General features: G+C 39.0%; 1 protein-coding gene across 6 annotated transcripts; it reads left to right on the top strand.

The window, feature by feature from the left end:
* The first annotated feature begins 43,378 nt into the window (after positions 1 to 43,378).
* LOC107804039 (uncharacterized) lies at positions 43,379 to 68,509 on the top strand. 6 transcript variants are annotated; one of them, XR_012710292.1, is made up of 4 exons: positions 43,405 to 44,105; positions 48,169 to 62,545; positions 67,061 to 67,153; positions 68,017 to 68,509. XR_012710292.1 is itself a non-coding variant. In XM_075254674.1 (2 exons), the coding sequence occupies exon 2, from the start codon at positions 48,784 to 48,786 to the stop codon at positions 49,918 to 49,920; it is 1,137 nt and encodes a 378-aa protein (XP_075110775.1). In that variant the 5' UTR covers positions 43,405 to 44,105; positions 48,169 to 48,783; the 3' UTR covers positions 49,921 to 62,551. The 6 variants fall into 6 exon arrangements, 1 of the variants encoding a protein (XP_075110775.1); XR_012710291.1 differs by lacking the exon at positions 67,061 to 67,153; XR_012710293.1 differs by lacking the exon at positions 67,061 to 67,153 and having other exon boundaries at positions 67,996 to 68,509.
* Positions 68,510 to 72,089: the final 3,580 nt, after the last annotated feature.

The following is a 72,089-nucleotide window of genomic DNA, read 5'->3' as shown; positions in this document are numbered from 1 at the left end:
AATGTATCTTAATGGTCTTCATGCATATATACATATGAATATATCTCCATGGAATTATATACGCATATATGTATAGTACATAGCACCACTGATCAGTTTGTTGTTGTTGTTTTTATTATTATTATTATTATTATTATTATTATTATTATTATTATTATTATTATTACTATCATTATTATTATTATTATTATTACTATTATTATTATTATTACTATTATTATTATTATGCCAATAATTTTCAAATGGCGCTATATACGCGTATATATGGTATACGTTCTTGTTGGATTTATATACGTGTATATATGTATATGCATATCATGGCCCTTAGTGGAAATCCAGAGTTACAGGTTGATCCTTCTTGACCCTCTTTTACATTGATGTCTTTACTTATATTCTTATCTGCCATACATACTCGATATGTTATTCATACTGATGTCCTTTTGTAGAAGGCGCTTTGTTTCATACATGTAGGTCCAGGCAGACAAACAAATAGACCTCCCTAGTAGGTTGTCCAGTTCAGTAGTGGTTTGACGCACTCCACTTATTCCGGAGCTGCCATTTTGAGTAGGTATGATCCTATGTATATGGTATGGGTATGGCGGGCCCCTATCCTGACCTTATGGTGTTATGTGACTCTAAGAGGCTTGTCGACAGATGTCCTATGTATAGGTGTGTTGTACGGCCTTGTAGGACTCTGTTTTGATATATAGGTGATCCTGGTGACCTTGTCGACCTGTCTATATACTTATTTATGTGATTTTTGGATGTAAGTAAGCTTATAGCTTTCTATCTTTATTCAGAATGTTATATGGTGTCTGTGACGGCCCATTTTCATATTAAGTTGGTTGTTGAATGACATACGTGGGTTCTTGGTAAGTAAGGTCAGGTGCCGGTCGTGCCCCTCCAATTTAGGGTGTGACAAACTTGGTATTAGAAAAGGTCTGTCCTAGGGAAAGTCTACAAACTGTGTCTAGTAGAGTCTTTTTTATGTGAGTGTTATGCATCACACTTATAAACAGGAGGTTGCAGGGCATTTAGCATTATCACCTTTCTTTCATATTCTAGATCATGCAAAAGAGTTGAATCGTAAGAATTCAATTCCTAATCCTTATCTTGTTTTGCAATTACAGTGATACCTACGATGACGAGGAATGAATATGTAAGAGATTGGACGTGGCTGCGGGATAATGTACCAGTCGGGTGCCACCCACGAATGTGGGCTAGCGTGAGTCTCAGAGTGAGGCCCCATCTTAGACTTGTCACACTCTGCATGCTCCAGAGGAGCCTAAAGGAGCTGCAGTACCTCCAGTTCCTCCACCTGATGCACCCGATCAAGAGATGAGGGATGTCATGCGATTATTGACTTGATTAGTGGTTGCTCAAGCCTAGTGTCAAGGTGCGGGTGTTGGACCTGCTGAGAGGTCATCTAGTTCAAGGGTTCAGGACATTATTAACCAAAATCCTCTAGTTTTATAGGATCTGATCCATAGGAGGACCTGCAAAATTTTATAGATCATATGCATAGGATGCTAAGAGTGATGCATGCTTCTAAAACCGAGCCACTGTATTTAACCTCTTATAGATTGTGGGTTGTTGTTCTTTAGTGGTATGGGACTTGGGAGTGGTTCGGGGGACCGAATGCACCTTCGGCAGTATAGAATGACTTCTTAGAGGCATTTTTATGTCATTACTTTCCCGTGGAGACATGGCAATCTTGGATCGATAACTTTTTGCTCTCCGACATGGAAGTATGAATTTACGAGAGTATATTCTTTGATTTGATTCTCTAGCCAGGTATGCTCCCTAGGTTGTGACTGAGATGAGGGACAAGGTATATCAGTTTGTGATTGGTCTTGGGCCGCACTTGATTAATGAGTGTATGATGGCCTCGTTGAATGAAAGAAGGGATATTTCTCGTATATAAGAATACACTCAGGGATTAAAGGAGCGCGAGCAGTAGTAGTCGGCAGACTAAGATTGTGATAGAGGTAAGAGTAAGAGGGCTAGATCCGCAGGTACTTTTGAAGATTCCCGAAGTGTCTTCATGACATAATTCTCTAGGCACCTATTTATCCTAAGGCTAGTGCACCATCGCAGTTTCAATGATTGAGGTTTAATTAGTATGCTTATTCGGGAACAGTCCAGAGTTTGCGAGTATCGGGATCCCGATACAGTGGGTACTTTAGTCAAATGAGACCACCTTTTCCACGACTTCTGGAAAGTGGTAGTTAGATGTGTGTTATTCTTGTGGATATACTATTCATATTATGAGATATTGTCCGACAAGAGAAAGAGGTGGTATGGCTTAGAAAACCGGATCTGTAGCGACTTTTTCATCATTAGTACGCCCTCCTAGGTAAGGTTCACAGACGTCAGCTAAACGAGGCAAGGGTAGAGGTGGAGCGTCTAGCTCGGGTGGTACCTAGAATCGTATCTATGCATTAGCGAGTCTATGGGGCCTCGAGTCATCTCCTGATGTTGATATATGTGTATTATCTATCTCTTTGCATGATGTATATGCATTGATAGATTTAGGATCCACTATATCGTATGTTATTGTAAGGCCCCGTGAAATTTTTACTCAAAAACCCGAAACCTCGCGGTTCAGACCTTTTGGATTGATCTGTGCATTAAAAAGTTAAGGAATAATGTTTTTCAGAAAAGCGCATTTCTGTGGTCCATTATGCGACCGCATAATAGCTATGCGGACCGCATAGTCACCCCAGAGTGAGACAGTATGCTGGTTAGTTTTGAAGTCAACTATGCGGCCAATTATGCGATCGCATAATCAATATGCCCGCATAGTCATCGCATCATCTCCTTGGAATTTTGCGAGGGGTAGTTCTGCAGTGTATTATGTGACCGTAGAACAGGTATGCGGGCCGCATTCTTGTCGCATACCCGCGCAGAATGTTCAAGTTTTGAGGACCATTTTGCAGTACCTTTTGCGGGCCGCATGTCAATTATGCGATCGCATATGTGACCACAGATTGTGTCGGGGCTCCTATTTTCTAACTTTTAAAACCCGACCCCATTTCATTAAAAACACCCCCATTAGACCCCTTTTATGTTATTCTACTACAATTAGAGTGAGAGGATGAGTTCTAGAGGGAGAAACTAACTCTCACCAAGTCACTACAATCGTTGCCCAAATCTTTGAAGACTTTCAAGTAAAATTTGCTAAGCCTTCACCCTAAAAGGTAAGAACCTGTGCCCTAAACTTTGATTTCGAAATTCATACTAGAATAAGTAATTAACAAATGGGTTCATGGGTATAAGGATTGATTATCTTGCATGCATAAATAATAATAGGGTATGGCGAGATTGTGAGTTAAAAAGATAGCAATTGGGGTGTAAGATGATAAAAATCTCTCACAAAAGGGTCTTAAAATCACAATGCACACTTAGTGCTTGATAATATGCTCAAATGATCTAGAATCTTAATCATGTCTCTAATTTTTGGTTCAACTTGTAATTCTCATAAAATAGATCGAAGTTGCTAAGAGTTCTGAAATTTTGTAAGAATTTATTGAAAGCTCTATTGAGGTATGTATGGCTAAAATCCCCTCTTCTTAGAAATTGAGCTCCTTGGGTGTCCATGCAAATGTTGTTAAGACCGAAATTTGATTGATATATTGATTGTTGTTTCATATGAATTGGTGCTACAAATATATACGTGAAATATGTGTCTCAATGTGTTCAATGTGCTATTCTTGGTAATTTAAGGATGTGTGGAGAATGTGAAACATGTGTTGAAATGCCTAGACTTCAAGTCAAGCTTAGACGGAGATTGTTATGCCAAAACTATGTGAAGCCTTCTCTATGATTACAACTTGAATTGCTCTTGTATGTGCTTATTATCTTGAATTGCAAGGTTAACGTTGAAAGTGGAAATGATGTGAAATGTGGGGAAAAGAGCTTGAGTTGTGATAATTGTGGCCCTAAGTGCCTATGAATTGATATATGTGAAATAAAGATTGAAATGATACTATTAATGCAAAAGGAACAACGTCTTGGTAAGATGGCTTAGCCGATCGGGCCAGGATCGGATGCCATGTCGCACACATGGTGGTATTGTGCTAATATTGAATTTCGAAAAGTGAGAATGAGATTTTGATTGAGGTACATGTCTCAAATGATGCAACCTAGCCGATCGGGTCGTGGTCGGACTCCGCTCAAGACAGTGGTGGTATTGTGAATAATGATGAACAGTATTAAAGGTTCCAACCTAAAGCTATGGAAATTATGTGAAAGTTATATGATTCTTTTATTTGATGATGAGGTGTTCGTTTAAAGCTTTTGATTATTCTTTGTGATTTCCTTGTTCTTGTATGATGGTTCTTTCTAATGAGATGGTTTTTAGTTATATATACTAGTACTATTCCATGGTACTAACGTCCATTTTGCTGGGGCGCTACATTTTTTTGAATGAAGGTAGTTGGTTCTATAGCAAACAGTGCAGATCGTAGGTAGTAGAGCATCCTCCTCTCAGAAGTCTTGGTGAGACCCTTTCCTTCAAGGGTTATGCTATACAGCTTTTGTTATAAAATTTCCACTTTTGGGGTATAGCCGGGGCCTTGTTGCCGGCGTTATCATAACTGTCTTTTGTATCCTTAGAGGCTCCATAGACATTTTGTGTGGATTTTGTGCGGGTATTAGATGGGTCATTATACTATAATGTAACTCTAAACTCTTGTTTCCTCTAAACTATAACTGTATGGAATTTTGTAAACTCAACTATGGTTTGAGGATTTTAATATAAAATGAACTAGTAATGTTGCATGTACGATCTTTTCTACTGTCTAATTTTTTTCTTGATCATAATGAGTTGGGTAGAAGGTGTCCAAAAGGCTTGCTCGTTTGGGTTCACTCAATTGAGCACCGGTCGCGCCTCCCGAGGTTGGGGTGTGATAGTTACTCCCTTTATTGCTGGTAGAACCCGAGTTATTGAGTAAGCCATTTGTTGTGTTCATGCCGATTAGTGATTTTATGATTGCTAAGGGTCTATCAGGGTTGTGTGGTGGTAATTTGTAGCCATCATACCCTAACAGACCTAGTAGAGTTTGAAATGGTTGACATTGGTGTTATTATAGGCATAGACTAGTTGGTTTCGTGTTATGCTAACATAGATTGTCGGACAAAGATTCTTAAATTTTAGTTTCCAGGTGAACCGACCCTTGAATGGAAGGGCAATGCCACGATGCCTAGGTTTATTTCCTATCTTAAGGTAAGGAAGATGATCTCCAGAGGCTGTATGTATCATCTTGTTCGGGTTAGGGATGCCAATGCTAAACCAACAACCCTTAAGTCAGTTTAGATGGTTAACGAGTTTCCCGATGTGTTTCCAGACGAGCTTCCATGTATTCCCCCAAAAAGGGAGATTGAGTTCGGTATCGATGTACTTCCGGGCACCCAATCGATATCTATTCCACCTTATAGGATGGCTCTTATTGAATTGAAGAAATTTAAGGAACAATTGAAGGACTTTCTAGAGAAAGGCTTTATTAGACCTAGCACTTCATCTTGGAGTGTGCAGGTATTGTTTGTATAAAAGAAAAATGTCTCGTTGTGGATCTATATCGATTATCGATAGTTGAACAAGGTCACCATCAAGAACAAGTATCCCCTTCCCTTAATTGATGATTTATTTGACCACCTGTAGGGTGCCAAGTGTTTCTCAATGATCGACTTAAGGTCAAGCTATCATCAGTTAAGGGTCAAAGAGAAGGACATTCCCAAGATGCCTTTCAGGACGAGATATGGACACTTTGAGTTCCTAGTAATTCCATTTGGGCTGACAAATGCACCAACAACCTTTATGGATCTGATGAATGATGTATTTCATCCTTTTCTTAATGTGTTCAAGATAGTGTTTGTTAATGATATTCTAGTGTATTCTTGCTTGGAAAAGGAGCATGTAGATCACTTATAGAGAGTGTTACAGACACTTCAAGACTGCAAGTTATATGCAAATTCTCTAAGTGTGAGTTCTGGTTGAACTTGTTGGCCTTTATTGATCATACAGTCTTAGATAAAGGCACAAGGGTGGACACTCAAAAGATTGAAGAAGTAAAGAATTAGCCGAGGCCCACGACTCCTTCAGAGGTCCTTAGCTTTCTAGTTTAGCAGGCTATTATCGGAGGTAAAGGGCTTTCTACTGTATCAGTAGCATTAATGAGGTTGACCTAAAAAGACACTGAGTTTTGGTGGTCCAATGCTTGTGACCGGAGATTCCAAGAGTTGAAGAGATAAATTGATGTTAGCACCAGTTCTTAATCTTCCCTCAGGTACAGAAGGTTATGTTGTATATTATGTGCCTCAGGTATAGGCTTGCAATGTTTGTTAATGCAATATGGTAGGGTGATTGCCTATGCTTCAAGGAAATTGAGGAAACATGAAAAGAAATACTCGACATATAATTTGGAGTTAGAGGCAGTGGTGTACGCATTAAAAATTTTGTGACATTATTTATATGGTGTTCATATAGATGTCTGAGGAGGATATAATGGGAGCCAACCTAGCAACGGTGGCCCCAACAGAAACGGAGGAGATCGAGGTACATCCAAATCCAAGACTCCTTCCTCAAGCAGTAACACTACTGCATCAGTCAACAATCCTCAGGGGAGAAAGCCCCCATCAGAATGCCGTCATTGAAAGAATGAATTGACTAGAGAGCTTTATGATTAGTAATTCAGAATGCTACAGAATCATTCCTTATGGCTGAAGTAAAAGAGCATCAGAGCGGAGACCTCGTTTTAGGGAAAATCTGTAAGACCCGACCGGTCGCTTTGAGAATTTTCAATTCACTCGGTAGTTTACAGGCATTATTAGTCTCGTATGATGTATTATGATTTGTGTACATCGTCGATTTTGGTTTTCAGGATATTCGGAATTGATTTGAAAGAATGGATTTTATTGTTAAAGCTTTAAGTTGAAAGAGTTGATCTAGTTTGATTTTTTTGTGAATTTGAGCCCGAAACGGAGTTTTAAAGGTTTCATTAGGTCCGGATGGTGATTTTGGACTCGGGCGTATGCCCAAATTTTCATTTGGATGTTTCTAGAATGTTTCGGCATAACTTGGCAAAAATTAGAAATTTGAAGGTTTTGAAAGTTCATAAGTTTGACCAGAAGTTGACTTTGAGTATATTAGATTTGAGTTGTGGTTCGGGGAATTCGAATAGCTTCGTCATGTCATTTGGGACTTGTGTGCAAAATTTGGGTTCATTCCGGGATGATTTGATATGTTTCGACGCGAGTTATTGAAGTTGAAAAAATTCAAAGTTCATAGATTTCGATTTGAGGCGTGATTCATAATTTTGATGTTTTATGTGTGTTTTGAGGCTTCAAGTAGGATCGTGTTATATTATGGGACTTTTTGGTATGTTGGGATGAGGTCCCGAGGGGCTCGTGCGTGTTTCGGATTGATTTTGGGCTATTTTCCTTCAAATTTGCACTGCTGGTTCTGCAGAATTCTTGGCTTCTGGTTTCCTTAATCGCGATCGCGGAGAATAAATTGCGATCATGTAGGGATGTGAAATGGCGGATTAGGATTGTTCATTACATTCGCGAGACCAGAGGTGCATTCGCGGAGGTTGAGGCATTTGTTCAGTGCGATCGCGAGCCTGGTGATGTGTTCGCGTAGTAGGAGGGAAGGCCTGAGGAATTCAGGTATTTGATCTTCACGATCGCGAGATGTTGTATGCGATAGCGTAGCTCCAGGGGTTATTGTTCACCTCTTTCACGTTTGGGGTGTTGCGTTCGCATAAAAGAAATATCATCTGGAGAGCATTTGTTCTATGCTAACACGTAGAATTGTCCACATTCGCGAAGTGTAATAGCCGGGCAGAGTCTATTAAATCTTATTTTGGGGGTTTCGACCATTTTTATCATTTTTGAGCTAGGGAGCTCGGATTGAGGCGATTCTTGAAGCAATTTCCACCATATGAATTGGGATGAGTGTTCTCTACTCAGTTTTTATTATATTTCATGAATCTATCTTCGATTTTAGCTATTGGATTGTGGATTTAAAGAGGAAAATTGGGGGTTTTGGCCTAAAGTTTCATATTATGAATTTTTGAGGTTTGAAGACCGATTTGGAGTCGGATTTGAGTGAAACTAGTATGGTTGGACTCATAATTAAATGGGTTATCGGATTTTGTGAGTTTTGTCGGGTTTCAATGTGCGAGCTTGGGTTGGGCTTTTGGGCCGATTTTGGGCTTTGATTTAAGATTTGATCTTTTAGGATCGGGATTGGTTCCTTTACCATTGTTTGATGTTTTTGAATTGTTGTTGGTTAGTTTCGAGCTATTCAGAGGTCAGAACGGGCGAGATGGCACCTTTGGAGCATCGTTTGGCTTGCTCGACAATGTTACTGGCTCGTTCGAGGTAACTAACTTTTCTAAACTTAGTGCTGAGGGTATGAAACCCCGCAATATGTATTATGTGATTTGTATTGAGGTGACTCACATGCTACATGATGGGTGTGTGGGTGTACACCATGTGAATTGGGACTGTGTTATTTCCATGGCACTATATAGTAAATGAGTTGTCAATCATGCTAAATATAATGTTTAGGCTTCATGTTGATGTTGTTAGCACCCACAGTGGTCGCTTCTTGCTGTCATCTCACTAATTTCATTGATATTTCGTACTCAATCATATTCATGCATTCATATCATTTCTTAGTCTTAGTTGTTGTTGTCGATACATCATATCATTGTTGTCGGGCTAGTTTTCATGACATTGTGAGCCCGTGAGCGAGGCTGGAGAGAGTGATGACTGAGTGAGGCCGAGGGCCTGAGTGAGAGTGGCATTTTAGGATCGGGCTTCACGCTACAGCATATTATATATTTACCTTATGGTTCGGGCTGCACGTCGTAGCAATATATTGATTATATTTTATTGGGTCAGGTTGCACGCCACAACAGTATTGGATTGGGCTGCACGCCACAACACTATTGGGTCGGGCTGCACGCCGCAGCAATATAGCGCTTGGTCTGAAGGAGCCTCTCCAGAGTTTGTACACCCCAATTAGTGCAGTCGACTATATATATATATATATATATATGGTTCGGGATGCACACCGTAACAGTTACTATACAACATTGAGTGATTTAGTGTGCTGAGTACTGAGCTTAGTGAGAGAGGATGCGAGGCAGTGAGATTGAGTACTCTGAGAGTGTGAGTACATGATTTATCTCTGAGATACATGTCATTTACATGCACCAATGACATACCGGCATAGAGATGCATTTGTCCTCATGCTATATAGTATCGCGTCATTCATGACTTATTATACACATTGATATGTGGGCATAGAGAGGTATTTTATTCTTGTTATTTGGAAAGAAAATGAAACATTTTATTTATTATGGAAAGGATATTTGGAAAATTACAGTTTTCAAACTTACTCGTACTTTTGGCATTTTTTATAAGAGATCTGGGATTTTATTTCACTGAGATATTTGGAAAAGATGACCCTTTTCTGGAACTGTGAACAAGCTGAGTATTTTTACTTTTGAGATATCTCTTTTATACTTGCATGTATGTTGTTATGAACTATTGTGGAATATTAGTATTGGACCTGACCTTGTGACCGCTTGTCATTTCTTTCAACCTAAGGTTAGGTTTGTTACTTACTTAGTACATGGGGTCGGTTGTACTGATACTACACCTCTGCATATTGCGTGCAGATGTTGGCTGTTGTTATTGTTGTGTTCGATGGTTGCTCGATTTCAAGATGTACCTGCCTCCCTATTGTAGCCGCCTCTTTGTTTGGGGTAGCCTTAGATTATAAAACTCTGTTTATGTACTTTTCAAATAGACTATGTATTTATTTCATTTCCGCTTTGTAAACTCTATCCATAGAAGCTCATGATTTGTACTACCAGTCCTTGGGAAATGTATAAAATTTAGTAAATTACTTTCATCTAAATGTCTTGTTAATATAATTGAAATTGGATAATTATTAGTTGGCTTACCTAGCGGTTGGATTAGGTGCCATCACGACTAGTTGATTTGGGGGTCGGGACAAAATCTGATAGGGTATTCAGCAAAAGAAGATCACGGAAATTGAGCTTGATAATGACAGGATACTAAGGTACCAAGGCCAACTATGTGTTCCAGGCATAGCAGGGATATGTGAGAAGATTATAACAGAGGTCCATTATTCGTGATACTCCATTCAGCCTGGGTTAACAATGATGTATCATGACATTAAGTGGGTGGATTGGTGGAATGACATGAAGAAGAACATTGTAGAGTTCATTTCTCAATGTCCTAGTTGTCAAATGGTAAATATAGAGCATCAGAAGCCAGCCTAATTGATCTAAAACATTGACATCCCGATGAAGTGGGAAATGGTTAACATGAATTTCATTACAGGGTTACCTCTCTCATATTGTAAGTTCAAATCCATTTGGGTGATTGTTGACAAGCTGACAAAAACATCTCACTTTTAAGAACACCTCTTCATTTGAGGATTACGTGAAATTATACATTAAGGAGATTGTTCGCCTCCATAGTGTCCCTATTTCAATTAAATCTGATAGAGGTGCTCAGCACATAGCAAAAGTTGGGAGGTCTTCTCAGATAGGTTTAGGCACTTAGATCAATATTAGTATAACCTTCCATTACTAGATGGATGGCCAGGCAGAGCACATGATTAGACGCTCGAAGACATGTTGATGGCATGTGTGCTGGATTTCAAAGGAAGATGTGATGACCATCTACCTCTTATTGAGTTTGCGTATAATAATAGCTATCATTCCAGCATTAAGATGTATTTTTGCGGGGGCTTGTATGGGTGCATCCTTATAGGTGTTTGTATGGGCATAAGTGTAGGTCACCGGTTGGATGGTCGAAGTAGGCAAATCGAAATTACTTCGGCCTTACTTAGTCCATCAGGCAGTAAAAAAGATACAACTTATTCAAGAATGACTCTTGATCGCTCAAAGTTTCCAGAAGTCGTATTCTAATGTGCGGTGATGAGACTTAGAGTTCCAAGTGGATGATTGGGTATTCTTGAGTATTTCTCCTATGAATGGCCTAATGAGATTCAGAAAGAAGTGCAAGCTTAGCCCAAGGTATATCGGGCCATATTGGATCATGCACCCAACAGTACCTCAAATTGAAATACCTTCTTTGCAAAGACCTTCAATGAATTTGAAGTTGTTCTTTCATCCACCCACCCAACAGAGCATCACAGAACTGATAATGATATAGAAATATTCCAAGTCTCTAACATAATCTAGCGCAAATCTCAAATATTCAGATCCATAACTAATCCAAAAATCCTTAGGTACCACATCTTGGATCTGGAACCCAGTAGGACAATCCTCAGGAGTCACCCACTTTGACCTAGTCCCAAATGCACAACCAAACATGCCAAACAAATGGTGCTCTGTTAGCACATGAATACCCAAAGAGAAGCAACCGAGCGAATCCTTTCCAATGCCCACTACATCCAAAAGGAACATCAACCTTGAGTCATTCCACAACTTCCCTATAGCCATAAGGTGTAATACATCATGTGTCCAGCAAATTCATCGCTTGCATCATCCTCGATCCTCTTCCTCAAGTCATAACTAATCCACAAGCATCCCTTAGTCCAGAATCTACAACAACGCATGACCATGTGATCTGATAGTTGATGGTAGGCTCCCCAACATGGCTTCAAGACACACTCACATAACCCAAGAACCCATAATGATTGCCCCTCCTTAGCGACCATGATCTCACAATGTTAATCATCTGAATTTATCAAAAGCTCATATTGTATTGACCGTAAAGCCCAATTTAACACTCAACCTTGTGACAGTCGCGCCATCTTCCTCAAGCGATCCAGACTCATATCATAGTACATACATCCTACTGGATAGAAGGTAAAACTCTTCATAGGAGCTTCATAAGAATTTCCACAACCCTCAATCTTCTCACAGGATATATCCCACTTGAATAGCTTCACGTCGAAATCTTTCTATGACCTTGCACAAGCTGTAAGAATCTACACTCGTCCACAAGCTGTAAGAATCTATTTTATTCCCAAGTCTACACTCGTCCATAAGCTATAAGAATCTGTTTTATTCCACCAATGAACAACTAAAGGATCCATCAACAAATCCAACTCAAGGTTGTACTGAACACCAAGATGATAATCAAGCATTCACATTCCCTTAGTAGATCAAGCAAACCATTCTCATAAAATTCGGACTCTCAAAGTGTAAGAAGTCATCACCAAATTGAAATGCACAAACATAGTCATTTGACCACAATGACCCGATCAAACATCCTCAATGTCCATGGAAACTTTACCTCCAAAATCTATAATGCTGCTTCAACCCATGATACATAGATCATCTATGTAGTACTCGAATGAATAGAATACTGCATACTATAAGCCTCCTCAGGGATCAACTCCCTAGAGCCATCAACACCATAAAGACAAATCCAACTCTGAATTTGCAATACACCGTCATTTCAACAAACCGCCTCCTAAGCACCACCCCGCAAAACCGAGTCCCTAAGTACAAGAAAATGGAGATCATCAAATTCACGAGCCTTAATGCTCTCAAACAAGCATAACTGCATAACAACACAAGCGACAACTCTAATAAACTCAAAAATATCTAATCTCACAAATATATAAGTAAATCCTAAACATCCATAACTAAATTCCTCTCCTCCGCCGGGACAAATGCCAAACCCTAAAATCAATAACCGAGAATTCTTTTCATGGGACTTCAACTTATGCGACACATAAACGATCACCCCACAATTCTGCACCAACATCGCATGAAGATCAACGCGTGAAGAATCACATTATATTATATATGGCCTTGGACCTGTGGGAAGAACCAACACTGGTTGTAATGATTAAACACCCCTCCAAAAAGCAAGGATAATAGTCTGCCCTCATAACATAGAGGAAAACTATCACGCGCCCCATATGTAGCATCATCATGACTCGTTTTTGCCTAGCTAATATTGAGTACTCAACATCGCCTACAAACGGAATAGGAAGGAACTAAAGATATAGGCTTCAAGCCAAAATAAAGTCGCATGATAATGAATCAAGAAAGTGAAAGTTCCTAAAGCTCTATACCCTCTCGCATATAAATACTAACGTTTTTATATCGATCCATAAGACTCTACAAGGCGTGCTCATAATTAGTGAGACCTTCAGAACCTAGAGCTCTGATACCAACTTGTCAAGATCTCAAATCCCACCAAATATTGTGACGGCGCCTAACCCCCTTGCTAGGCAAGGCAACACTCAAAAACAACAGTAGAATCCAATTATTAAGACATTAACTGTTTCATGATATAAATAACCCATGCTGAAATAAATCTCAAATCAACATCATAAATGTATAATCAATGACGAGGTTTAAATATGACCACAACTATCTAACAAACGTCCAATACATGGTGTCACTGCATCATGAGCATCTAATAAGAGCAACTAGAATCAACTAAAAGGTACATCTATCCAGAAAAAAATGCATTGGCATAAATAGATAAGTAGGAAAGGGGAAAACTCCATGTTTTGTGGATTGGATCAAACAGCTCACCACGAAGTCTCTAATAATACACCCCTACTAAACTCAAAAGGGTACCTCAAATGCCAGTCTCAGAACCTGCACAAAATGTGTAGTAGTGTAGTATGAGTACAAAATCATGGTACTCAATAAGTATCAAGTCCAGCCTCAAAGATGCAGTGGCGACGGGTCGACTCTGACACTTACTAACAACTCGATAAGCATACAAAGAATAAATAGAGCATGGAATAAAGCCTGGTATCATCAAATGGGCACACCAATAGAAACTCAATAAAAGATGGATTTTAGATATGCTTTTCAGACAAGGAGATAGAATACAATTTCAATTATCTCAGTGGTTTCCATAATCGTGATACGAGTCACTCAACATTCACACATAATATAAGAGACATTGCATGAGTCTAAGCTACCAATGCATGTACAAACAAGGGGGATAACACTATGTTTATTATCTCAATCTTTCACAATCACAATAGGAGTCAGTCAATAGTCATATGTATATATATGTAAAATCTATTTATATATATATATATATATATATATATATATATATATATATATATATATATATATATATATATATATATGTGTGTGTGTGTGTGTGTGTGTGTGTGTGTGTGTGTGTGTGTGTGTGTGTGTGTGTGTGTGTGTGTGTGTGAAAATGGTAATAATAATTAAATTTAATTTTGTGGTTCTAAAAAGACGTGATCTATTTTTATGCTAGTTGTTAGAAAATGGATGCTAAGTAAAAGATTAGGAAGTAAGACTATAGCTTAAAAATTATGCAATAACTAAACCGAATGGCTGGAAATCGAGCTTGCGTATACAGGGCCTCGAGGTCGGGTCAGATGGTCGGCTTAGAGTAATTAAGGGAGGAATAATAGTTAAGAGAGCTGTGATGATGGTTCTTATGCTCAATGATAAGCAATAAATGAAGAAAAATAAATAGAACACAATGAATATAAGTAATAAGTAGAAGTAGTAAGATCAAAAGAATATGTTAAAGAGCAAAGAGAATGTTCTGGTATATTAATACTGAGTATCAGATTGGCCTACAAAGTGACAAGGATCCCCTTTATATATGGGGGGGATCTCAATATAGTACAAATGTATTTATTACAAAGATGTGAAGTTAGTATAGCCAGTTAATGCCCTAATGCGGGCTTAGACTAGCCTGACAGACTTTGTCAGCTCTAGCTACGCGCCTTGGGAACTTCCCACTTTTTTACCATAACCGCTGATCTATACTGCCCCGAGGTTAGACGTCGATATACCCTCAGGGGTGAATCTCGACCATAGCCTCGAGCCTTTGAATACGTGCTTACGAGGCATCATAATGACGGAAAATTGGACCGTCCGATTTTACCGTATACAGAGCAATTGCATGAATCGAGGCTGCCAGTGCATGCTCACAATCCTATAGCAAAGCTCACAACACAAATTTGTACATATATTTGACACTGGCAAATTGTCCAAACTAGCACCAATCTCAGTATTTGCGCTCACACGGCCCAAAGTAACATGGGTAATCAACTGACTTCGAAGGGACCGTACCAATCCAAGCGTCGTGGTGGCATGCCACATTATTATTATTATTATTATTAATAATAATAATAATAATAATAATAATAATAATAATAATAATAATAATAATAATAATAATAATAATAATAATAATAATAATAATAATAATAAAATCATGTGAGCACGTGATTTTTGCCCTATATGAATTACTCCCATAAATTCAAAAACAAAATAATTTCTTTCAGTGTTTGCAATCTTGTGAATTTTTTGCGGCATTTTCTGTTAATTGTTTGCATTTTGTTTGTGCATCTTAATTAAAAAAAAAATGTGTTGCATGTGCATTAGGATTTAATTTTATTATTTTAGATTCATTAGTAATTAAGGTTTTACAAAAATAGAAAAATCACAAAAAATGATTTATTTTTGCATTGCTTAATTTTTAGCTTTGAATTTTGTTAGTTTTCTTTTAATATGGTATTTAACTAATTGTGTTAATTATTAATTAGAGTTTAACTAATTGGGTAGGATAATTTGGGTTTAAAACTTGATTTAGGTGTTAATTTTTAATTGTTGAATAAAAAAAGAAATTGAAGAGAAAATGAAAAGAATTGGTCTTCTTAATTAAAAACCTAATTTGGGCTGAACCAAACCAAATCCCCTCCCTTATACCCATCCAAAGTCTCTTGAACTAGCCCAAACTCGCACCCCAATCCGGTCCATTTACCCCAGTCACAAAAACGACCCTGTTGTCCCTTGCTCAATCCTGGCGGTCGAGGTTTCATGATCCAACGGCCAAGAATTTGGGGTCTTCAGGTATAAAAGTGTCTGAACCTCCCCTCCTACCCCTTCATCGTCTCTTTCACAGAGACTAACCTTCAAAGAAACCCTAGAAGCCATCGTGAATTCCCACCGCCATTAGTGGTGGCCCACCTCCAATCCACACCAGATTCACACCATAACACCCTCTTCCTCCCCTCATGACGAATCCGTCATCGGTTTTCCTAAAATCACCGGGAAACTCGTCAAATCTTCAATCGAAGACTAGACCAAAAACTCAAAACTTTCCCAAATCACCCTAAAATAACACCCCTGAACCCCCCCCCCTCTCCCTCATCCCAAATCCCCATCTGGTTTTCCTCGAATCCCTTTCAAACGGCCCGAATCTTGAATCAAAGAAAAGCCCTAACTTCCAAATTCAAAACCAACGGGCTTTCTTAAGTTTCTAGGCTATAATGGCATTTGATTGTGTGTTTTCACATGAAAACATGCAATTTAAGGCTATTCTTGTCAAGGAATCGAAAGGAATTTTCAAGTAGTCAAGTCCTTTCCGGGCCACTTTAGGTATTTCTCTTCTCTTTTGTTAAGTTTTCTTTATTTTTCCTTTCATTTATTATCGTTTGTCTCTTCCTTCTTCTCCTGATTTCTTTGCTGTCATAGTATTCTCAAGTTTTTTTTGTATATACATGATTAGTTTTAGGAAGTTTTTAATTAATTTTGATATGTAGTAATGTTTAGTTCAGTAATTGAATAATAAAAAGGGGAAAAGAAGATATAATTGCTTGAATGTTCTCTGCCTCTATTCTGCTGATTTCATTTTTCAATTCAAAATTTGAACTTGTTTGTGTTTAGGGCTTGGGGTGTTTGCTTTTAGATACAGTTTGGGCTTGGTTGCCTAAGAGTTTCCAACTCAGGGTCAATCTGACCCATAGCCCATTGAGTATAATGTAAAAACAGGGCATTAAAGGGGTATTTTGGGCAAGGTACTAAGGGAATCTTTCAAATAACTGTTAGGAAGTTGCCTAGAAGCTGCATAGTACACTTACTTGGTTAACAAGTCAAAAAATCAGGACTAAAAAGCAAAAAAAAACTGAAAAGGTCTAAAATGAAAAAAACCAAACTCTTAAAAGCTGCCCTAGTGACTTGCCTATAAAGGCAGAGTTACTTGCAGCGGAATGGATTTTTATTTTTTTTTTGGGGGGGGGGAGCTAAAAAATCCAGAAAAGAGAGACAGCTGAAAACTTGAACATAATACTGTTCTATTGGTCTTTCATGTGGTCTTTGGGAGCTTTAATTTCCTAAACAAATCCCTGATTCTCTTTGATGTTCAAGATGGAGGGAAATTGAGTGTTTTTAGTTGGTTTTCGAAGCTGCTTTGGTGCTAGTTTAAGCGAAATTGTTTAGTTGCTCCCCTACTCTTTGGTTTGAGCTGATTCTGTTGACCCTGCGTTACTGCTGCTGCCTTTTAATTTTCATTTTCTCGTGGTTTTGTTTGTCAAATCAGGTACACATTCCTGAAACTTGCAATGTGATGTTAAATTTGGAGAATGAAGATATAAAAATGGAGTTCCAAGTGTTTGAGTTGTAGATATTTGGCTTCTAGTTAGTTATATATCTATTTTTATGTATCTTGCCTTTTATATAACACATGTTCGGTTGAATGTTTTTGTGAGTTGATTCTATGTTAGTTGGAATAATTTTTAATTTGCTAGGCACCATGTTTAAGTATGTAAAGGTATTCAGCATTTAGACCAGCTTTTCATTGCGTAAATTAACTACAAATGGACTGTGTAAATGCCATTCTTCTGGGTTAGAGTTCCTCTTCTTCATGAAGTAATTCTGGCATGTGAATGAGTTTAGCTAAAAATGGTAGAAAGTTGAAAGGTTTACACAGTATTTTCAGATGTTGAAAATCAAGGGCTGAACATAACTATTTGAGCTTCATAGTTTTTGATAGTTATAAATTTATGGTTTCTTCATTTGGCTTCTGAATATGTTTTCTGAATAAAAGGGCTTGGAGAAATGCTCAATTGGTTTTAGTCAGTTTTTGATACCCAACAGTTTGATCAATTAATTTGGTGCTTTTGTCATTTACAAAGGTAATGATGCCTAGAACTGTTTGTTTCCATTTCTCAAATTTGATGATTTCTGCTGCTACACGGGTTCGACATGGCACCCAAAAATCTTTAGATTATGCGTTGTGTGGCTCGATTCAGGTCTATTGGGCCTGAACGCAAAGAGCCGGCCTGGAATGGGGATAAGGCATTAAGATATTGAATCTCCACTTTGCCGCTCCATTGTGTACCAATTGGGCCTGTTTTCGAGTTTGGCCCAAATTATTTAAACTCGTGAGTTCTATAATTGCAGTACATCATGGGGTTTAGCTTCAAGGGGAAACGGATCATGGTTTATTTATTTCATTTTAAGTCTTAAATGACAACATAAAATGTCAGTTGAGTTTTTTTGAGCTTCCACTTTATTTAAGTTAGACTATTTCAAATAATTGAGGAGTGCCATCCTAGATAAGACGTAGTCTATGGCCCTCCGAGCTTTTAGTTTAAATACCCTTCAAAATGGAGTTGAGGTGTGTCGTGTCAAACAAAACCTCAAACTGCATGGCCCTTATCCGACTAATGTTCAAATCTTTAGAGATTGAGTCGTGTCATTTAGATGAATTTCCATGGCCCTTACAAAGTTGAAAATGCATAGTTGTTGTAGGCGCGCTATTAAATAATTTACCTTCCTGAACTCGGGTGCGCATTTATGTGACCCAAATCCAAATCTCAACGATGTTAAAATATGTCAAAGACCGCGGGTGCATTTATGTGACATGGTTCAAGACGTGTTTTAACAACGTTGCAATATTCCTAAAATGATTAAAAGTGGTTAAAGTTTTAAAAATGCACATAGGTTTAAAATGTTTAAAATCAGATAATTAGGCCAATAATAATAGTTGAGCGACTGTGCTAGAACCACGGAACTCGGGAATGCCTAACACCTTCTCTCGGGTTAACAGAATTCCGTACCCGAATTTCTGGCTCGCAGACTGTTAAACAGAGTCAAATTTTCTCGATTCGGGATTTAAAACCGGTGACTTGGGACACCATAAATTATCCCAAGTGGCGACTCTAAATTTTTAATAAAATAATCCTGTTTCGATTGTCACTTTAAGTTGGAAAAACTCCCTTATATACTCTCTTCCGGGGTGTAGGTAAAAAGGAGGTGTGATAGATCTGGCGACTCTGCTGGGGATCGAACCCAGAATCTCTGGTTCAGTGTTCAGAATTCGAGCTTAGATAAATTGTTATATTTGTCTTTATCTGATTTTGTTACATGTTTGGGCCTAATGTGCTAAATGTTATTTTTTTTACCACTTTGATATTATCTGAACTATATATAAACTGCTACGAAACCCCTCTTTTCTCTCTCCTGAGGAGTGCACACTGGTCGTGACTTCTTTCTGTTAGTGTCATATCCCAAATAGGACGAGGTTCGGACAAGTTGCAAAGCCGGATGATCTTTTGGTTACCGGTACGCAGCCCCCCCTCGGCTCGAGTTGTCCGCTCGGGTAAGCCAGGTCTAGAACAAATAAACCCAGGTTTTTAAACCTAGTATAACAATACCTCATGCCGGATCCCTAGTAGGAACGTTTGTTTGCATCATGTGCATTTTGACTTTGGAGACTCAACACAGGGGTTGGGTCTGTTTAGGACAGGTGTACCAAAAATGAAAAAGACCATCCTGATGCATATTACTTGCTAATTGTGCATTTATTCGCTTCAGATTTGCATGCTGACCGGCTTTTAAATAAAAGGAGAGAGTTTGAAAAAAAATAGCGGTGTAAGGGCTAAGGGAGGTAATTAACTGTTTTGAAAACCAATGTCCCAAAATATACCGAAACTCTGCCGAGAATTTGAAAAGAAAAACAACAAAAGAGAATTTTTTTTTATTGTTTTCAAGGAAAAAGAAAAAGTTGTTTTTTGTCAAAATTGCTTGAACTACGCCGGTTTGATTCTCACAGGGTGTGGGATACGTAGGCAACCCTCATCGGGTCCAACTTCCCTTTTGCAAAAATATCCCAAAAGAACAAAAATTTTACTTTTATTTTAAAATAATTAGGGTGATGTCATTCTTGTCAAAAATAGCTGAATGTCCCTAAAAGGGTGCCGGAAGGCTGCTTTTGCAAGAACAACCGTCTGTGATCATTTTTTAAAGTTTTTGCGGTTAGCCAACACAGCCTTAAAATCTTCATCTTCGAGGTGCTGAACGGCCGTATTTTCAAAATCGGATTTTATTTTTAATTTGAAAAAAAATCTGTCAATTTTGTCCTTGAGTCAAATGAGTCTTGATTTTTTACTTGATCACCCTAATAAATGTGCAGAATGCGCACGAGTCAAAGTTTGCCAATAACAGTTAGGAAATAGGTCCCTTTGGAGTTGCATATGTGGTGGGAGGATCTGGGAAAATTGGAGCAAGATAAGGTCAGTCTACATTTGGGAGGTCTCACCGGGTTGTTAAAGATCAGACCTAGAGGAGATATCATAAAGGCTTTGGTTACGTTTTGGGACCCGGCCCATAACGTATTTCACTTCTCAGATTTTGAACTCACCCCAACCATGGAAGAGATAGCAGGTTACATGGAAAGAACTGAAGGGTTGAGGCATAAGTATCTAATCGCGCCAAGAGCCGTTAACTCTCACAAATTCATGGATTTGCTAAAGATAAGCAAGGGAGTCCCGTACTCTGAGTTGGAGGGTGGTTTATACACTCTACGTTTTATATAACAGAGGTAAGGGCATGTAGGAGGGTTCAACGATCCGGAAAGCCGGGTTTGTAGCAAAGGGAACCGAAAAAAATGGGATGAGCATAGGCGTTTCGCCTTCATGGTAGCTTTCTTAGGCCTTTTGATGTTTCCCCGAAAAGACGAGAATATCAATTTGCGAGTGGCTGGAGTCGTCAAGGTCCTGATTACCAACGCCAAGATCACTCTTGCCCCTATGATAGTGTCTGAGATATACCGAGCTCTCACAACTTGTAAAGCTGGAGCAGATTTCTTCGAGGGATGCAATTTGCTATTACAGATGTGGATGATCGAGCACCTGTGTCATCGCCCTCAGTATATGAGTTACGGATCCACAGAGAAAACTTGCATTGAAGAGTTTGACACAAGGATTTCAGGGTTCAAGCTGCTAGAGGGGTTTGAAGATTGGGTATCCCGCCTTCGTTCCATCACTACGGGACAAATAGAATGGACAATGGGTTGGCTTCCTGTTGAAGAAATTGTGTATATGCCCGCCACTGGTCCTTACTTCCTCCTAATGGTTCTGCGAGGTATTCAGCCCTATGCTCCTTACCGGGTGATGAGACAGCTGGGAAGGTGTCAGGTGATGAACCAAGATGAAGATCTTAGTGTTTATGCGGTTGAGATTAGTTCCGACGGCCAATTTCATAAAGAAATAGTTCGTTCTATTTGGAACGAATGCCAGTATTTGACGGTGAACACTCGAGTGCGTGACCTATCTAGAGGTGAAGTCTCACCCGCCTATCTTGCCTGGTATAGAAAGAAGAACACTGCAAGGGCCGAACTAGAAAGACCGGCCAAAAAGCCTCACATTCAGGCATTCATTGAGGCGTCGCAAGAATAGTGGGCTTGGTTGGACAAGGAGAATGAGTACAGGGCCACAATCGGAAAGTTGGAAAGACAAGTCAAAGAACTTTGATTCGAGAATATTGTGCAAGCCACGGCGGACAAAGGTGAAAAGAAAAGGCTAGCCAAAGAAAACGATGCTCTTCGAGCCCAAATTCAGAAAATGAAAATAGCGGCAAAAAACCCCGCCCGAAGTTCCAAAGATGAAAAACTTATAGATAACCTGAGGCAGAAAGTGGGCGAATATAGTTTTGATCTCAACAAAGTAGAAAATGAACTAGCTAGGGCTCAAAAGCAATTGGCTAAGAACGCAGATGAATGAGCGCGCCTGATTAAGCAATTGAAAGAAAAGTACGACAATGAGGTTGCAAGGTTAAAAAGAAGGTCATTACCGTGGAGAACAAAATGATCAAATAGGCGAAAGATTTCAAGGAAGAAAGAGAACATTGTTATACAGCATTGGCACAATTAGAAATAGATTTGCAACAACTTTAGGAGCAGAATCATGTGGTCGAGCAAACTTTGGAGGCCATGGCCCAACAGATCGGGCGTTTATTGCAAGAAAAAGGTGTCATAAGAGAGAATTAGAACCATCGCCGACTACATTGTTGTGAAGTGCCAAACCTGTGAGGATATGACTCGCACCACCTTCTTCGCGGCAGTGATGACATTTGTTAAACAGATAATGAGTGACTTGGATAGACTTCAAAGGGATCTCGCATATAGGCCCGCAGCGAGACCAAATGATGTCCCGCGGGCACCAGGAGCATTAATGTATTCATGATTTTATTTGAGTCTGTATTTCCTTTTTCGCTAGAGTTTGTTAGTTGTTTTGAGTCTGTATTTTCTTTCTACTAGAGTGTGTTAGTTGTCTTCGAGTCTATATTTTCTTTTGTTGGATTATGATAGTTTATTTTTGGAGTCTCTATTGCGTATTTTCATCAGAGTCTATTAGTTGCTTTTGGAGTCTGTTAGTTTTGAGTCTTTGTAATCAAAACATTTGTTTTTTATGAAAATTGAAAATCCCAAAATATTTTGTTATTTAATTCTGTAGAACTACGCTCGGTCTGATTCATGCGGGGTCATGATACGTAGGCAATCTCCATAGGATTCGACCATAACCCAAAAGAAAGAAAAAAGTGATAAGTAAAAAATGAAGAAAAGAAAAGTAGAGAAAAAATAAGTGTGAAAAGAAAAGGAAGAGAGAGAAAGAAATCGTGAGAAGGAAACAATGACAAAACAAGAGAGAGAAATGAGAGGATAAAAACAAAGAGAAATCAAGCATAGAAAGGCATGAGTGATAAAAAAGGATAAGAAGTTGCAAATGGAAATAAGGAAAAGCCGGAATGATGCAAGCAACCGATCAAATGCATAATAGAAATGGTTAACTGCTTAGGTGCATTCACTCCTCAAATGTGTGGTTATCTGTTAAAGCCCTAATCGCTAACAAGTTTGTTATTGATGAGATTCCAGTCAGGCAGGTGGTTAGTTTGATTGGCATTCTGGCAACTCACTCCTACAACACCCGGTCCAAAAACAAGCTGAACATGGCCAACCAGGAACTTGAGGCAAGTATTGTCGATCCGTCAAAAGAGGTGGAAGAATCAGAGGTTAATCTGAAAGATGAGTTGTATAAGCTGAAGCAGCAGATGGCTGAAATGTACCAAGCATGGGCAAAAGGGCGCCCACCGCCAGTTTTTCCCGCCAGCTCTGCTTTTATCCCGCCATTGGCTCAAACCCAGGAACCTCCCACTGTGAACTCATCTTCGGCCTTCCCCTCTACCAACAGTGATATGGCACCACTTCCCATACATCATAGGCTCCACCACCCAAACAAGTCTCGCACCCTCCTCCACCAGTCACTCCTATTTTTGTGGCACCTCCACCTGCTGCATTACACCGATCCTCTAGTGAGCCTCTGTTCCAGACTCATGACAACAAGTATTATCCCCCGGAGCCCACTTATAATGTTCCTGAACCCTATTCCTACACTCCTCATTTTGACCTCCCTGCGGAAATTGAAAAACCATCTAAAAATCCCGAACAGGAGAAGATGTTCAGGAAAGTTAAAAGCCTGGAACAGTAATTCAGGGACATACGGGGGTTGGGAGGTCAAGTAAGTGTGGCTTACAAAGATCTATGTCTATTTCTAGATGTGCAATTGCCGGCGGGGTTTAAGATTCCCAAGTTTGATTTGTATGATGGGCACGGTGATCTAGTGGCGCATTTGAGAGGTTTTTGTAGCAAAATGAGGGGAGCTGATGGGAAATACGAGCTGCTAATGGAGTATTTTAGTCAGAGTCTGAGTGGATCAGCGCTAGAATGGTATACTCGGCAGGATCACGGAAGATGGTACATATGGGATAATCTATCCCAGGCATTTGCTTGCCACTTCCAGTACAATCTCGAGATTATTCCGGATCGTCTTTCTTTGACAAAACTTGAGAAAAAGCACAATGAAAGTTTCAGGGAATATGGTTTTAGGTGGAGAGAGCAGGCAGCAAGGGTTGACCCTCCAATGAAAGAAAGTGAAATGGTGGATTATTTTCTGCAGGCCTTAGAACCTACTTATTACGGTCATCTGGTATCAGTTGTAGGCAAGTCCTTCAATGAAGTGGTAAAGATGGGCAGTATGGTAGAAGAAGGGCTCAAGACAAACAAAATCATGAGTTACTCGGCTATTAAGGCAACCACTCAGGCCATTCAAAGCGGAACTGGGGGAGTAATTGGAAAGAAGAAGAAAGAGGATGTAGTAACGATTGATTCAGGAGTTTGGTTCGGACCCAGGGGTCCATCACATTACTATAACCAACCTCGACTCCACCACCAAACCTATCCTCATATCCCACATAGCCCACCACAACACTACTACCCACCACCAGTCCCCCATTTTTCTGTCCACCATGCCCAAACATATAGCCAAACTCCGGCCCACGCACAATGGCATACGCCAGTCCCATAAAATACATACCCAGCTCCACAAAATGCCTATCTACCCTCAAGAGCCTACCGAAACCCTCCTGGATCAGGTTTTCAGCCCAATCAAGCATTTAAGAACGGAGGTTGCAGAAGAAGAAAACCTTCACTCCATTGGGAGAATCCTATACCAGTTTGTTCCACAGGTTTGAGACAATTGGGTATGCTGAGTCCGATCGAGCTGAAACTGCCAAATCCTCCCCCGAGGAATCTTGATCACTCTATGAGTTGCGAATATTGTTCTAGTGCTCTAGGGCACGACATAGAGAAATGCTGGCAATTGAAAACAGCTATTCAAAAGCTCATTGATACTAATCGGATTGAGGTCCAAGCTCCGGAGGCACCTAATATTAACCAGAACCCACTTCCGGCCCATCACGAGACAAATATGATTGAGATAGTGCATAAAGAAGGGAAGCCTAAGAAGCCTTCGCAAACTATCATGATGATTCGGTCCAGTGAAGCTAGGCCGTTTGAAAAGTCAATAAGTGAGAAGCCTGTGATCAAGTTGAATGGGGCAAATAGTGAACCATCTGTGGTGGTCAAGAAGGGGTCCTCAAGTGACATTGTAGGGAAACATGAAAGAGAGAAAGTGGTTGTGCCAAGAGTGGCAAACAAGCCTGTTGTAATTGTGGAAGGTTCCCGCATAGACCCTATCATTATCAAACCGATAACTCAATTACCAATAGTCAACAGCAGGGCGGTCCCATGGAATTATGAACGAGCGACAGTGACTTACAAGGGGAAAGAAGTTAAAGAAGAAGTTTGTGAGACCCATGGTTTGACTCGATCGGGGAGATGCTTTGCCCTCGAAGAATTAAGGAAGGCTAAAAGCTCCAAAGACAACCCAGTGCTAGTAAAGAAAGATGTGACCGAAGAAGAAGCAGAGGAATTCTTAAGAAAGATGAAAGTGCAGGACTATTCCATTGTGGAGCAGTTGAGGAAGACACTGACTCAGATCTCACTATTGTCATTATTGATCCATTCAGATGAGCACCGTCGGGCTTTGATGAAGATCCTGAATGAGGCCCACGTTCCTGACAAAATCTTAGTAAACCACCTGGAAAAGATAGCTAACAAGATATTTGAGGTAAACAGAGTCACTTTTTCTGATGATGAGTTGCCCATGGAGGGCACTGAGAACAATAGAGCCCTCTATCTCACGGTGAAATGCAAAGATTCTGTGGTTACCCGAGTACTGGTCGACAATGGTTCCAGTGCGAACATTTGCCCTCTCTCCACTTTGAACAAATTGAAGGTGCATGATGAAAGAATTCACAAGAACAGTATCTGCGTTCGGGGATTCGACGGTGGAGGGAAAGATTCAGTCGGGGACATAGTGCTTGAGCTTACAATAGGGCCTATTGAATTTACCATGGAGTTCCAGGTGCTCGATGTGGCTGTTTCTTACAATCTGTTGTTGGGTCAGCCCTAGATTCATGCTGCAAAAGCGGTCCCGTCTACTCTACATCAAATGGTCAAGTTTGAATGGGATAGATAGCAAATTATTGTGCACGGCGAGGATAATTTGTGTTCCCACAGTGATGCTATTGTTCCGTTCATAGAATTTGAAGACGACAAGGGACCATGGATTTATCAGGTTTTTGACACGGTATCGGTAGAGAAAATTCCAAAAGGGAAGTGTGTTCTAACGCCGAGGGTAGCCGCTGCAGCAGTCATGGTAGCCGTTGAAATGTTAAAAAATGGTTTTGTACCAGGCAAGGGTTTGGGTGCATCTCTGCAAGGTATCGTACAGCCGGTGTCTCTCCCCAAAAACTTGGATACATTTGTTTTGGGGTTCAAGCCCACAGTTACGTACATAAAAAGAGCCAGAAAGCTGAAACAGAGGGCATGGGTCCTCCCAAAGCCCATCCCACGTCTCTCTAGATCATTTGTCAGGCCCGGCGCCAAGAAACGCCCAGCAACAACAGTTCCTAGTCCTGTGGTTGGTCCTGATAAGGAGTTGCTTGAAAGGTTTGAGAAATTATTCGATGAGGTGAACATGGTGGCAGTTGGAGAGGGTTCTAGCAAGGCAGATGTGCAATTTGTTGGGCCCGGTTGGGAAGCTACTCATCTCCCCACTAGGAAGGAGTTTTGGTAGTTTGCTTTGATTTTCTTTCAATTTATCTGGATTATTCTAGGGTTGTAATTCAGATTTTATGTTCCGTCCGTTTGGATGTATAAACCTTGTTATCTTTTAATTTCAATGAAATGCAATTTCCCTTTTCCTCATTCCTGACAGTTTTATTTTTGTTTTCTTTCCTTCCTTGTACAGCTCTTTTTATGCTGGTTTCAATAACATGACATGCATGAGGAATCTTCGACCCAGTCTTAAAAGCCAATCTAATTCGGAAATAGTAATTCAAGAAATAGAGTGTGATAATGAATCAGAATACGACGAGGATGAGGCCTTTGAAGAGATTAGTAAAGAACTAAGCCATTTTGAAGAAAAACCCAAGCCTAACCTGAGTGATACAGAAGCAATCAATTTAGGGGACCCAGACAATATCAGAGAAACTAAGATAAGTGTCCATCTTGAACCTCAACTCAGGGAGGAGATAATTAAAGCATTGATTGAATACAAAGATATTTTTGCATGGTCATATGACGACATGCCAGGTTTAAGCACTAATTTGGTGGTTCACAAATTGCCCACTAACCCGACGTTCTCTCTTGTCAAGCAGAAGCTGGGGAAATTTAAAACTGATATGAGTGTGAAGATCAAAGAAGAGGTCACCAAACAGTTCGATGCAAAAGTCATTCGGGTCACTCGGTATCCCACTTGGCTAGCCAACGTAGTGCCTGTGCCAAAGAAGAATGGCAAGACCAGGGAGTGTGTTGATTACTGTGATCTGAACAAGGCAAGCCCCAAGGACAACTTCCTACTGCCAAATATCCACATTCTGATTAACAATTGCGCCAAACATGAGATTGGGTCTTTTGTGGATTGCTATGCGGGCTATCATCACATCTTAATGGATGAGGAAGATGCAGAAAAGACGACATTCATCACGCCATGGGGAATATACTGCTACAGGGTCATGCCTTTCGGTTTGAAAAATGCTGGGGCAACTTACATGAGGGCAATGACAACCATATTCCATGACTTGATACACAGAGAGATCGAGGTCTATGTGGATGATGTGATCATAAAGTCTAGAAAGCAGTCTGACCATGTCAGAGATTTGAGAAATTTCTTCCAAAGGCTTCGCAGGTACAATCTTAAGCTCAATCCTGCAAAGTACGCATTCGGTGTGCCGTCTGGAAAATTGCTGGGATTAGTAGTCAGTCGCCGAGGTATTGAATTGGACCCATCAAAGATTAAAGCTATCCAAGAATTGCCACCTCCAAGGAACAAGACTGAAGTGATGAGTCTATTAGGGAGGTTGAACAACATTAGAAGGTTCATTGCTCAGGTTACGACAACCTGTGAGCCTATCTTCAAGCTGTTGAAGAAAGATGTCGCGGTCAAGTGGACAGACGAGTGTCAAGAAGCATTTGATAAGATAAAAGGGTATTTGTCAAACCCGCCTGTGTTGGTGCCACAAAAACCGGGGAGACCTTTGATTCTGTATTTGGCGGTCCTGGACAATTCCTTTGGCTGTGTATTGGGTCAGCATGACATCACCGGTAGGAAGGAGCAAGTCATCTATTATCTCAATAATAGGTTCACGTCTTACGAGGTTAAGTACACTCACCTTGAGAGGACATGTTGTGCCCTAACTTGGGTAGCACAGAAGTTAAAGCACTATTTGTCCTCTTACACTACTTACCTCATCTCTCGTTTGGATCCGTTAAAGTATATCTTTCAGCAGCCTATGCCTACAGGGAGGCTCACAAAGTGGAAAATCTTGCTCATAGAATTTGACATCGTCTATGTGACTAGGACTACAATGAAAGCTCAGGCATTCGCGATCATTTGGCTGAGAACCCAGTGGATGAAGAATATGAGCCTTTAAAGACTTACTTCCCTGATGAAGAGGTAATGCATATTGATGAGTTGGAACCAATTGAAAAGCCAGGGTGGAAACTTTTCTTTGAAAGAGCTGCTAACATGAAGGGTGTTGGGATAGGAGCCGTACTTATTTCTAAAACGGGGCATCACTACCCTGTTACCGCTCAACTTCATTTCTACTGTACTAACAACATGGCTGAGTACGAGGCGTGCATTTTGGGTTTGAGATTGGCTGCAGACATGGGTGTCCAGGAAGTCTTGGTCTTGGGAGACTCAGACCTTCTGGTGAACCAGATCCAAGGGGAATGGGAAACACGGGATAAAACTCATACCGTACCAGCAATGTTTGCATGATCTTTGTCAGCGGTTTCAATCAGTAGAGTTCTGGCATATTCTAAGGATCCATAATGAGGTTGTCGATGCTTTGGATACTCTGGCGTCAATGTTACATCACCCAGATAAGGCTTATGTTGACCTTTTGCACGTTCATGTCCATGATCAGCATGCTTACTGTAATGTGGTGGAAAAAGAACTTGACGGTGAGCCTTGGTTTCATGATATCAAGGAATATATCAGGATGGGGTGTATCCAGTACAAGCCACAGGTGATCAAAAGAGAACAATTAGGTGGTTGGCAAGCGGCTTTTTCTTTAGCAGAGCGGTTTTGTACAAAAGGACTCCAGATCTTGGACTGCTGAGATGCATAGATGCTAAGCAGGCCACAGCTATTATGACCGAAGTACATTCTGGAGTCTGTGGACCGCACATGAGTAGGTACGTGCTGGAAAAGAAGATTCTCCGAGTAGGTTATTATTGGCTCACTGTGGAGCGAGATTGTATCAGTTTCGTGCATAAATGTCATTAGTGCCAAGTGCATGGAGATTTGATTCATTCTTCACCATCTGAATTATACACATTGTTTGCACCGTGGCCTTTTGTTGCATGGGGCATGGATGTCATTGGGCCAATTGAGCCATCAGCATCAAATGGGCATAGGTTCATTCCGGTAGCCATAGACTATTTCACCAAGTGGGTAGAGGCTAAAACATTCAAGTCTGTAACCAAGAAGGCGGTGGTTGATTTTGTGCACTCAAATATCATTTGCCGGTTTGGTATACCAAAGGTGATCATTACAGACAATGCGGTTAATCTCAATAGTCATCTGATGAAAGAGGTATGTTAGCAGTTCAAGATTACACATCGCATTTCTACCCTATACCACCCTAAGGCAAATGGAGCAGTCGAGGCAGCCAACAAGAACATAAAGAAGATACTCCGAAAAATGGTGGAAGGTTCCAGGCAATGGCATGAAAAGCTACCTTTTGCGTTATTGGGTTATCGTACTACTGTTCGTACTTTGGTAGGGGCAACTCCTTGTTTGTTGGTGTATGGCACCGAAGTAGTAATACCCACGAAAGTTGAAATCCTGTCCCTTCAGATTGTCGCTGAGGCTGGAATAGATGATGACGAATGGGTCAAAACCCGCATGGAGCAACTGAGTTTGATTGATGAGAAACGATTAGCAGCAGTGTGTCATGGCCAGTTGTATCAACAGAGAATGGCAAGAGCATATAATAAGAAGGTGCGTCCACGGAAGTTTGAAGTGGGTCAGTTAGTATTGAAATGCATCCTTCCTCATCAGGCTGAAGCAAAAGGCAAGTTCACCCCAAACTAGCAGGGGCCTTTCGTCGTAACAAGAGTTGTCCAATGGTGCTTTATATTTAACAGATATAGAAGGCAAATGTGTAAAAATGGCTATCAATTCTGATGCGGTTAAAAGATATTATGTATGATTTCTTTGGTTAAATTGTATTTGTTTGTACTTAGCATATTTTGAAGATTGGAATGACGAAGGCATTTTGTTCTGCTATCTAAACACTTTATCCTTCGTTACTCCTTTTGAGCCTCATTTATTTCCTTTCATACCCTTCTTTTGGAATCACTAGCAAAGTTCAGAAACGCACGTGCAAAAAAAACAACAACAACAAAACAACAAAAAGAGAAAAAGAAGAAAGAAAAGAGAAGAAAGAGGAAGAAAAGAAAAGAAAAATCACAACAACAAAGTAATTCCTATGACATGAACTACGTTCGACCTGATTCCTTTTAAGGATACGTAGGCAGCCTCACGGTTCGGTCCCATTAAAACAAAAATCCAAAAGTCCCTAAGCAAAGAAACTGGGGCAGAATTTGTGGTTGTTGCAAGAAATCTGATTCCAAAAGTTGTAATTTGAACCCATTTGAATTTTTTTGAGCCTTTGAGACCTATTCTTTCTAACCCTATCCAAAAGCCCACATTACGGTCCAAAGAAAGACCTTTCGATCAATCTTCGAAAAATGTCAAGTCAAGCAAGTGGAGGTGATTCATATCAGGGGCAACACTTTGGCCCAAGCAGGAAAAAATAATGATGAAAATGAGAGAGTCTTATTGGTGAAAACCCTCACGGGCACCATAAGGCGACGGGAGCTGAGAGAAATCAAAAATGAGAGTCTTATTGGTGAAAACCCTCACGGGATCCGTAAGGCAAAAGTGAGTTGAGAGATGAACAAATGAGAGACGCTTTCTAGTGAAAACCCTTCAGGGCACCGCAGGCCGAGCAAGGTCAAGGTTTTGGCGAAGAAATCGGGTTGTGGAATTCCGGGGCAACAAAGTATGGCAACTGAAAGTTGATTGGTTGGAAAGATTGGGCTGATTAATCTGAATGCCTGTCATGATCATTGGTACCAGCTGTTCCATTCAGATAAGTTTCTTTTCTTTCTCCCTTTTAGCAGTCATCCGGTTTTGGATTCTTCTTATCCTTAACTCGCAAAGTCATTGCATTTCATTTTCTTTTGGGTTTTATTTCTCTAAGATGTTTTAATGTAGATTTTGTTTGAGCAAGAAAGAAAGGGTTTCAAAGCTCACTACCAACTTTCAAAATTGCGAAGCACAGTTTGGCCAGAACATACCAAAGACAGCATGATGTAAAGCAGGATATAAGAGGTCACCAGAAGTTTCATCGGTGAAATAATTTGGCAATTTCAGGGGAGATGCAAAGGTTCAGATAAAGGAGTTAGAGGTGTAAAACAACAGTATGGATATAGAACACTCGGGTCGTCAAAGATCATGGGGTTTGAAAGTCAGACAGAAAGTCAAGCGGTTCTTAGCCAGTTCAGAGGAAGCCAATCAAAACAAAGCACGGCAACGGAGAGACTTTCAGCAAAGAATGCCATCAACTAACGACCACATTTTAAACTGACAAGATTTTTCTTTAATTGAAACAGGGGCAGAAAATTTCGGTTGTTCCGGGGAAATCCTCCGCAGGGGAAAGGCAAGCACTAGGCAGGTTTGATTTTGATTCTCAGGTCCCGCCTGGATAATGGGATTCAATTAGGAGTTTTCAGGACCCTCCTGGAAAATGGAACCTAGTTTAAAATTCAAAACAATCATGAGTAGCATAATCTAGCATAAATGTACCCCAAAGGAATATAAGTTGGCTTCAAAGTTTGCATGTTTAAGATAGGATTCAATTAGGAGTTTACAGGACCCTCCTGGATAATGGGATGTAGTTTTAAAATTTGCTTGGATAACAAGACTTACCATAAGATATACCTTCAAAAGACATAATTTAGCTTTAAAATTGTCATTTAAATAGGAGTTGTCAGGACCCTCCTGGATAATGGGACTTAGCTTTAAGACTTCCATTAGATAACAAGATTTAGCGTAAGCTCTGTTGTAGGGTAGCGTAATTCAGCCGTAAAAATTGTCACCCCTTAGGATAATACTTGTTTTTTGACTGTCAGGACCCTCCTGGATAATGGGATGCAACTTTAATACTTTCTTAGATAACAAAATGTAGCGGGAGTAATACCTTCAGAAGATATAGCTTAGATTTAAAATTGTCGTTTAATTAAGAGTTGGCAGGACCCTCCTGGATAATGGGGTGTAGATTTAAGATCGGCTTAGACAGCAAGATGTAGCGAAAGTAATACCTTTAGGAGATATAATTTAGATCTAAAACTGTCGTTTAATTAGAAGCTATCAGGACCATCCTGGATAACGGGATTTAGCTTTTAAAATTCTTACGAATATTTTGTAACATTGTTCAGTTTAACACTCACAGATGTGCCCAGCTACCAAACTGGGGTAGAAATTTTTCTTTGTCGTGTCTATTTTGTGGAAATTAGGCGCCCACGTAGAGAACAAGGGAGTACATTCAAGTTTCAGCAATCAGGAGCCCATCTGGAGAACAAGGGAATACATGCAAGTTTCAGCAATCAGGAGCCAACCTGGAGAACAAGGGAATACATTTCAAGTTCATCGATCAGGCGCCCACCTGGAGAACAAAGGAGTTTAGTTCAAGTTTTAGTTTTCAAGTTCTTACTGATATTTGGTAACATGCCAAACTGGGGCAGAAAAATTTTCTTTGTTTTTGTCTATTTTGTTAAAGTCAGGAGCCCGCCTGGAGAGCAGGGAACACATTTCATGTTAGCAGTCAGGAGCCCGCCTGGAGAGCATGGGAATACATTTCAAGTTCAGCAGTCAGGCGCCCACCTGGAGAACAAGGGAGTACATTAAAGTTTCAGCAATCAGGAGCCCACCTAGATAACAAGGGAATACATGCAAGTTTCAGCAATCAAGAGCCCACCTGGAGAACAAGGGAATACATTTCAAGTTCAGCGATCAGGCGCCCACCTGGAGAACAAGGGAGTATAGTTCAAGTTTCAGTTTTCAAGTTCTTACTTATATTTGGTAACATGCCAAACTAGGGCAGAAAAATTTTCTTTGTTTTTGTCTATTTTGTTAAAGTCAGGAGCCCGCCTGGAGAGCAGGGAACACATTTCATGTTAGCAGTCAGGAGCCCGCCTGGAGAGCATGGGAATATATTTCAAGTTTAGCAGTCAGGAGCCCGCCTGGAGAGTAGGGAATACATTCAAGTTTAGCAACCACGAGCCCGCCTGGAAAGCATGGGAATATAATTTGAGTGCAGCAGTCAGGAGCCCGCTTGGAGAGCAGGGAATACATTTCAAGTTCAGCAATCAAGAGTCTGCCTGGAGAGCATAGGAATACATATCAAGTGCAGCAATCAGGAGCCCGCCTGGAGATCAAGGAATACATTCAAGTTCAGCAGTCAGGCGTCCACTTAGAGAAAGGGAAAAAAACTTAAGTGTAGTTGGCAGTCAGGCATCCACCTGGAGAAAGGGAAAACATCTCAGATTACAATTCAAGGCGGCAACAAAGGGATCTCACCGAGAGAATACAAGTCAACAAGGCAACAAGAACCACAAGAAGCAAGTTTGAAGATATAGATAGGATCTCTTGTAACTCATAGATCATGGTCTAGTCTAGCTTCTTTTATTTTGACATGGTGTAATAAGGGGTTCAGTAAGCAGTAGTAGCAGCAACAACAACAGTGAAATCACAGCTTTATGGTAGTCCCAGCTACCAAACATTCCTGAACTACACTGACATGATTCTTTTATAGCCAAGGATATGTAGGCAACCTCGGAAGCAGGGTGCGGTCAAATCTTTCAAAAATGCTTCCCACGGAATATTCAAATGGGCAAAAATAGCTCGTATACGCTCACTTTATCTTTGCATGAAAGCTCTTCGTATTTTCGCGCAAAGAGGGGCAGTTGTGAGCACGTGATTTTTGCCCTATATGAATTACTCCCATAAATTCAAAAACAAAATAATTTCTTTCAGTGTTTGCAATCTTGTGGATTTTTTGTGGCATTTTCTATTAATTGTTTGCATTTTGTTTGTGCATCTTAATTAAAAAAAATACAAAAATGTGTTGCATGTGCATTTAGGATTTAATTTTATTATTTTAGATTCATTAGTAATTAAGGTTTTACAAAAATAGAAAAATCACAAAAAATAATTTATTTTTGCATTGCTTAAGTTTTAGCTTTGAATTTTGTTAGTTTTCTTTTAATTTGGTATTTAACTAATTGTGTTAATTATTAATTAGAGTTTAACTAATTGGGTAGGATAATTGGGGTTTAAAATTTGATTTAGGTGTTAATTTTTAATTGTTGAATAAAAAAAGAAATTAAAGAGAAAATGAAAAGAATTGGTCTTCCTAATTAAAAACCTAATTTGGGCTGACCCAAACCAAATCCCCTCCCTTATACCCATCCAAAGTCCACTGAACCGGCCCAAACTCGCACCCCAATCTGGTCCATTTCCCCCAGTCACAAAAACGACCCTGTTTTCCCTTGCTCAATCTTGGTCGTCAAGGTTTCATGATCCAACGGCCAGGAACTTGGGGTCTTCAGGTATAAAAGTGTCCGAACCTCCCCTCCTACCCCCTCATCGTCTCTTTCATAGAGACTAACCTTCAAAGAAACCCTAGAAGCCGCCGTGAATTCCCACCGCCATTAGTGGTGGCGCCACCTCCAATCCACACCAGATTCACACCATAATACCCTATTCCTACTCTCATGACGAATCCGTCATCATTTTTCCTCAAATCACCGGGAAACTCGTCAAATCTTCAATCGAAGACTAGACCAAAAACTCAAACCTTTCCCAAATCACCCCAAAATCACACCCCTGAAACCCCTTCTCTCCCTCATCCCAAATCCCCATCTAGTTTTCCTCGAATCCCTTTCAAACGGCCCGAATCTTGAATCAAAGAAAAGCCCTAACTTCCAAATTCAAAACCAACGGGCTTTCTGAAGTTTCTAGGCTATAATGACCTTTGATTGTGTATTTTCACATGAAAACATGCAATTTAAGGCTATTCTTGTCAAGTAATCGAAAGGAATTTTTCAAGTAGTCAAGTCCTTTCCGGGCCACTTTATGTATTTCTCTTCTCTTTTGTTAAGTTTTCTTTATTTTTCCTTTCATTTATTATCGTTTGTCTCTTCCTTCTTCTCCTGATTTCTTTGCTTTCATAGTATTCTCAAGTTGTTTTTGTATATACATGATTAGTTTTAGGAAGTTTTTAATTAATTTCGATATGCAGTAATGTTTAGTTCAGTAATTGAATAATAAAAAGGGGAAAAGAAGAAATAATTGCTTGAATGTTCTTTGCCTCTGTTCTGCTGATTTCATTTTTCAATTCAGAATTTGAACTTGTTTGTGTTTTGGGCTTTGGGTGTTTGCTTTTAGATCCAGTTTGGGCTTGGTTGCCTAAGAGTTTCAACTCAGGGTCAATCTGACCCATAGCCCATTGAGTGTAATATAAAAATAGGGCATTAAAGGGGTATTCTGGGCAAGGTACCAAGGGAATCTTTCAAATAACTATTAGGAAGTTGCCTAGAAGCTGCATAGTACACTTACTTGGTTAACAAGTCAAAACATCAGGACTAAAAAGCAAAAAAAAAGCTGAAAAGGTCTAAAATGAAAAAAAAAATCAAACTCTTAAAAGTTGCCCTAGTGACTTGCCTATAAAGACAGAGTTACTTGCAGCTGAATGGATTTTTATTTTTTTAGGGGAAAAAAGGGCTAAAAAATCCAGAAAAGAGAGACGGCTGAAAACTTGAATAAAATACTGTTCCATTGGTCTTTTATGTGGTCTTTGGGAGCTTTAATTTCCTAAACAAATCCCTGATTCTCTTTGATGTTCTAGATGGAGTGAAAAATTGAGTGTTTTTAGTTGGTTTTCGAAGCTGCTTTGGTGCTAGTTTAAGCGAAATTGTTCTGTTGCTTCCCTACTCCTTGGTTTGAGCTGATTCTATTGACCCTGCGTTACTGCTGCTGCCTCTTGATTTCTCAATTTCTCAATTTCCCGTGGTTTTGTTTGTCAAATCAGGTACACATTCCTGAAACTTGCAATGTGATGTTAAAGTTGGAGAGTGAAGATATAAAAATGGAGTTCCAAGTGTTTGAGTTGTAGATATTTGGCTTCTAGTTAGTTATATATCTGTTTTTATGTATCTTTCCTTTTATATAACACATGTTCGGTTGAATATTTTTGTGAGTTGATTCTATGTAAGTTGGAATAATTTTGAATTTGCTAGGCACCATGTTAAAGTGTGTAAAGGTATTCAGCATTTAGACCAGCTTTTCATTGCGTAAATTAACTACAAAAGGACTGTCTAAATGTCATTCTTGTTGGGTTAGAGTTCCTCTTCTTCATGAAGTAATTCTGGCGTGTGAATGAGTTTAGCTAAAAATAGTAGAAAGTTGAAGGGTTTACACAGTATTTTCATATGTTGAAAGTCAAGGGCTGAACATAACTATTTGAGCTTCATAGGTTTCGATAGTTATAAATTTATGGTTTCTTCATTTGGCATCTGAATATGTTTTCTGAATAAAAGGTCTTGGAGAAATGCTCAATTGGTTTTAGTCAGTTTTTGATACCCAACAGTTTTGATCAATTAATTCGATGGTTTTGTCATTTACAAAGGTAATGATGCCTAGAACCGTTTGTTGCCATTTCTCAAATTTGAGGATTTCTGCTGCTACACGGGTTCGACATGGCACCCATAAATCTTTAGCTTATGAGTTGTATGGCTCGATTCAGGTCTATTGGGCCTGAACACAAAGAGCCGACCTGGAATAGGGATAAGGCATTAAGATCTTGAATCTCCACTTTGTCGCTCCATTGTGTATTAATTGGGCTTGTTTTCGAGTTTGGCCCAAATTATTTAAACTCGTGAGTTCTATAATTGCAGTACGTCATGGGGTTTAGCTTCAAAGGGAAACGGATCATTGTTTATTTATTTCATTTTAAGTCTTAAATGACAACATAAAATGTCAAATGAGTTTTTTTTAGCTTCCACTTTATTTAAGTTAGACTATTTCAAGTAATTGAGGAGTGCCATCCTAGATAAGACGTAGTCTATGGCCCTCCGAGCTTTTAGTTTAAATACCCTTCAAAATGGAATTGAGGTGTTCCGTGTCTCACAAAACCTCAAAATGCATGGCCCTTATTCGATTAATGTTCAAATCTTTAGAAATCGAGGCGTGCCATTTAGTTGAATTTCCATGGCCCTTACAAAGTTGAAAATGCGTAGTTGTTGTAAGCGCGCTATTAAATAATTCACCTTCCTGAACTCGGTTGCGCATTTATGTGACCCAAATCCAAATCTCAACGATGTTAAAATATGTCGAAGACCGTGGGTGCATTTATGTGACGTAGTTCAAGACGTGTTTTAACAACGTTGCAATATTCCTAAAATGATTAAAAGTGGTTAAAGTTTTAAAAATGCACATAGGTTTAAAATGTTTAAAATCAGATAATTAGGCCAATAATAATAGTTGAGCGACCGTGCTAGAACCACGGAACTCAGGAATGCCTAACACCTTCTCTCGGGTTAACAGAATTTCGTACCCGAATTTTTGGCTCGCGGACTGTTAAATAGAGTCAAATTTTCTCGATTTGAGATTTAAAACCGGTGACTTGGGATACCATAAATTATCCCAAGTGGCGACTCTGAATTTTTAATAAAATAATCCCGTTTCGATTGTCACTTTAAGTTGGAAAAAACTCCCTTATATACTCCCTTCCGGGTGTAGGTAAAAAATAATAATAATAATAATAATAATAATAATAATAATAATAATAATAATAATAATAATAATAATAATAATAATAATAATAATAATAATAATAATAACAATAATAATAATAATAATAATTTGTGGCCAAGTGACCTTTTTATATTTCAGAACTTAAAAATATTACAAAGTATTTAATTATTCAAAATGGTTTAAGTAATGTATGTGGTGCCAAAACTCTCATATTTTCACAATATTCAACTCTCCAACTCATAAATATATGTATGAGGTAATATAATTTAAGGCACCGGATCATAACTATAGAAAATGTGGATAAAAGCGCATATGGCTAAATATGGCTATGGCTAATCATGTAATTTAATTTATCCCAAAAATTCAACAAACAATTTCATATTTAATAATTTTTTCATAACATTTAACATGAATAGATAAAGTCGTGTAACCACCAAATAAGGAATGAATGAGGCAAGTATATGACTACGACTTAACAAGGAAGCTTGATATGGAAAAATAATTATTATGTCCTACTAAACAAGTCATAGCCTTAAACATGCTTCTAAGCCATAATTACAATTCATCATATATTCATAGAATCAATGAAACATGAATAATAAGTTCACATAATCCAAACACGGAAAAATCATAAGCTAAACTTTACCGGATATAAGTCATAATCTAGCTACGCATACACTCTCATCACCTCGCATATACGTGGTTCCTAAATCAATCAACATATAGCAAATAGATTACCTAGGGGATGAATTTTCTCTTACAAGGATAGACAAGAGACTTACCTCCACCCGGCAAGCTAAAATCAATCAACAACCGTATTTCCAATCAAATTCAATACCAAACGACTCGAATCCTCAAAGTAATGATGAAAATTTTCCCAAACATCGCCTCTTACCAATCTCCAAAACTCAAAATACATGGTCCAGACCTGGTTCAGTAGGCCATAGAAAAAGTAAAGCTTATATGGGAGCGACTGTTGACAACTCAGAGTCATCAGAAGTCATATTCTGATATGCGGCGACGAGATTTAAAGTTCGAGATTAATGACTGGGTATTCTTAAAGGTGTCACTTATGAAGGGTGTGATGAGGTTTGGCAATAAAGGCAAACTTAGCTCACGGTATATTGGGTCATACAGGATCAATCGAAGGGTTGGCCAAGTAGCTTATGAGTTAGAATTGCCCTCAGAATTGGAGTCGATCCATCTAGTTTTTCACGTATCTATGTTATGGAAGTGCATTAGAGATCCTACCCAAGTGGTGCCCATGGATGATGTACAGATTACAGAGGACTTGTCATACGAGAAAATTCCGGTTGCCATCCAAGACTGACAAATTTCTAAGCTACGGAATAAGTTGGTAGCCTCCGTAAAGGTCTTATGGAGAAGCAAGAATATGGAAGAGATGACATGGGAAGTGGAGGAAGAAATAAAGTCTAAATACCCCTACCTATTTTAGACTACAGATATGGCTCGAGATGGGATACCTCAGCACAAACCTATTCAAGCCAGTAGGTCCTCAGGAAGCTCTTATTTTTGACTTTCCAAATTTATAATAGACAGCTGTATGAGGCCAAGTGTGGCATGTATATGTTTTTTGGCTGCGTACAAGGTGGTTCTAGTTTAGTGTATGGAGGATACTCTGGCAAAAAAAATTCAAGGTATTTAAGAGTAAACATTCGAGGACGAATGTTTCTAAGGGGGAAGGATGTTACATCTCGCATTTCTGGTACGTTAAAGTTTCGTCTTCAGTTATTTAACATAGACTCGGGTATAAGATTAACTTTAGGTTAGCATATTTATGCTATTTATGACAAGCAATAAGTAAGTGTCATGGAGGATAAAGAGTACACGAATTAAAAAAAATGAGTTTCATTGAAGATTGTCGATTTGGGATAAAATACGGGCCGAGCAATAATACCCGATAGTGTATGTATTAATTTTATATGGTATCACATGACATTAATAGTAGGGTATATATAAAGTATATTAAAAATGAGTAAAATTTTAAGTAATTTGAGACAATTCTTAATTATGCGGGTAATTGGTTAATTACCGGGTAACAAGACATTACCTAATTAACTAATAAGTTAGAAAAAGATTAAATTTTCCCTCCACCCCACGTGGTAGCACCGTGTGGCAGCAAGGCACTTCTTAAGCAAATGACTCTTAGTCACTTCTTATTAGGTGGCAACCTAATACAATAATTACAAGACACCTCAATTTTAAGACTTTCAATACAAACCATACCATAATCAGAAGTGACAACGTTAGCAATTCTTATGAGTTTTCAACAAATTTCATTTGCAAAACACTTCAATCAGATTATAAACACTACATGAGCAACGTGATTCTTCAACCAATTCCTATACAAAAAACCCCAATGATAATTATTAGAACCTTAGTAATGTAAAATTTTGCGGTTCTAAAGGTTACAGTGCAACCTTTTCCAAGAACATCATACAGATTTTTCCCTACTCCATGTATGTTAAGGCTAAGCCCTTCATTCATTTTGGCATGATCTCGTAATTACACAAGTTTGATAACGAGGCATAAAGAGAAATTCATAATCCTGAATTTATGTACATTTTTTAGTCTCATAAGTTACAGTATTCTCCCTTATCGAGACTTTATATTCAATTGAGCATTGCCTTCTTCCAATCAAGAGAGCAAAGAATCTATATATACAGTATTACAATATTTTCACTACCATCGAACTATAATCGATGGGCAGGCCCCTATTGGGCAATCTCTGATCAGATGGTAAGTTATATACTGAGCCTCCTGTGGTCGAGCGCCTATGAGCGAGCCCAGCATGGCCAAGATACAGATCCTAGTATGGCCGAGCACCTATGAGCGAGCCTACTATGGCAAAGTAGTTATATATATACCAAGCCTTATAGGGCCGGACAACTATTTTATTTACTGTATTGAGAGAGTTGAGTCAGTATCAGCAGGTAAGCACATGTTCGGATTATCAATTCAGTTTCAGCTTTCAGTATATTGCCTTACATACTCGGTACATTATTTTGTAGTGATGTTCGTCCCTTTCTAGGGGCGTTGTATTTCATGCGTGTAGGTTCAGATAGACAGACGGGTAGACCTCCTCAATAGGTATTGCCCGAGTTCAGATTTATCGGTAAGCTCCCCGTCCTACAGAGTTGTCGGGTCTAGAAGTTTTGTGTACATCTTGTGTATATATGTAGATAGGTTATGGGTAGGTCGGGGCCTTGTTCCGATCATAGTACATCTATCAGTAGAGGCTTGTAGACATATCCTGTCGGTTAGTGCAGTGTGTTAGGCTTGTAGGACCTGTACGTATATTTTGTTGGCTTATCAGTTATAGTAGTTATGACGGCCTTGCCGGCCCAGCTTTATGTTGACATTTAGTCAGCGTTAGTCTCTATTCAGTTTTATATTTTGCTTTGTAAATTGTCTTGTAATGTGGCCCATAGCCAAAGTATGACATTATATGTCCAGAATTCCTAGGAATCTCTGGCATTCTAAACTTCTTGTGGATTGGCTTAGGAGTCGCGCTCGGGGGAAAGGCTTTTGCACGAACTTTTTGGAGTCCAGACCCTTCAATATCGGTGGTTCCCCCGGGATTTGATCGACCTTGGAGTTGTAAGTTTTCACCTTCTTATCGTTTGCCTGGATCTTCTTTTTCCCCCGACTCAATTTGTTTTGTCAGTTCTTCGAGCAATCTTCAAGATTGCAGGATCGGTCCCCGATTCTTTCTCGTTCAATTTCTTCGAAATCGATTCAACCTTGTGGACAACCTCTTCTGACAGTTCGGGCTCGATCCTGCTCGGTGGGTGATTTTGGTTTTGGAGTTGGGCTATCGCTGCCTGTTGAGCCTACAACATTTCGAAGATCACCAGCAGGATGATCCCGCCATCTTCGCCGCAACGTGCACTTCGAGCGGCTGATCGAACATCCCCGCAGACGCTGCCCTCGGGATCGACAACCAAATTTGCGTTGAGGGCTACATGTGAACTGACGTTGATTGGATCTACAGCACGAATTCCATCGAGATTGACCGGGGATACGTCGTTTCCTAGAGCTATGTTAGCATTTTTGCCATGGTGGCCGAAATTGTTGCCGATGTGAAGGGGTGCTGACTGAGAGTTTGACATTTTAATCCTGGAATCAAAGATACTTCAAAGAACAAGTGAAAAATAGTGTGTGTTATGAAAGTCTGTACCAAGTAACCACTATTATCCTTAGCCCCACGGTGGACGCCAAACTGTTTACCCTAAAATAGGATAATAATTGAATTTATACGTAGTTTTAAGGGTATGTGATATAACTTGGTACAAATTAAGAGAATAGATTAATATTAAAATTAATGATAAGAAATTAAATGCAAACCACACAAATTGAATAGCATTGGCCTTAGATTTTCATCACCCTCGAGCCATGAAATGCCTCTTTTGATGTACGAACATAATAACAAGGTGATAAGAGCTAGAAAAACAGTAAATTGCTTTGTATTGCGTATTTCAAAATGATGTGTTTACAAATGATCAGACCCCATTTATATAGTAGGGGTGTCCTACTCTTGGTATAATTCTATAAAAGGTAAAAAAATCTTATGATTTGCTAATTACTTGGCCCCTCCTTGATACTTGCCGAGTTTTCTGTCTTGATCTACCACCGATCGCGGATACTTCGTCTTTTTGTTATTCGGCTTGGCAAATTTCGCACGATCTTGCATGGTCTCGATTTTGCTTGGTCCCGGGGCCGAACCTTAACCTATCATATTCTAGTCTCGATTAGTCATACAAGGGGCGAGCCCGGTTTTGACGGGATATTATCACTTTTAACCCACGCCAGAAACTATTTACATTCGGTGTGTGTGTGTGTGTGTGTGTGTGTGTGTGTGTGTGTGTGTGTGTGTGTGTGTGTGTGTATATATATATATATATATATATATATATATATATATATATATATATATATATATATATATATATATATATATATATTGTGAATTGTTAGATAAAAATATATGAATTACTCCTATAAATTCAAGAAAATAAATTTTTCACATTATTTGAAATTTTATAGATTTTTTGTAAAAATTTTATTAATTATTTGCATTTTTGTGCATTTTTAATTTTCATTGAAAATCAAAAATATTAAAAACATCAAGCATTTGCATTTAGGACTTATTTTACATTTTAGGTTAATTAGTAAGTTAGTCGCTTTATTAAAAAATGAAAATCACGAAAATTGGCTTACTTTTGCATTTTTAGCCTTTTAATTTTAAATTTGTAGTTTCCATTTTAATTTAGGAGTAATTATTTTTCAAAAGTGTTTTAGTAGTTGATCAGCTTAGTTTTTCCCAAATTAATTATTTTTAGGAGTTTTAATTTAAGTTTTAATTAATTAGTATAAAGAAAATTGAAAAAGAGAGAAGTGAAAAGGAAATAGGGCTGTTGATTGTGGCCCAAATGCTAAGGCCGATTTTTACATCAATCTGCCCCAGCCTTACCCGCCCTTCTCCATCCCACGACCCGTTACCCACCCATCCCACTTATAACACAAAAAACAAAAGAAAACCTAAATCCAAAGACCCAAACGGCGGAGAACACTGTTCTTCTTCTCCAACAAGCCTAAATCCGTGTCCAAACTCGCCAAATTTCAGGCGAGTGAGCCAAATTCACCCCACACACCCCTCATCTCACCACATCACCAAATATTCTAACAGTTTCTGACACCAAAGATCCCCCCTCCTCTCACTCGCCCGATTTTGAACCATATCACGCGATTGGAAGGTTCTGGAGAAAGTTCGTTGGATGAGTGTGAGGCGATAGATCGATTTCACTCAATCCAAGCCCCACATTCATCAGAGGTTCGTTTTCAAAAAGGGCTGATTCCGATTTTGAAAAGGGGGGAATTTTGGGGTAAAAAATCGAAAGGGAAAGGCTTAAGGATTTTTTTTTTGGGCTTCTCATTTTCTTCTCAGAAAGCTTCTTTGAAAATTGAAGAAAAATACAAAAACATTTAGAGTGTTCAATCTGATTTTGGGTTCCAAAAAGATGAAAATCAACTGAGATCTATTGAATATTCATGAGGTTCAAGTTCGTCGATTTCGTTTCTACTGGTGTCCTACTGAATTGCTACTGAACCTCGCTAGGATTTTGGAATCAAAAGGTGTATTCGATGATTCTGTAATTATTATAAAGAAAGTTTGCAATTTCAGGTTCGTTTTCTTCTCCTATGTGCCTTTGTTTTAAGGTGTTCTTAAGCTATGGGGTTTATTTCTAGAATGGCATTTTCTTTGATCAAATTTCATGTAGGATTCGAACTTGGAATTATCATTTAGTTTCAATTCGTATTCGAAAGTGATGCATTGTTTCTTGCTAATGAATCTCTTTACACTTGTGTGATGTGATTGAGTTCGTTCAGTCAGTAAGAGCTGGTTTGAGTGTTCGTCTTCTATTCCCTGTGTGCTGTAACTGTTATTTTGGGGTCGAGTTATCATTTTAGTCAAGATTTCGTCATTTTAAAATGAATGATTGCGTTCAGCTTTGTGATTGTATGGATTCCTGAAATGTGTCCCATTACTGTTAGTTTTAGGTCGACTAGTTCTCCTAATATTCGCAAAGTTTCCCTGTTATGGTTAGTTGGACTATTAACATAAAGCTGCTCTTATTTATTGAAACTCAGAGCTTGAATCATAGGTTTGCTTGATTCTGAACATGACAGTATGAGTATGAAGCATTGCATTTGAGGTGTTATTAGTTTCTGTTTGAATAGGCTCTCATGAGAAGAATTTTGGAGTCCTCTGTTCATTAGTTGATTAGCTTGAGGTATGCTAAAGTCTATCTTGTGTGCTTAATGTGATTTAGTGTATGAAGTTATCTTCATCATTTTAATGTTAATGACCGGTTAAGGTTCTAGTGTTTGAGGTTTTGTTGCTAAGATTATTGATGGAATAAATCAGACCCTTATCCATTTGAGTTTGGAAAAACAATTCTTGTTAATTATTTGGTGGTGACGCGAAGGTATAAGATTTGTGGTTAACATAATTCAGTTGGTTTTCCTACAACTTGCATCTGATTTTGTGTTTATCGCACATGTTTGTGAAGGTATCGAGTGTACGTTACTGCATTTAGTCGCATTTCCAATTTCCATATCTTCTGAATTTGGGCAGTTGTCAGAATTATTAGGCTATTTAACATTTGCTCTATTTTTCATTATTTAAGAAGCAAATCTGCCCAGTTCTTTTTAGTGCAAATTCCATACTTTTGGCTCGCGTTGGTTTTGATTAGCTGAGTAGTCTACATGTCTAGCTAAGGTTGTTTGATTTGGAAATTGTCTACCAGACCTGGTGCATTTATGCGCAATTTTCAGAAAGTGTTGTTTGTCTTCCTCTCTTTGAAATGAGTTTATGATGGATGATTTGATATCTTTTCTGTTAGGGGTTTGGTTATCGTCACCTTGATTTGGATAATCAATGTTAAGTATGTCGACACCCTAGCAGATTCTTTCTCTATTTGAAGTCAGCTGATTTGTACTTAGCTTTATTTGAAAGTGAAGTTTTCCAATTATATGTTTCCAAGTTGGTACACCTGATGAGTCCCTTAAAGGTTCCTTTGGTTCAAAAGACATTGTTTAAATTATAGTCATTAGCAGGCTTGAGCGCCATGATCTAAGGCGTCTTAGGAGTTGCAATGTCGATGTGCTTATCTACAAATGTGGAGTTTATTTTGTTGGTGTCTGTAGAGTTTGTAACTACTAGTATAAAAATACTGCCAAGCATGAAACAATGGTTTATTTGTGGAGAAATGTGTGATGCTTTGTTGAATTTTGTTTGATGAATCTCAGATTTCTTTTCTGCAAGCCAAGTTTGTCATTCAACTTCATTTTTTTCTATCCCCAACGTCTACTTTATTTTAATTCAATTTGTCTTCTTTCTCACTACTTGATTGTATAGACTTTACAAAGTTAAATAGGCTTGGTTTTATATATTAGGGACAGGTAAAATTGTTGGGATCCTTTACTATATGAACGTTGTTGTCCATGTTACAACTTTTTTTTTTATTTGTTGTTTTGGACTTTTGAACTTGAATTTCGTAGTTTGCTTTAGGCACGTAATTAAAGCATCACAATTACGGGTATGGTTCTCATGGTGTGATTGTGATACTTAATCCCTGATTAGTTCTAAATCTGAATATTCGTAGTTCCTTTAATTTAAGTGTGATTCCTTTGAAAGAAATTGAGGTGTGCCATTCATACATTTGAATCATATAGCCTATGGACCTTATATTTTATAACTTAGATACTAAAATAAATCTCGTAGTTGCTTTAGGTATGCAATTAAATTATTACAACTACGGGTACGGTTCCTGTGACGTGGTTGTGATACTTAGTTTTTTAAAAAAGATATAAGTAGGAGCATCTTTAATTTTCCTTTAAAAAAATATATGCAATCCTTTTATTTTAAAATAATTTGAGGTGTGCCATACACAAATAAAATCCATAATGCATGGCCCTCATATAAATACAAAAATTAGTATAAAAATGCCTTGAACTTTCGTAGTTTGCTTTAGGCGCGTTAATTGAATAATTGTCACGGATATGGGTACGGTTCTCGTGACGTAGTTGTGATGTTTAATTTCTAAAAATTGAGGGGTACATTTATGTGACCCGGCCCCAATTTAATCTTGTTAAAAAAATAAACATGTTATAGATCGTGGGTACGGTTCCCGTGACGTGATTCGCAATATGTAACACTAATTTATTAAAAGCGGTTTAAAAAGAATAAAATGCACATAGGTTTCAAAGATATTTTAAAATCAAATAAATAGGCCAATAATAACAGTTGAGCGACCGTGCTAATACCACGAAACCCGAAAATGCCTAACACCTTCTCCCGGGTTAACATAATTCCTTACCCGAATTTTTGTGTTCGCGGACCATACATAAGAGTCAAACTTCCTCGATTCGGAATATTAAACTGGTGACTTGGGACACCATAAATTATCCCAAGTGGGGACTCTGAATTTTAAATAAAATAATCCTATTTTGATTGTCACTTAAACTGGAAAAAACTCCCTTATATCCCTTCCGGTGGTAGTAAAAAGCAGGTGTGATAGCTTTGGCGACTCTGCTGGGGACTCGAACCCAGAATCTCTGGTTCAGGGTTCAAGAATTCGAGCTTAGAATAATTGTTATATTTGACTTTATTTATTGCCTGATTTATCTACATGTTTGGGTCTAATGTGCTAAATGTTGCTTTTTACCGCTTTGATATTATCTGAATTGTATATATAAACTGCTACGAAACCCCTCTCTTCTATCTTACGAGGAGTGCATGCTGGAGTGACTTCTTTCTGTTAGTGTCATATCCCAATTTAGAACGAGGTTCGGACAAGTTTCAAAGCCGGATGATCTTTTGGTTACCGGTACACTGCTCCCTCGGCTCGAGTTGTCTGCTCGGGTAAGCCAGGTCTAGAATAATACATCCAGGTTTTAAACTCGAATAACTCAGCCTCATGTCGGATCCTTAGTAGGAACGCTTTTTTGCATCATGTGCATTTGACTTTGGGGACTCAACATAGGGGTTGGGTCCATCTAGGACTGGTGTACCCGAAAATAAAAGACCTACCTGATGCATTTTATGTGCTATCTGTGCATTTAATTTGTTTCGGATTGCATGTTGACCGGCTTCTAGATTGAGTGAGGAAAACCACAAAAAAAACAAGTCGAGGTATGAGAGAGGATTTCACCCGTTTCCCAAAAATGATGCCCAAAATGTTCCAAAACTCTACCGATTTTTTGAAAAAAAAAGCATTTCTTGAAAAAAGAAGTTTCTTGAAAAGAGAAGAATTAGTCCAAAATGATTTTTGTTTTTTTGTCAAAACTAGTCGAACTACGCGGGTTTGATTCTCACCGAATGTGGGATACGTAGGCAACCCTTATCTGGTCCAGCACCACTTTTTGAAAATTTTGAAAACAATATATGAAGCGTCGCCATTTTGTCGTAAATAAAGTGGGTAATGCCGTTCTTTTCTAAATAGCCGAATGTCCCAACGGGACGCCGGAGGGTTGTTTTTGCAAGAATAGTCGCTCACTATGTTTTGTTAAATTTTGGCCACTTAGCGAGCACAGCCCCAAAGATTTCCATTTCAAAGTGTTGAAGGGCCGTATTCGCAAAAGTAGCCTTGACTTCTTGATTTTTGCAAAAATAACCCTTTTATCAGTTTTTCAAATGAGATTCACTTTGTGTGTAAACCAATCACCTTAATCAAAATGTGCAGAATGAGCACGAGTCAAAATTTACCAATGAAGGTCATGTCCAAGATTACGTTGGATCTACTCGATGTGGTGGGAAGATTTGGGTAAAGAAGGACGAGATATGGTCAACCTTTATTTGAGAGGGCTCACCGGATTGATGAAGATCAAGCGTAGAGGAGACATAATAAGGGCACTGGTAACATTTTGGTACCCAGCTCACAACGTCCTACACTTCTCAGATTTTGAACTCACACCTACCTTGGAAGAGATAGCGGGTTATATGGGAAGTACTAAAGGTCTAAGGCATAAGTATCTGGTCGCTCCAAGAACCGTTACCCCTCACAAGTTCCTGGATTTGCTAAAAATAAGTAGGGGGTCCAGTACGCAGATTTGGCGGTCTGATTTTCCACTCTACGCTTCATATACCAGAGGTACAAGCATGTAGGAGGATTTGACAACCCGGAGAGTGGGGTTTGTAGCAAAGGAAACTGAGCAAAATGGGATGAGCATAGGCGTTTCGCTTTTATGGTAGCTTTCTTAGGCCTCTAGTGTTTCACCGGAAGGATAAGAATATCGATCTGCGGGCGGCTGGAGTCATCAATGTCTTGATTACCAATGCTAAGAGCACCCTCACCCCTATGATAGTGTCTGAGATATACCAAGCTCTCACAGCTTGTAAAGCTGGGGCAGACTTTTTTGAGGGACGCAATTTGCTATTACAAATGTGGATGATTGAGCATCTATGTCACCACCCTCAGTATATGAGTTATGGCTCCATGGAGAAAATATGCATTGAAGAGTTCGACACAAGGATTTCAGGGTTCAATCTTCTAGAAGAGTTTGGAGATTGGGTATCCCGCCTTCGCTCCATCACTGCGGGGCAAATAGAGTGGACACTGGATTGGCTTCCTGTTGAAGAAATTGTGTATATGCCTGCCACCGGTCCTTACCTCCTCCTAATTGTTCTTCGAGGCATTCAGCCTTATGCTCCATACCAGGTGATGAGACAATTGGGAAGATGCCAGGTGACGCACCCAAATGAAGATCTTAGTGTTTATGCGGTCGAAGTCAGCTCCGACAGCCAATTTCATGAAGAAACAGTTCGGCATATTTGGAACGAGTGCCAGTATTTAACAACAAACACTCGTGTGCGTGACCTATCTAGAGGCATGGTCTCACTCGCCTATCTTGCTTGGTATAGGAAAAAGAACACCTCAAGGGCCAAACCTGAAAGACCAACCAAAAAGCCTCACATCCAGGAATTTGTTGAGGCGTCGCAAGAACAGTGGGCTTGGTTGGCCAAGGAGAATAAGTACAGGGCCACAATAGGCAAATTGGAAAAACAAGTACGGGGCCTTCAGTTTGAGAATGGTTTGCAAGCCGCCGCGGATGAGGGTGAAAAGAAAAAGCTAGCCAAAGAAAATGACGCCCTTCGAGCCCAAATTCAGGAAATGAAAATAGCAACCGAAAACCCCGCCAGAAATGCAAAAGATGAAAAGCTTATAAGTAACCTTTGGCAGAAAGTGGGTGAATATGGTTTTGATCTGAAAAGGGCCGAGGGCGAATTGTCAAGGGCTCGAACAAAATTGGCTAAGAATGCGGAGGAACGAGCGCGCTTGGTTCAACAGTTAAAAGAGAAATATGACAATGGAGTCGTGGGGTTGAAGAAAAATATCATCGTCCTTAAGAACAAAATGACCAAGCAGGCAAAAGATTTCAAAGTAGAAAGAGAACATTGTTATGCACTGATGTCGCATTTAGAAAAAGACCTATAGCAGCTTCAAGAACAAAATCATACAGCTGAACAAGTTTTGGGGGCCAGGTCTAAGTAGATTGGACGGTTGCTAAAAGAAAAGGGTATCATCAGGGAGAGGGTTAGAGCAATTGCTGACTACATCGTCATGAAGTGCCATGAATGTGAAGACATGACTAGAACCACCTTCTTTACTACGGTAATGACCTTTGTTCGCCAAATAATGAGTGATCTGGAGTGTCTTCAAGGGGATCTTACGCATAGGCCCGTGGAAAGAACGACTGATGTCCCACGAGCCCCTGGAGTAGTTGAGGCATTGATGTATTCATGATTTTCCTTCGAGTCTATATTTTCATTTTCTTTGTTGGAGTCTGTTAGTCTATTTTTGAGTTTGTATTTTCATCTTTCTATTAGAGTCTGTTAGTCCCCCTTTTCAAGTTTGTTAGTTTAAATTCTGTAGGATGAGTCGTCGTAATCAATTTTATGAAAAATTTGAAAAACCCAAAATGTTTTTATTTATTTATTCATTTATTTTACACTTATTCACAGAACTACGCTTGGTCTGATTCATGAGACGTCATGATACGTAGGCAATCCCCATAGGATTCGATCACAACCGTGAAATAATTAAAAAAAAGAAAAAAAAAGAAAACAAGAAAAACCGTGGGAACGAAATAATGGAAAAACAAGAGAGAAAAGTGAGAGAATAAAAGGATAAAAACAAGAGTCGAGCAGGGAAAAGCAGGAATGAAAAAAAAGAGGAAAAGAAATTGCAATTAGTGAAAGTTGGGATGACGCAAGCAGCCGTTCAAATGCATAATAGAAATGGTTAATTACTTAGGTGCATTGTATCCCCAACGTGCGGTTGCCTATCTGTTAAGACCTTAATCGCTAACAAGTTTTTTGGTGTCATCAAGTACAAGAAGGTGGTTAGTTTATTCGGCATTCTGGAAACTCACCCGTACAACACCAGGTCCAAAGACAAGTTGATCATGTCTAACCAAGAATTGGATGCAAGTGTTATTGATCCGTCAAGAGAGGAGGAGGAGTCTGATGTTAATCTGAAAGAGGAGTTGTATAAGTTGAAACACCATATGGAAGAGATGTACCAGGCGTGGGTAAAAGGGCATCCACCACCATCCTACCCCACTAACCCTGCTTTCCTCCCGCCGCTGGCTCAGTCCCAAGAACCTCCCACTGTTGATTCATCTCCAGACTTTCCCATTTACCACCACTACCAAGGCACCACTTCCCAGACTCCACAAGCTCCACCACTCAAACTAGTCTCGTACCCTCCTCCACCAGCCACCCCTGTCTTTGTGGCACCCCCACCCGCTACACTTCACCGATCCTCTAGTGAGCCTTTATTCGAGACCCAATATAACCAATATTATCCCTCAGAGTCTACTTTCAAGGCCCCAGAACCTTACTCCTACACTCCTCGTTTCGACCTCCCTGTTGAGACTAAGAAACCATCTAAAACCCCAGAACATGAGGAGACTAAGAAACCATCTAAGCGTGGCCTACAAAGATTTGTGTCTATTTCCTGATGTTCAGTTACCAGTGGGATTTAAGATGTCAAAGTTTGATTTGTATGATGGGCAAGGAGAGCCGGTGGCCCACTTGAGATGATTCTGTAGTAAAATGAGAGGATTCGGTGGGAAAGATGAGTTATTGATGGCATACTTTAGCTAGAGTCTGAGTGGCTCGGCACTGGAGTGGTACACTCGTCAGTATCACAACAGATGATATACCTGGGATGATTTGGCCCAAGAATTCGCCCGTCATTTCCAGTACAACATTAAGATTATTCCAGATCATTTGTCTTTATTGAGAAGAAACCTAGTGAAAGTTTCAAAGAATATGGTTTTCGCCGGAGAGAACAAGCGGCAAGAGTCAACCCTCCGATGGAGGTGAGTGAAATGGTGGAGTACTTTCTGCAGGCTTTGGAGCCCACTTACTTTGGCCATCTGCTATCGGCCATAGGCAAGTCATTCAATGAGGTAGTGAAGATGGGTGGCATGGTGGAAGAAGGGCTTAAATCAAGCAAAATCATGAGCTACTCGGCTATCAAAGCAACTACCCAAGCCATTCAGAATGGTACTGGGGGAGTGATTGGAAATAAGAACAAAGAAGATGTGGCAACAATTGATTTAGGATCATGGTTTGGACCCAGGGGCTCGTCACACCAATATACCCAGCCTCGACCCCATCACCGAACCTACACCCAACCCCCATATAATCCACCCCAATACTACTTCCCATCACCGGACCCTCACATTTCTGTCCACCACGCCCAAACATATACTCAACTTCATGCCTACACACAATGGCGTGCCCCAGCCCCACAAAACACCTACCCAGCTCCACAAAATGCTTACCCACCCCCACAAGCCTACCGAAACCCTGTTGGCCCAGGTTTCCGACCAAATCCAACATTCAAATACAAGAGGTTGTATCGGAAGAAAACTTTTATCCCGTTGGGGGAATCTTATGCCAACTTATTCCATAGATTGAGTTAGTTGGATATGCTGAGGCCAATTGAGTCGAAATTGCCAAACCCTCTTCCAAAGAACCTTGATTACTCTGTAAGCTGTGAATATTGTTCTGGTACTCCAGGTCATGATACAGAGAAGTGCTGGCACTTGAAAAATGTCATCCAGGAGCTCATTGACACAAACCGGATTGAAATCCAAACTCCAAAGGCACCCAACATCAACCAGAACCCACAACCATCCATCAGGAGACAAACATGATTGAGATATTACATAAGGGAGGGGAGACCAAGAAGCCTTCACAGACCGTCATGATGATTTGGTCCAGTGAGGTCAGGTTAGTCTAGAAACCAATGGTTGAAGGATCAGTGAACAAGTTGAGCATGACAAGTGGTAAACCATCTGTGGTAGCTTAGAAAAGATCCCCAAGTGATGTTATATCAAAGCAAGAAAAGTCTAAAGTGGTTGTGCCAGGAGTCGCCAACAAGCCTATCATAATTGTGGAGGGTGCCCATACAGATCCTGTCATCATCAAGCCTGTAACCCAGTTGCCGGTAATCAGCACCAAGGCCATCCCATGGAACTATGAACGGGTGATAGTGACCTATAAGGGAAAGGAAGTGAAAGAAGAAGTCAATAAGGCCCTGGGATTAACTCGTTCGGGGAGATGCTTTGCCCCGGAGAGTTAAGGAAAGCTAAAACATCCAGAGATAACCCAGTTCTAGTGAAGAAAGTAGTGACTGAAGAAGAGGCGGAGGAGTTTTTGAGGAAAATGAAGGTACAAGATTATTCCATCGTGGAGCAGTTGAGAAAGACGCCTGCTCAGATTTCATTGTTGTCATTGTTAATCCACTCAGATGAGCATCGGCAGGCCCTGATGAAAATTCTGAATGAGGCTCACGTTCTTGAAAAAATTTTAGTGAACCATCTGGAAAAGATCGCCAACAAAATATTTAAGGTGAATAGGGTCACCTTCTCTGATGATGAGTTTCCTGTGGAAGGTACCGAACACAACAGAGCTCTCTATCTTACGGTAAAATGTGAAGATTTTGTGGTTACCAGGGTATTAGTTAACAATGGGTCCAATGCAAACATCTGCCCACTCTTTACTCTGAACAAGTTGAAAGTTGATAATGAGAGGATTCACAAAAATAGCATATGTGTCCGAGGTTTTGATGGTGGAGGAAAAGACTCGGTCGGTGATATAGTGCTTGAGTTGACAATAGGACCGATGGAATTCACCATGGAATTCCAGGTGTTGGACGTGGCCGTCTCCTACAATTTGTTGTTAGGTCGCCCTTGGATTCATGCCGCTAAAGCAGTCCCATCCATTCTACACCAGATGGTCAAGTTTGAATACTGAAATGCTGAAAAATGGCTTCGTGCCCGGGAAAGGTCTGGGTGCATCTCTGTAGGGTATCATACAGCCAGTGTCCATCCCTGAGAATTTGAGTATGTTCGGTCTTGGATTCAAACCTACAGCGGCAGATGTGAAAAGGGCTAAAAGGTTGAAACAGAAGGCATGGGCACTTCCAAAGCCTGTTCCACGTCTCTCCAGGTCTTTTGTCAAGCCCGGTGCCAGGAAACGCCCAGTGACGACAGTTCCAAGTTCTGTGGTTGACATTGATGAGGAGTTAATTGAAAGGTTCCAGAGTTTGTTAGATGATGTGAACATGGTGGAAGTTGGAGAAGGTTCTAGCAAAGCGGACGTGCAGTTCGTCGGGCCAAATGCAAAGCTTAACAATTTGAAAGTTACTCCTCTCCCTACCAGGAAGGAGTCTTGGTAGTTTGTTTTGTTTTCCTTTCTATCTGGGTCATTCCAGGGTTTTGACCTAGATTTTTATTTTTCGCTTGTTGATGTACAAACCATGTTATCCTTTATTTTCAATGAAATGCAATTTCCCTTTTCTATCATTCCTGATAGTTTTATTTTTGTTTTTCTTTTCTTCTTTGTACAGTTCTTTTTATGTTGGTTTCAATAACATGACATGCATGAGGAATCTTCGACTCGGTCTTAAAATGCAATCTAATTCTGAAATAATAATCCAAGAAATAGAGTGTGATGATGAATCAGAATATGACGAGGACGAGGCCTTTGAAGAGATTAGTAAGGAATTAAGTCATTTTGAAGAAAAACCCAAGCCTAACCTGAATTATACAGAAGCGATCAATCTAGGGGATCCAGATAATGTCAGAGAAACTAAGATAAGCGTCCATCTCAAACCGCAAATCATGGAAGAGATAATTAAAGCATTGTTTGAGTATAAGGATATTTTTGCATGGTCGTATGATGACATGCCCGGCTTGAGTACCGATTTGGTGGTCCATAAATTGCTAATTGATCTAGCATTCCCTCCCATTAAGCAGAAGTTGAGAAAGTTCAAAACTGACATGAGTGTGAAGATTAAAGAAGAGGTGACAAAGCAGCTCGATGCAAAGGTCATTCGGGTCACGCGGTATCCCACATGGTTAGCCAATGTTGTGCTTGTGCCAAAGAAGGATGGTAAGACCAGAGTGTGTGTTGGCTACCGTGATATCAACAAGGCAAGTCCAAAGGACAATTTCCCACTACCAAATATCCATATTTTGATTGATATTGTGCCAAGCATGAGATTGGATCTTTTGTGGATTGCTATGCCGGGTATCATCAAATTTTAATGGACGAGGAAGATGCGAAAAAGACGACATTCATCACACCGTGGGGAATATACTGCTACTGGGTCATGCCTTTTGGTTTGAAAATGGTTGGGGCAACTTACATGAGGGCAATGACGACCATATTACACGATATGATACATAAGGAGATAGAGGTTTACGTGGATGATGTGATCATAAAGTCCAGGAAGCAGTCTGACCACATCAGAGATTTGAGAAAGTTTTTCCAGAGGCTCCGTAGTACAATCTTAAGCTCAATCCTGCAAAGCACGTATTTAGTGTTCCATCGGGGTAACTTTTGGGATTTATATTCAGCCGGTGGGGCATTGAATTGGATCCGTCAAAGATCAAAGCTATCCAGGAATTGCCATCGCCAAGGAACAAGACCGAAGTGATGAGTCTGTTAGGGAAGCTGAACTACATCAGCAGGTTTATTGCTCAGCTCACGATAACTTGTGAGCCTATCTTTAAGTTGTTGAAGAAGGATGTTGCGGTCAAGTGGACTGATGAGTGTCAAGAAGCATTTGATAAGATAAAGGGGTACTTGTCAAACCCACCTGTGTTGGTCCCGCCGGAACCAGGGAAACCTTTGATTCTTTATTTGACAGTCTTGGATAATTTGTTTGGGTGTGTATTGGGTCATCATGACATCACTGGCAGGAAAGAGCAAGCCATCTACTATCTTAGCAGGAAGTTCACATCTTATGAGGTTAAGTATACTCCCCTTGAAAGGACATGTTGCGCCCTGACGTGGGTAGCACAGAAGTTGAAACATTATTTGTCGTCCTATACCACTTACCTCATCTCCCTCCTGGATCCTTTAAAGTATATCTTTCAGAACCCATGCCCACGGGAAGGCTCGCAAAGTGGCAGATCTTGCTCATAGAGTTTGACATCGTATATGTGACTCAGACGGCGATGAAAGCCCAAGATTTGGCCGATCACTTGGCCGAGAACCCGGTAGACAAAGAATATGAACCTTTGAAGACTTATTTTCCTGATGAAGAGGTAATGCGCATTGATAAGGTCAAGAAGGAGGAAAAGCCCGATTGGAAACTCTTCTTTGATGGGGATGCTAACAAGAAAGGCATTGGGATAGGACCTGTACGCATTTCTAAAACAGGGCATCACTACCCTGTTACGGATCATCTTCGTTTTTATTGTACCAACAACATGGATGAGTACGAGGCATGAATTTTGGGTTTAAGGATAGTTGTAGACATGGGAATCCAGGAAGTCTTGGTCTTGGGACACTTGGACCTTCTGGTACACTAGATTCAAGGAGAATGGTAGACGGGGGATTTAAAGCTTATACCGTATCGACAATGTCTGCATGATCTTTGTCAACGATTTCGATCTATAGAATTCAGGCACATTCCAAGGATCCATAATGAGGTGGAAATGCCTTGGCTACCTTGGCGTCGATGTTGCACCATCCGGACAAAGCTTATGTTGACCCTCTGCATATTCAAGTTCGTGATCAGCATGCCTACTGTAATGTGGTTGAAGAAGAACTTGATGGTGAACCATGGTTTCATGACATCAGGGAGTATATCAGGATGAGGGTGTATCCAGTACAAGCCACAGGTGATCAAAAGAGAACAATTCGTCGTTTGGCAAGTGGATTTTTCTTTAGTGGGGGAGTTTTGTACAAAAGAACTCCAGATCTTGGGTTGTTAAGATGCATAGATTCTAGACAGGCCACAGCTATCATGACCGAAGTACATTCCGGAGTTTGCGGACCGCATATGAGTGGGTATGTTCTGGAAAGAAAATTCTCCGAGCAGGTTATTATTGGCTCACCATGGACAGGGATTGCATCAGTTTTGTGCGCAAGTGTCATCAATGTCAAGTACACGGAGATTTGATTCATTTTCCACCATCTGAATTGCACACAATGTCTGCACCATGGACCTTTGTTGCTTGGGGTATGGATGTCATCGGACCAATTAAGACAGCAACATCCAATGGACACAGGTTCATTCTGGTGGCTATTGACTATTTCACTAAGCGGGTTGAAGCTAAAACTTTCAAGTCTGTGACCAAGAAGGCAATGGTCGATTTTGTTCATTCAAATATCATTTGTCGGTTCGGAATCCCAAAGTGATCATCATAGATAATGGGGATAATCTTAACAGTCATCTAATGAAAGAAGTGTGTCAACAGTTTAAGATCACGCATCACAATTCCACCCTGTATCGCCCCAAGGTGAATGGAGCAGTCGAGGCAGCCAACAAGAACATAAATAAGATACTTCGGAAAATGGTGCAAGGTTCCAGGCAATGGCATGAGAAGTTGCCCTTTGTGTTGTTGGGTTATCGCACTATTGTTTTCACTTCAGTAGGTGCAACTCCTTATTTGTTGGTATAGAGCACTGAAGCAGTGATACCCGCAGAAGTTGAAATTTCATCCCTTATGATTGTTGCTGAAGCCGAAATTGATGATGATGAGTTGGTCAAAACCCATCTGGAGCAATTGAGTTTGACTGATGAGAAAAGATTGGCAGCAGTATGTCATGGCCAGTTGTATCAAAAGAGAATGGCAAGAGCATACAACAAGAAGGTGTGTCCCCGAAAATTTGAAGTGGGTCAGCAAGTATTGAAACGCATCCTGACACATCAGGCTGAAGCAAAAGGCAAGTTCGCCCCAAATTGGTAGGGGCCGTTCATTGTAACGAGAGTGTTCTCCAATGGTGCTTTGTACTTAACAGATATAGAAGGCAAATGTGTAGATATGGCTATCAATTCTGATGCAGTCAAAAGATATTATGTATGATTTCTTTGGTTTAAATTGTGTTTGTTTGTACTTGGCATGTTTTGAAGATTGGAATAACGAAGGCATTTTGTTCTGTTATCTAAATACTTTATCCTTTGTTACCCCTTTGAGCCTTATTTATTTCCTTTCATACCCCTCTTTTGGAATTAGTAGCAAAGTTCAGAAACACGAGCGCAAAATGTAAGTAAAGAAGAAAAAGAGAAAAGAGAAGAGAAAAGAAAAGGAAAGAATGGAAAAAGAATGAAAAGAAAGAAAAAAGAGAAAAGAAAAGAAGGGAAAAAAGAGAGAAGAAAGAAGAAAAAAGAAAGGAAAGAAAAAGGAAAAAGAAAAGAGAAAAATCACAACAACAAAGTAATTCCTATGTCATGAACTACGTTCGACCAGATTCCTTTTAAGGATACGTAGGCAGCCTCACGGTTCTGTCCTATCAAAGCAAAAATCCAGAAGTCCCCAAGCAAAGAAACTGGGGCAGAAAATTGTGGTTGTTGTAAGAAATTTGATTCCAAGAGTTGTATTGCTTTTAAACCCATTCAAGTTGTTTTGTGCCTTTTGATATCCATTCTTTCTAACCCTATCCAAAAGCCCACGTTACGGTCCAAACAAAGACCTTCCGATCAGTCTTCGAGAGATGCCAAGTCGAGCAAGCAGAGCTGATTCATAACAGGGGCAACACTCCGGTCTAAGCAGGAAAAATGAAAAAATGAGAGAGTCTTATTGGTGAAAACTCTCACGGGCACCGTAAGGCGATAAAAAGCTGAGAGACATAAAAATGAGAGAGTCTTATTAGTGAAAACCCTCACGGGCACCATAAGGTGACAGTGAGTTGGGAGATGAACAAAAGAGAGAGGTTTGTTGGTGAAAACCCTTCAGGTCACCGCAGGCCAAACAGAGTCAGTGATTTGGTGAAGAAATTGGGTTTTAGAGATCTCAGGGCATAAAGTATGACAACTGAAATATGATTGGTTGAATAGGTTGGGCTGATTGATCCGAAATGCATGTCATGATCATTGGTGCCAGCTGTTCCACTCAGATAAGTCTCTTTTCCTTTTTCCCCTTTCAAACAGTCATCCAGTTTTGCATTTTCTTTATTCCTAACTCTCAAAGTCATTGCATTTCATTTCTTCTGGGTGTGTTTCTCTAAGGTTTTCCAATGTCAGCTTTGTTTAAGCAAGTAAGAAAGGATTTCAAGGCTTACTACCAACTTCAATTGCACAAAGCAAAGTGCGGCCAAAGCATACCAGAGATAGCATGATGTAAAGTGGGAAATAAGGTGTCAGTGAAAGTTCCATTGGTCAAATGGCTTAGTAACCTTGTGGGAGATACAGAGGTTCAAGTAGAAGTGTTAGAAATGTAAAACAACGGTTTGGGTGTAGAGCACTCGGGTCATCCAGGGTCCTGCGGTTGAGGATCAGTCGGAAAGTCAAACAACTCTTAGCCAGTTAAAGGTAGCCAGTCAAAGCAAAGCACGGTAGCGGAAGAACCACCTTGAGCAATAATGCCACAAACTAACCACAAAATTTTTAAAACTAACAAGATTTTTCTTTAATTGAAATAGGGGCAGGAAATTTCATTTGTTTTGGAGAAACCCTCCATAAGTAAAAGCAAGTACCGGACAGGTTCGACCGTAAATTCTCAGGACCCTCCTGGACAATGGGACCTAGTTTTATAATTCAAAACATTCATGAGTAACAAGATCTAGCATAAGCTCTACTTTGTGAGAATATAGTTGGTTTTGAAATTTTCATTCTTAGGGCGAGACTCAATTGGAAATTTTCAGGACCCTCCTAAATAATGGGACTTAGCTTTAAGACCTCCATTAGATAACAAGATATAGCGTAAGTTCTGCTGTAGGAAAGTATAATTTAGCCTTAAAGTTGTCACTCTTAAGATGAGATTTGATTTTGATTTTCGGGACCCTTCTGGATAATGGGATGTTGTTTTAAGACCTTCATAGATAACAAGATTTAGCGGAAGTCATACCTTTAGAAAATATAATTTAGCTTTAAAATTGTCATTTTACTAGAAGTTTTCAGGACCCTCCTAGATAATGGGATCTAACTTTCAAATTCTTAGAGATATTTGGTAACATGATTCAATTAACACTCACCGATGTGCCCTTCTACCAAATTGGGGCATGAAATTTTCTTCGTTTTGCCTATTCTGTTGGAATCAGGCGCCCACCTGGAGAGCAAGGGAGAACAACACGAGTGTCAAGGATAGCAAGCAGTTCAAGTTCAAGCAATCAGGCACCCACTTGGAGAAACAAGGGAAGACAGTTCAAAGGAAAAGCAGTGGCAAGAGGAAGTAGTTCAAGCTCAGCAATCAGGAGCCCACCTGGAGAACAAAGGGAAAACAAATCAAGTTCCGAGGAAAAGCAGTTAAAGTTTTGGCAATCAGGAGTCCACCTGGAGATCAAAGGGAAAAACAATTCAAGTGTTGGTAATCAGGAGTTCACCTGGAGAACAAAGGGAAAGCAATTTAAGTGTTGGTAATCAGGAGCTCACCTGGAGAACAAAAGAAAAGCAATTTGAGTGTTGGTAATCAGTAGCCCACCTGGAGAACAAAGGAAAAACAATTCAAGTATTGGTAATCAGGAGCCCACCTGGAGAACAAAGGGAAAGCAATTGGTAATTAGGAGCCCACCTGGAGAATAAAGGGAAAGCAATTCGAGTGTTGGTAATCAGGATCCTACCTGGAGAACAAAGGGAAAGCAATTCAAGTGTTGGTAATCAGGAGCACAACTAGAGAACAAAGGGAGAGCGGTTCAAGTTTTGGAAATCAGGCATCCACCTGGAGAACAAAGGGAGAGCAATTCAAGTGTTAAAATTAGGATCCCACCTGGAGAACAAAGGAAAACAGATCAAGTCTCAAGGAAAAACAGTGCAAATGTTGGTAATCAGTCACCCACCTGGAGAACAAAGGAAAAACAATTCAAGTTTCAGAGAAAAGGAATACAATTCAAGTTCAGCAATCAGGCGCCCACATGGAAAACAAAGGGAAAACGAGGCGAGTTTCGGAAGGAAAGGAAGATAATTCAAAGTTCAACAATCAGGTGCCCGCCTGGAGAACAAAGGGAAAGCACCTTAGAATACAATTCAAGTCAGCACCAAAGGAATTTCACTGGGAGAGTGCAAGTCAACGGAGCAGCAGAAATTGCAAGATCAAGTTTGAAGATGTATAGATAGGATTCTTTTAATTCATAAATCATAGTTTAGTCTAGCTTCTTTTATTTTGTCTTGGTGTAATAAGGGGTTCAGCAAGCAGTAGCAGCAGCAGCGATAGTGAAATCGCAACTTCCTAGTAGTCCCAGCTACCAAAACTTTCCGAACTACACTGACCTGATTCCTTTATAGCCAAGAATATGTAGGCAACCTCGAAAGTAGGGTGCGGTCAAATCTTTCAAAAATGCTTCCCGCGGAGTATTCAAACGGGCAAAAATCGCTCGTATCCGCTCACTTTATCTTCGCACGAAAACTCTTCGTGTTTCCGAGCAAAGAGGGACAGCTGTGAGCACGTGACTTTTTCCCTATATGAAGTACTCCTATAAATTCAAGAAAATAAATTTTTCACATTATTTGCAATTTTATAGATTTTTTTGTAGAAATTTTATTAATTATTTGCATTTTTGTGCATTTTTAATTTCCATTGAAAATCAAAAATACCAAAAATATCATGCATTTGCATTTAGGACTTATTTTATATTTTAGGTTAATTAGTAAGGTAGTCATTTTATTAAAAATAAAAATCACGAAAATTGGCTTACTTTTGCATTTTTAGCCTTTTAATTTAAATTTGTAGTTTCCCTTTTAATTTAGGAGTAATTATTTTTCAAAAATATTTTAGTAGTTGATCAGCTTAGTTTTTCCCAAATTAATTATTTTTAGGAGTTTTAATTTAAGTTTTAATTAATTAGTATAAGGAAAGAAAATTGAAAAAGAGAGAAGTGAAAAGGAAATAGGGCTGTTGATTGTGGCTCAAATGCTAAGGCCCGATTTTTACATCAATCCGCCCCAGCCTTACCTGCCCCTCTCCAGCCCACGATCTGTTACCCACCCATCCCACTTATAACACAAAAAACAAAAGAAAACCTAAATCCAAAGACCCAAACGGCGGAGAACACCATTCTTCTTCTCCGACAAGCCTAAACCCGTGTCCAAACTCGCCAAATTTCAGGCGAGTGAGCCAAATTCACCTCACGCACCCCCATCTCACCACGTCACCAAATATTCTAATGGTTTCTGACACCAAAGATTCCCCATCCTCTCACTCGCCCGATTTTCAATGATATCACGCAATTGGAAGGTTCTGGAGAACGTTCGTTGGATGAGTGTGAGGCGTTGGATCGATTTCACTCAATCCAAGCCCCACATTCATCAGAGGTTCGTTTTCAGAAACGGCCGATTCCGATTTTGTAAAAGGGGAGAATTTTGGGGTAAAAAAAATCGGAAGGGAAAGGTTTAAGGATTTTTTTTTTGGGCTTCTCATTTTCTTCTTGGAAAGCTTCTTTGAAAATTGAAAAAAAATTCAAAAATATTTAGAGTGTTCAATCTGATTTTGGGTTCCAAAAAGATGAAAATTAACTGAGGTCTATTGAATATTTATAAGGTTCAATTTCGTCGATTTCGTTTCTACTGATTTGCTGCTGAACCTTGCTAGGATTTTGGAATCAAAAGGTGTATTTGCTGATTCTGTAATTATTATAAAGAAAGTTTGCAATTTCAGGTTCGATTTCTTCTCCTATGTACCTCTGTTTTAAGGTGTTCTTAAGTTATGGGGTTTGTTTGTAGAATGGCATTTTCTTTGATTAAATTTCATGTAGGAGTCGAACTTGGAATTATCATTTAGTTTTGATTCATATTCGAAAGTGATGTTTGATACATTGTTTCTTGCTGATGAATCGCTTTTCACTGGTGTAATGTGCTTGAGTACGTTCAGTCAGTAAGAGCTGGTTTAAGTGTTCGTCTTCTATTTCCTGTGTGTTGTAACTGTTATTTTGTGGTCGAGTTATCATTTGAGTCAAGATTTCATCGTTTTAAAATGAACGATTCCGTTCAGCTTTGTGATTGTATGGAATCCTGAAGGGTGTCACATTACTGTTAGTTTTAGGTCGACTAGTTCTCCTAATATTCGCAAAGTTTCCCTGTTATGGTTAGTTGGTATGTTAATGTAAAGCTGCTCTTGTTTGTTGAAACGTGGAGGTTGAATCATAGGTTTACTTGATTCTGAACATGACAGTATGAGTATGAAGCATTGCATTTGAAGTGTTATTAGTTTCTGTTTGAATAGGCTCTCATGAGAAGAATTTTGGAGTCCTCTTTTCATTAGTAAAATAGCTTGAGGTATGCTAAAGTCTATCTTGTGTGCTTAAAGTGATTTAGTGTTTGAAGTTGTCCTCATCATTTTAATGTTAATGACCTATTAAGGTTCTAGTGTTTGATCGTTCTGTTGCTAAGATCATTGATGGAATAAATCAGACCCTTATCCATTTGAGTTTGGAAACAAATTTCTTGTTAATTGTTTGGTGTTGACGCGAAGGTATAAGATCTGTGGTTAACACAATTCAATTGGTTTTCCTACAACTTGCATGTGATTCTGTGTTCATCGCACATGTTTGTGAAGGTATCGAGTGTACGTTACTGCATTTAGTCGCATTTCCAATGTCCTTATCTTCTAAATTTAGGCAGTTGTCAGAATTATTAGGCTATTTAACATATGCTCTGTTTTGCATTATTTAAGAAGCAAATCTACCCAGTTCTTTTTCGTGCAAATTCCGTACTTTTGGTTCGCGTTGGTTTTGATTAGCTGGGTAGTCTACATGTCTAGCTAAGGTTGTTTGATTTGGCAATTGTCAACCAGACCTGGTGCATTCATGTGCAATTTTTAAAAAGTGTTGTTTGTCTTCCTCTCTTTGAAATGAGTTTATGATGTACGATTTGATATCTTTTCTGTTAGGGGTTTGGTTATCGTCACCTTGATTTGGATTAATCAATGTTAAGTATATCGACACCCTAGTAGTTTATTTCTCTATTTGAAGTCAGCTGATTTGTACTTAGCTTTATTTGAAAGTGAAGTTTTTCAATTATATGTTTCCAAGTTGGTACACCTGATGAGTCCCTTAAAGGTTTCTTTGGTTCAAAAGACATTGTTTAAATTATAGCCATTAGCATGCTTGAGCGCCATGATCTGAGGCGTCTTAGGAGCTGCAATGTCGATGTGCTTATCTGCAAATGTGGAGTTTGTTTTGTTGGTGCCTGTAGAGTTTGTAACTACTAGTATTAAAATACTTCCAAACATGAAACAATGGTTTGTTTGTGGAGAAATGTGTGATGCTTCGTTGAATGTTGTCTGATGAATCTCAGATTTCTTTTCTGGAAGCCAAGTTTGTCATTCGACTTTGTTTTTTTTCTGTCCCCAACGTCTACTTTATTTTAATTTAATTTGTCTGCTTTCTCACTACTTGATTGTATAGACTTTACAATGTTAAATAGGCTTGATTTTATATATTAGGGACAGGCAAAATTGTTGGGACCTTTTACTATATGAACGTTGTTGTCCATGTTACAACCTTTTTTTTATTTGTTGTTTTGGACCTTTGAACTTGAATTTCATAGTTTGCTTTAGGCACGTAACTAAAGCATCACAATTACGGGTATGGTTCTCATGACGTGGTTGTGATACTTAAACCCTGATTAGTTCTAAATCTGAATATCCGTAGTTCCTTTAATTTAAGTGTGATTCCTTTGAAAGAAATTGAGGTGTGTCATTCATACATTTGAATCATATAGCCTATGGCCCTCATATTTTATAACTTAGATACTAAAATAAATCTCGTAGTTGTTTGAGGCACGCAATTAAATTATTACAACTACGGGTACGATTCATGTGACGTGGTTGTGATACTTAGTTTTTTAAATAAGATATAAGTAGGAGCATCTTTAATTTGCCTTAAAAAAATATATGCAGTCCTTTTCTTTTAAAATAATTTGAGGTGGGCCATACACAAATAATATCCATAATGTATGGCCCTCACATAAATACAAAAATTAGTATAAAAAATGCCTTGAACTTTCGTAGTTTGCTTTAGGCACATTAATTGAATAATTGTCATGGCTACGGGTACGGTTCTCGTGACGTAGTCGTGATGTTTAATTTCTAAAAATCCGGGGGTACATTTATGTGACCCGGCCCCCATTTAATCTTGTTAATAAAATAAACATGTTGTAAATCGTGGGTACAGTTCCCGTGACATGATTCGCAATATGTAACACTAATTTATTAAAAGCGGTTTAAAAAGAATAAAATGCACATAGGTTTCAAAGATGTTTTAGAATCAAATAAATAGGCCAATAATAACAGTTGAGCGACCGTGCTAAAATTACGGAACCCGGGAATGCCTAACACCTTCTCCCGGGTTAACAAAATTTCTTACCCGGATTTCTGTGTTCGCGGACCATACATAAGAGTCAAACTTCCTCGATTCGGGATATTAAACCGGTGACTTGCGACACCATAAATCATTCCAAGTGGCCACTCTGAATTTTAAATAAAATAATCATGTTTCGATTGTCACTTAAATTGGAAAAAACTCTCTTATACCCTTTCCGATGGTAGTAAAAAGGAGGTGTGATATATACATACATATATATATATATATACATATATATATATATATATATATATATATATACATATATATATATATATATATATATATATATATATATATATATATATATTATTTTGAGAGTGATTATACAATATCATTTTTTTCAATAAATACATGTTCCATATGTGCGGTGAAATCCCGACAATGGTAGCGGAGAGCTGAGGCGTGAGTTTTAGACCAGGTATAACAATCCAATCCCTCTTTTTGAGTTACGGTGTTGCATTTTATATTTTGAAATTTCTCATAGGTTTATATGATATTTTGGGACTTTTTGCTATGTTATGAAATTTTAGCAACTTTCTTGGATTTTGACAAGATGCTCTTGACCTAGAGATCCTAAAAGGTGTATATTCGACCTACAATTCAGTGTAATGATTGTCTACATTAGTATTGAGATTATACTAGATTTTTACGACATTTGAACCATGAAAACATCAGATTCAAGAGCTAAAATTGGGTATTTTTGATCCAAGTCCTAAAAGAGGAAATCGGACATTTGGACTGTAAATGATATCAGAATGAGAATCTTATTATAGATTTGGAATCATTGGCTAATGCATAACTTATTTATGAAACTTATTTCAATATTTGTTTAGTTGACCCGAGGGTTAGCTTTTGAATTGGTCAACCGTTGACTTTGACTTCAGAGCGTCCTAAAATTCAGGTGCATTTTGCTTAAATTAAGGGAATTGGACGGCATCTTTGTTGACTTGGATGTTTCAACTTAAGTAAAGATTTGTCATTTAGACGCAAGTGAAACTTTAACTCTTGGATTACTTATATTTCTTAAAAGGCATGTTATTTGTGATGTGTATATGCGTTTGGGGACATCCGATGAAAAAAATGCTTTTATGATACCTTCAATAACGTATGATATTTGAGATATTTATTTAGTAGTTCGCATTTATAATCATATGCATAGCATCATTTACAGCTTGGGCATATTATGCCACCTCAGTTATTGCATTTTTATATTATTAAGTGCTTACCGGGTAAAATATGTGGTTGATGCGTCTGCGCTAGGCATGTAAGAACAGGAAACTAGTGCTCCGGAGATTGGTAAGACATAGGAATGTTCAAAACTGAACTGAAACCGTAACCGAATCGATGGCTTATTGTCTTGATGGTATTGGATTATAAGGGTAATGAATGGTGAGCGGATTGAAATTTTATAATTAATGGTTCAGCTTTTTGGGGGCGAATTACTCAATTTTTTTATCGAGTAAACTGTTAATCCATTATGAATTTTTATATTTTGGCATATATTGTAGCACATTAAAGTTAGGCAGAGCTGTAGTAAGATGGATGAAGCTAGTTTTCATCATGTTTATGTTGGATTATGGGTTCGTAGGTCGCTCCATGTGGGTTGACCCGACCCGATTAGGAGAGATAAGTGAGAGAGGTTAAGGGAAGTTACCATAAAATCACAAACTCCCAATAAAGTGAACGGCAAAAGGGGAGTGATGGATTATCTTCCTTAACCGCTATTTACTCTGCCTAATTATGTTATAGAGAAAACACAAAACTTTTTTAAGCGTTGTAATTTTCTCTCTGACTAATCCTTTCTGCAGAAAAAACACACACAAGTTAGAACATCTAATTGGTGGAAGATTAACTTTATTTCCTAGTGATTCAAAGGTTGATTTGGGGCAATTCCTTTGGTGGTGAGTTCAACGGTTTCCGCTGCGTTAATAAGATACACAACTCGTTGTTCTCGCCCCTCATTTTTAATCTACAACGGTATCAGATCATACGTTGTTTACCCCTAGTTGCTGCCACCATGATATATACTTCGTTACCGATAATCTTTGTTTGGTGTAGGCGCATATAATTTTTTTGTGCGCCGCAAACTGGATAACCTAATCAAGTTTTACTGTAGAAAACAAAAAGATTGATGTTAAATACTTTCTTGAGATTGCTGACTAAAAAAGAAAACAAGAGAATTATAGTTTTTTGATATGTATAGTTGTTCTATAGAAAATAGATTTGTCAGAATGATATTCTTTTATAAACAAAGTATGTCATGTAGTAGAAAGTTTCTACATATCAATTTAATGATGACTGTGTCATGAGCATATTAAAAGACATATGTTGGTTCCATGAATTCACTAAACTGTCTCTTTGTTATAATACACGACACAATAATGCTTTCACATTTTTTTTTGGAGGCGTTTGGATATGGCCTATAGAATTTTGACCATAATTAGTTTGGTCAGAGAAGTGTCGTTGGATATAAACAATTCTTTTTTCAAATGGCCATACTTTATTTGAAGTGCTATGGAGTTCAATTACGTAAGGAACAATGGTTAACTTAAATAAGTTTCCTTAGTGACTTTTCCTTTGTGTAGATCATGGACTAATATAAATTGGCCTTAACATAACTTAATATCTCCTTAATATAAAAAATTTGTTTAGCCCTAATCCCTTACATTGATATTCTTCTACGAGTTATTGTGACATATGTTATCATATTGAATGGTTGTAGTCATTCTTATTGTTTCCTTAGTCCTATTTCAAATATGGCCAGGTCGAATTACTCCAAGTGGGAGTTCTCGAAGTCAAGAAAGGGGACAACGTAGAAGGATACATCGTCGCGGGACTTATTTCTATAATGATTCAGACTCGGAGCCTGAAGTCATCAGGAATGTCCAAAGGGTGAGGCAAAATGAGTCAAGGGATCAAAGGGCTTAACGAAGGGAAGGAGAAAAGAAATTTAGGGAATTTAAAATGGACCCTGATGTTTTCTTTCCTGAACGTGTACACTTTTTTCAGTTAAAAATAGCTGAATTGGCAAATTACGTAGAAATTACTGATTGGGAAGCATTAGCTATTTTAGCGAACTCTCTTTGAGAATCTTGGGGTGAAATTTTAACTGAGATTTATCATGATGTTTGGCCTAGTGCACCTTTTAGCGTATATGTGCAAGAGTTAGTATTCGATTGGTACATGGATGTCCTAGCAAACATGTAAATTGTTATTCTATGTTTTTTTTTAATGAAATTTAAATTATGTTATTTGTCTCACCAGTTACATACATTGTTTATTATATTTTTTTGTAATGGATTGAGACTTGAAATAAAGTACACACTAAAAAGTAATTTTAATATTAATTAAAATATTTAGATATAGATGATGAATGGAAACATTGTGACCTTTCGATTCTATACTAAATGTAAAATTAATATTAAAATTAATTTACTTGAGTGAGTAATCACATGCATAAATTGGTTGCGGTATATATATTGATGAGTTAAACGTGTAATATTGTCTCTAGTAACAAACATGGCATTGAAAAGTATCATTGCAGACTTGAACAAGGGTGACAAACTGAATGGTGAAAATTACGACATTTGGAGTCGTAAGATGTGGTATGTACTCGGAGAGCAAGATGCTCTTGAAAGTATTAACCATGCTATGAGTCACCCAGAGGAGGGTAACACTGCCCAACACATGAGGGATCTGGAAACTTACAATATTTGGAAAAAGAAAGATTTCACTGCACATAGAATTATTATAAGTTCAGTTGCTAATGATATCATCCACGAATGCGAGCAATATCCTACTGCTCAAGCCATGTGGGCATATTTAAGAGAGGCATATGAGGGTACAACTGTGAACTCGCCTTCGCCAGCTGACAATCAAGTTTGACACATACAAAAAGTGTCATGATCACAGTGTCGAGCAACATCTAAGGGTGATGTCAAATATGATTGCTCAACTCAAAAGTGCAGGTCATGTTCTCTCTAATGAGAAGCAGGTTCAGGCAGTGATTCGGTCTCTTCCTAATAATTGGGAACAACTAAAGGTTAATTTGACCCATAATAATAGCATCAAAACTTTTTCGGATGTTGCCCGTCATGTGGAGCTTGAAGACGAACGGCTTGGTGCTGCTAAAGTTGTGCTTAGTACCTTTGTGGCAGAATCAAGGCGTACAAAGAGATCAAGCTTCAAGCATAAGAGAAGCTGAAAAAATGACGGAAAGGGTAAGGAGATCGAAGATGGATCCTCCAAGAAAAGAAACAAGACAAATTTCAAGAAAGGAAAAAGGTTCTACAAGAAGAAAGACAAGAGCAAGATGAAGTGCTACAATTGCGAAGTTCAAGGGCATTTTGCTCTTGAGTGCACTGAGCCAAAAAATGTAGCATTTCAAAACATATCTCTAAGTGCTATATATGTTTCTAGCATTGTTTTACTAACCGAATCTTATCTTGTTTGGATTGTAGACTTAAGGGCCACTGACCATGCGAGTCGTGATAGAGAAGCATTTATAGAGTTTCGTTGAATTCTACCTGGATCAAAGCATGTATATGTGGGAAATAATGCAAAGCTTGAAGTCAAAGGGATAGGCACTTGCAGAATGGACATGTGTGGTGGCCGATCTTTGATGTTGCATGACGTCTTATATGTTCCAGAGATTCGACACAACTTAGTCTCTTTGTTTGTTCTTCTAGATTTAGATTTCAATTTAAACTTTAGTCGCAATGGTCTTAGAATTATTCGAGACAATACTTTTTATGGTTTTAGACATTGTTATTATGGCTTTATTGTGTTAGATTATACTCCTTTTACATATAGCTATTATGTTGACCGTTGTGTTATGGCATGTTATTCTAGTAACAATGACGTTGATGTTATTACATGGCATGCAAGATTAGGTCACATAGGGTAGGATCAAATGAATAGATTGGCTAAGGAAGGACATTTAGGTTCTTTCTCTAAAATTGAAATGACAACTTGTGAAAACTGTCTTGCCGAAAGATTACACGTATACCATTTGGAAAGGCTAAGAAAGCTGGTTTTCCATTGCAATTAATCCATTCTGATATCTGTGGTCCAATGAATGTGAGGGATAGGTCTGGTGCTTTATATTTCATTACGTTCATTGATGATTCACACGCTTTGGTTATGTCTATTTGATTTCTCATAAATCTGAAGCACTTGAATACTTTAAAAAATATTTGAATAAAGTTGAGAATCAATTAGACAAAAGGATTAAGACCTTAAGAACTGATAGAGCGCATGAACATCTATCAAAAGAATTTGAAGAATTGTGTGATGAAAAAGGTATCACCAGACAGTTAACCATTCCGCACACGCCTCAACAAAATGGTGCAGTAGAATGGAGAAATAGAACACTACTGGACATGATAAGGTCCATGATGGCGCATGCAAATTTACCTACTTCCTTTTGGGGAGTTGCATTATTGACTGCAACCTACATATTGAACAAAGTGCCTTCTAAATTAGTTTCTTCCACTCCTTATGAGCTATGGACCGGTCATAAACCAAACTTAAAGGATTTATGACCTTGGGATTGTGTTGCATATGTAAAAGATTCTTGTAGCAAGTTTGGTAAATTAGGTCCAAAAGGCAATAAATGTATCTTTATAAGATATTCAGAATGCTCGAAAGGGTATGTGTTTATTAGCAAATTAGAGGATGGAAGTGTTACTGATATTGAATCACGAGATGTCATATTTCTGAAAAATGATTTTCGAAAGAAGGGCAAGGTAAAGAATAGAGAGCGTCTTTATGAAATGTTGAACTCAGATAGTATGCAAGTGTCTTCTGACACAGTTGATAATCAAATTGATCAAGATCTTATGCTTGATCCGAGTGGGAGTGGGAACTCTCAATCCCAAAATCCTTCTGACGAATCTGAATTTCAATTACGAAAGAGTGCCAGGAAAAATATACCCAAACGTACTTATGAAATTGAAGATTATGTTTTCTAGGTATCTCCCAAAGAAATGGATGATCCAAAGTCTGTGACTGAGGCTTTATCGAGCCCTAGAAAAAATGAGTGGATGAAAGCAATAAAAGAAGAATTAGAGTCCATGAAAACCAACAAAGTCTGAGATCTAGTTGACCTTCTGCCTGGACGTAGAGCTATTGGGAACAAATGGGTTCTCAAAGTTAAACGCAAAGTGGATGGGTCAATAGATATACACAAGGCACGATTGGTGGCAAAAGGCTTTACTCAAGAAGCTGGAATAGATTATGAGGAAACATTTTCACCAGTTGTGAAGTTTACCTCAATTTACTTACTTTTGGCTATTGTTGCACGTTTGGATTTGGAATTACATCAAATGGACGTGAAGATAGTTTTTCTTAATAGAGAACTAAATGAATAAATCTACATGGAACAACCTGTAGGTTTTATCGTTAAAGGCCAAGAAAAAAAGGTCTGTAAATTGAAAAGATCATTTTATGGCGTGAAGCAATCTTCAAAGCAATGATATTTGAAATTTTACTATGAGGTGATCTCGTATGTCACCAGATCAATGAAGACCATTGCATTTATGTGAAGAAGTCCAATGAGATGTTTTTAATTCTTTCTCTTTACGTGGATGATATTTTATTGGCCGGAAATAATTTGAGGTATTTGAAAACTATCAAGTCATGTCTTTCAAAGTCATTTGACATGAAAGATATGGGCGAAGCAGACTATATCCTTGGAGTTAAGATTCAAAGAGACCGTTCCAAAAAGTTATTGAGTCTATCTCAAGAAACTTATATAATGAAAATTTTGGAGCGTTTTCGCATGAATAGTTGCAAATCCATGGATACTCCTATAGCAAGAGGTGAAACTTTAAGCCT

This window comes from Nicotiana tabacum, chromosome 1 (genome assembly GCF_000715075.1).
Source record: "Nicotiana tabacum cultivar K326 chromosome 1, ASM71507v2, whole genome shotgun sequence".
Classification (NCBI taxonomy): domain Eukaryota; kingdom Viridiplantae; phylum Streptophyta; class Magnoliopsida; order Solanales; family Solanaceae; genus Nicotiana; species Nicotiana tabacum.
This window is presented reverse-complemented; position numbering and strand designations above follow the sequence as displayed.

What these genes read in the sequence shown, in the direction of transcription:
- LOC107804039 (XM_075254674.1), top strand. Translation starts at nt 48,784, where the DNA reads ATGATAGTGTCTGAGATATACCAAGCTCTCACAGCTTGTAAAGCTGGG.